The sequence below is a fragment of the Rhinatrema bivittatum genome, chromosome 3 (genome assembly GCF_901001135.1).
Source record: "Rhinatrema bivittatum chromosome 3, aRhiBiv1.1, whole genome shotgun sequence".
Taxonomy (NCBI): domain Eukaryota; kingdom Metazoa; phylum Chordata; class Amphibia; order Gymnophiona; family Rhinatrematidae; genus Rhinatrema; species Rhinatrema bivittatum.
In genome coordinates this window covers 568,626,204-568,698,292 of record NC_042617.1, presented here as the reverse complement: position 1 = coordinate 568,698,292, position 72,089 = coordinate 568,626,204, and positions in this window count along the sequence as shown.

Below are 72,089 nucleotides of genomic sequence, written 5' to 3'. Positions count from 1 at the left end.
TCCCAGAACGAAGCAGAGGATTTTCCAGTTTCTGGAGACAAAATGGACCATAAAGTTTTAATTGGCCTTAAAACAATACAAGAGTAACATCTGCTAGCCTCATGATCAGTGTGTTTGGCAATGGTGAATCAGCCAGGGAGTGAACTTGCAGCGTTATGTCTGTCATTTCAATCAGAAAAGATTTCTCCAACAGATTTTATTACAAACAAAGCAGAGGCAATTCATACATAAAATGAAAATGAACACAGTACTGATGGGATTATGTGATTGGGTAGAGGAGACTCTAGGTATGCAAGAGACAGAAAGGGTACTTTTTCTTTTACATTCATTTTTATTATCATACATATACAATGCATCCATTTCTGAGCATGGTGCTTTGCAGACTCCTGCTTCTTTGCTTTTTCATTAACATGGGCATGGCAGGACTCGGTACATTCTCCCTCCCCTCTTCCCTTCCCAGAAAAAAAACACAACACACATAACTTCTGGATTTACAAAAGGATGCAGTTTATTCAAAGTTACAGGTATAACCTGAACTTGACAAACAAAATACCATCTTCCTCTCCATCCACCCTGCCCCGTATAGCCTGCCATCACAATGCGGCAGATACCTGAAAGCATGAAGACGAGGTTGTCATAAATTCAGGAGTGATCTAAAATTTCCCTTCTTAGACTGGGCCACTTGCTAGCTTGGGTTCCAGCATCTCTTCTCTACTGCTTGTTGGGTTTGGCGGTCCACAGGCTGCTCCTACAAACCGCTGCCCTTACCTTCACAGCTGGGCTGGCCACATTCCCTCCTGGCATGGCAGATCACCACTGACTCTGTCCCCAACAAGACGCCACCAGACGCCATGGGGCAGGATGCCACCAGCCCCTGCTCACAGTGCTTCTTCTTAGGCGCACACATGCCAGACATCGGGTTATTTAAAGAGTCCGCAGCAGGAAAGTCTCCAGCCGCCCCTAGCAGCTCCCCTGATGCACCCTGCCTCAGCAACAGGTCTAGCTGGTCCAGTTTGTCTTTAGTCTTCATTCCAACTTGTTCCATCCTCTGTTTGCCTGTTTGCTCCAGCCCTTGCATGCCTGCTCCAGCTATCCGTCCATCTTCTTCTTCTTTGGACAGATAACTGGTGCTGACCCCTGCCTGCACTTCCAATATGCCTGACCGCTGCCTGCTTCTGACCACTGCCTGGATCTTGGATACACATGACCACTACCTACCTATGACCCTAGCTACTATGGACCTCTTCTGCCATCAACAGAGACCCTACTTGAGTTCTGCTGGCCCTGGCACCCAAAGGCTCAACGCGAGGGGAACGTGGGCTGGTATAGGTGAAGGTCCTGACCAATCTTTGCTTGTCCTGGGTCTGCCTGCTGATGGTGAGAACCTGCAGGGCTCTTCCCTGAAGGTAGAATCAATCTCGCCTCTGCCCAAGGGTCCACAGACACAACATTACTGAATTGCATCTGACTTGATACTTACAGAATAAGTATCTTTGCTTTTATTTGAGTAGGAAAGCTCGTTACATGTATGGTGCATATGAATGGGCAATGAGTGAGAAGCTTACAGAACAGATCGGCAGCTCATCCAGTTAGACAAATTGATAGATTGAGAGAGAGAGAGAGAGAGAGAGAGAAATCAAGATTGGCGCTATTAGGATTTATAATAATGGAACCATTAAGAACTTACTCTTGCTGTCAGGATTATAATTTGTTTTTGTGATGTGCCATTTGACATACTTGAACAACTAAATGTACCTTGAGGCAGATTGATCAAATAGTTGATTCAGTGCAAAAAGTTTCAAGAATTATCAATGAAAATCTTCTGATGATCAAAATGCCAGGAGTAAAAATGGAACAATTTTTTATAACAAAGCAAAACTCTTTTATAAATCTGCTTGTGGGTTGACCGAGCAACCTTCTTAGACTGGAGACACAGACCCTCAAGACCCAGCCTTTCTTCATGCAATTTAAACTTTATTGTTTTTTTCATTCAGTCAGCAAACACAATATTAGACTGCCTGTCCTCTTCTAGCAGAGTATTCATACATTGACATTTAGTAGGTTGCCTACCTTCTTCTAGCAGTGTACTTCACAAACCTTAATGCAGAACTGTATACAGGAGCTCCTCTCCTGGAGATGCTGGGGTTTCCTAAACCTAGCTAGGCTCAGTCTCTTATCTTGCCCTAGCAGGGTCCCACCCACAGAACTCTTTCTCTCTATAGGATTTATTTATGTTTTACATATGCCTCTGAGCTAGTAATGCTCTAATGTTTTTATGACCTGACCTTGTTCATTGTTAATTCCAGTTATAGATTGTTTACCCGTTCAGTTTGATGTATACTATACCGTTATATGTAACAATTTGTTCGATTGTAAACCGGGGTGAAGGCTAACTGCTAAACCTTGGTATAGAAAAACCTCAAAATAAATAAATAAATAAAGATTTAAGGTGGACCAGGCTAGATGCCTGGTCCTGCACAGGTTAAGTAGGGAAAATAGGGCCACTTCATCACATTGCTCCTATGGGATCTAAAAAAACAATGAGCTTTGTTCAATAGCGATTTATTTTTCTTAGGCACAGAAAATGGATACAGGGCCTGGGACTGAAGACTAAGGCTCAGGGCCTAGGAAGAAGACAAGGGCAGTTCAAGACTAGACATGCATGGAACAGGACCAGGCATGAATGAGACAGGACCAGATAAGACAAGAAATGCAGAGGGCCCAAAGCCAAAGCAGAGCAAGGCAGTACAGGAGGCCCGAAGGCCACAGAGCAAGATAAGATAAAGACTGGAAGGCTCAAGAGCCACAAAACAAGGCAAGGAAGAGCTTGAAGGCCCAAAGGCTGCAAGGCAAGGAGGCCTGAAGACTTCAAGTTGTTATGACCAGGAGAGATGTGAACCCTTGGACCGACGGGGAGTTGGTACAACCTGAGGAGATGGCTCCTCGGGTTCCCCTGTCAGGTGATGAGGCGGAATCAAGGTAGGAGCTGGTCGGATCTTCGGCGCTGGAGGCCCGCAGTCCCCCCAGGAGGATCCCATAGGGACCCGGGCCGCTGGGACTTAGGTGGACCTTTGAGAGGTCAAAGAGGCATGGAGTCGGTGCAAGGGCCAGTTGAATCTTCACCACTGGAAGCCCGTGGCCCCCCGGGAGGAGCCTGTAGGGACCCGGGCCGCTGGGACTTAGGTGAGCCCTTGAAGATGGATGGTCCATCGAAGAATTTCGAGGTCGAGTACCAGAGAGTCGCTGCTTGCCAGTCCGAAGTCACATACCGAAGAATCACCACTTTCCAGTCCGAAGTCACACACCAAGGAATTGGTCAGGTAGAAGCAGGAACCAGGAACCAAAGGCACAGGAGAGACTCACTGGAGTGAGCAGACTCGTTGCCAAGTCAAGGAGTGACTGGGGCAGTCTCCTTAAGTAGTATTCTGTGCCTAGCCTATTAGGAGCAGGTGATAGCAATTTAGGGAATGAGGCCCCTTTAAATCTCCCCGGGAGGTGTGGCCTTGCACCTAAGGGGAAAGCAGGCAAGCTGCGCCCAGAAGAGCAGAGTGGCCAGACGCCACGGGAGGAGGCCCGGGGAGTGTTTCCCCCGCCGGAATCCCCGCGAAACCTCGCACCCGGGTTTTAGGAGGAAGGAACACGCCGGAGACCGACCCCGGTTCGTCTCCCGACCGCGGCTGCAGCGGCAGCCCTGACGCCGGGAGGCAAGGTAGGTGTTCCGGTCGCAGCCGCCCGCGACCGGGAACCACAACACAAGTCAAGAAGGCCCAAAGGCCGCATGGCAATGAGGCCTGAAGGCCTCATTGCCATGCGGCCTTTGGGCCACAAGACAAGGAGACCCTAAGGCCACAAATTAAGACAGTGCATGGCTAGAAGACCTGAAGGCCAGGAGTCAAGGACAGAAGGCCAAGGAAGCTCCAGGGCAGGGAAAGAACAGGCAGAGCAGAGCCAAGCAAGGAGCTGAAGAGACTCAATGACAAGGCACTGGGAAAGGAGAGAGGCAGGGCTAAATAGGGCTGGCCATGCTGTGCCGTGGGAGCATCAAAGAAGTGGCTAGGATGGGAGTGAATGTGGCTACATGGGGACCTCTACTGGTGGGGAGACTGCCTAGCAGCTGGGATTGTGAAAGTACCCCTCCTTTAAGAACCCTTCCTCCCTGGTCCCAATAGGCAAAATGATCTTGGACATCAGGGATGTAGCAATGGAGAAATTGGGCACCAAGATACATAGGAAACAAGGTTTTAATGGAAGTCTTGGAACATATTCTAAGAAAAACCAGGACTAGTTTCATTCATTAAGAGTGAAGTTGCAGGGTCAGAGTTCTCCTGGAGCTGAAGTGCTGGACCAGAATTTCTCTGAAATAGTTGGTGGACCAGAGTCCATCTGAAATAGAGTTGGTGGATCATGGTTCTTCGGAAGCTGGGTCGCTGGACTGGGCTCTTCCTGGAGCAGAATTGTGGGACTAGGCTCTTCCTAGAATGGAATTGCAGGATCGGACTCCTGCTGGAGTGGAGTTGCAGGACTGGACTCCTGGAGTAGAGTTGCCGGACCGGGCTCCCTCTGGAGTGGTATGGTTGAACCAGGCTTCTCCAGCGGGTGAGGGGGTTGGCTAGCAGAAGACCAGCACTCATCTAGCCGTGCAGTCCTGTACCGCTCCTGTGGGGGGTGTATCCTGACTCCAGCTTGGCACCACATGACAATTTTCAAATGTGATGCAACAGTAGAGATATGCAAATTAAAATAACAGTAGCAGCTCACCAGCCATAGGCCAAGCCTATTGCTGCAGTATGTTCTTTATTGTGATGGAAAAATGAAACCAAACCAAGTGACTTTAGTATGGCCCCACAAGTCCTTGTTCTACCAAGTTGTTCTCCTCCCTGTTCATTGTAAGACATATCTTATGTCATTGTTTTTTTTGATGTTGGAATGTAAACCGAAGTGATTAGTAACTCTGTTACCTGAACCTCGGTATAAAAAAGTTATAAATAAATAAATAAATAGACAGATAAATAAATAAATAAAATGGTAAGTTCCATTTATACAGAGGTTATGCATATATATTTAATTTAAATTAATATATAAAGCTTTTAGAATGATGGGAATACTTTTTCAAGCTTTTTTCCCCACTTCTGTCTTTGTGGTATAGTGTTATTAATTATGCATATTGAAGCAAGAAGATAGGCTGATCTTCCTGAATTCCACTAACATTCTAAAACTATATACAGATGTGAGACATGTCAGTCTAGTACACCAAAGCTCTAGATCCATCAAACTAATCTACACTCTCAAAGAAACATTAGAGCATACAAACCATATTAGATACCAGAATCATTCATAGATAAAATGATCTTCATAATCATGTAGCCCCCTTTAAGCTGTAGGCTACAGATGATATAAGAGCTTACTCCTGAAAATTCTGGTGTGGATCCTCAGCCAGGGGGAAGGTTAACCTAAGGTGTTTGGCTGGTTATGTACCCAGGTGACACTTGACACAAGGTAGAGATGGCCAAAATAAAAGATCTTTACTAAACAAGTTGTAACAAGTTGTTCAACTGTAAACCGGGGTGAAGGCTAATTGCTAAACACCGGTATATAAAAGCTCTGAAATAAAATAAATAAATAAACAGTTCAAATTAGAAAATTGTAATTTTTACAATAGAAATATAGAAACATAGAAATGATGGCAGAAGAAGACCAAACGGCCCATCCAGTCTGCCCAGCAAGTTTTGCACTTTTTTTTTTCTCATACTTATCTGTTATTCTTGGCTCTTGGTAACCTTTTGATTCTATTTGCCTTCCACCCCCACCATTAATGTAGAGAGCAGTGTTGGAACTGCCTCTAGTCTAAGTGAAATATCTAGCTTAATTAGTTAGGAGTAGTAACCGCCGCAATAAGCAAGCTATACCCATGCATATTTGTTTACCCAGACTAAATAATTCAGACCTTGTTGGTTGTTGTCTGTATATAGATCCACTTTTCTTCATTCCCCCTGCCATTGAAGCAGAGAGTTATGCTGGATATGCATTGAAAGTGAAGTATCTGACTTTCTCCCCTGCCGTTGAAGCAGAGAGTTATGCTGAATATGCATTGAAAGTGAAGTATCTGACTTTCTCCCCTGCCGTTGAAGCAGAGAGTTATGCTGTATATGCATTGAAAGTTAACTATGAGACTTTCTCCCCTGCCGTTGAAGCAGAGAGCTATGCTGGATATGCATTGAAAGTGAAGTACCAGGCTTATTTGGTTTGGGGTAGTAACCGCCGTAACAAGCAAGCTACCCCCCGCTTTTTTTGTGAATGCAAATCTTTTTCCACGTTTCCTCTTGCCGTTGAAGCTTAGAGCAATGTTGGAGTCGCATTAACCGTGTATGTTTATTGAATAAGGGTATTATCTCCAGGCAGTAGCCGTAATTCCCGTGAGCCACCCACTCTTCATTCATGTCCTCTAGACTTTATGGATCCACAGTGTTTATTCCATGCCCCTTTGAAGTCCTTCACAGATCTGGTCTTCACCAGAAAAGAAATCCTCAAATGGGTACTCAGATTTCACAAAGGAGTTAATAATCCTTGCTGATATACCTTCCTGGGTGTTATGACTGTAGGTGGCAGATAGCTACGACCGCGTCTACTCAATCCTGCACTGTCCTGCTTCCTGCTCCAGGTGTGCTCGCGCCGTGGGCTAGTCTCTGCCGCCGCGTTCCCTATGGCTCCTTGTGGCGGTCTAGATGCCACCATCCTCTACGCTGACTCTGGGCCTTACTAGGCACGCGCGCCACCAGAACTTCTTTTAAAGCCCGTTTGGCGGGAATCTCAGTGGCGTCCCGGATAGATGACGTCATTGCATCATTGTACTTAAGCTCCATCTTCTCCCTCAGCTAGCTGACTTGGCAATGAGTTCCACTACTTCTCTACGAGCTCCTGTCTCTGCTGTTCCTGGTGTGACGCTATCGGATCTCTTGATTCTGGATCCTTCCTGGTATCCGCTCTTCAGGAGCCAGTGTGTGCACTCTACAGGGACCTAGTCTCCTGGCTTCCCCCAATCCTCCGACTAGCCCTGCGCCTTCCAGTAAGCCCAATCCTGCTGACTCTCTGCTCCTCAGGGACTGTACCTCTGGGAACACCTTCTCCACTTGGGAATTCTACCTCCGTGTTTCACCGCTCCTTGGGGAAGTGCCTGCATTCTTTCATGTGACTGTCTGTGCTTCCCCGCTCCTCAGGATAGTCCCTACATTTACCCTTGGGACTATCAGTGCTTCCCCGCTCCTCGGAGCAGTACCCTTGACTCTGCTACCGGGCACTACCGGTCCCTTCCGCTCCTCGGGCTGTCCTATGTCATTCGCTAGAGACCTGACTTGGAATTCCCCGTTCTGTGGGTTGGCCTATGTCATCACACCAAGTACCTCATTCACTGTGCAGCTCCGCCCCTCGGGGTTGCCTCTCCGGAATATCTCCTGCATGTCCTGTGTCGCGCTCCCTGCTCAGCTGGCTTGCCTAGCCACGTACTGTGGGAATCCCTTCCTGCTGTGTCTCAGCCCCGCTGCTCGGGACCACTCCACAGCCTCTCCCGAGAATTCTCTGTTGTGCCAGACTTCTCTTTCTGACAGTGTAGACCTGTGGGGCCCCTCCTCACAGGTAGTAACAACGCTTACCTCGAGTCAAGGGCCCACATACCCACAAACCATTACACTGGGATTTGTTCACTCCTTTTCCTGGGATTTAAGACTTCCTTGTATGGATGCTGGTTTCCCTGAATCACAAGGTCTCATTCTGATATCTGATTTTCCAAATGCTTGACTCTTTTTCCTGCACAACTTCCTCCTTCATTTCTCTGAATTCCTTGATCAGAGCACCAGATGGCTATCTTTCCCCTTTTCTCATTCCATACTGTTAGGTACACTCCATGATCCTCCTGAGTAGATCTTTGTTTACACTTGGAACTTAGTTCATGGTCTTGAAAGAAGACCCTACAAAAGACAAACTCAGGGTGAGATGTTTACTTCTTTATAGTACGAATATTCTCCACCCCACTGCTGGATCTCTCAGGAACTTATAGAGGTAGATATTTAAAAGAAAATGTATATGTAAATTAGATGGATAACCACATTTTTGGTACTACTTAGCGAACTTAGCTATAACAGGTTTAACTTATTTGATTAACTTAACAGAATAGTTTGAATATTGGCACTTCTTTGGCTAAGTTAGCTGATAAGTAGTGCCATTCTGATTTTCTCACTACCCACCAACTAGATATTCAGCTAACTACTTATCTGGATAAGTGGCACCTGTTGAATATAGCCAGATATTCAATGACTGCCAATTAGCTGGATAAGTCACTAATTATCTAACTAAGGGGGACATTTACCAAGCGGATTGCTCGCGATAAGGGACGTTTCACATGCAAAAAGTCCCTTATCGCGAGCGATACCAAGATGGGGGCGGAGTCGGGGTGGTGTCAGCCCCAGAAGAGGAGGAGTCAGGGCGGCACCGGGGCTGACGCCATGAAGACTGCGCTGACAGCGAAAGGTAAGCACCTTTATCGCTGTCAGTTTCGCGCCGAATAACTACACCTTTTATGGTGTAGTTATTTGGCATGACGCCGGCAGCGATCGCACCGCAGAGGTGCGATCGCTGCCGGCTATCACAGGACTGCCCCCCATGTTGCTCCCCCGCCTCCCGTTACCACAGGATTCACTATGCCTTGCGGCATTAGTAAATCCAGCCCAAAGTATTACTAAATATCAGCCTCTTGGTGCAGTATCAAATCACCACCAAAGAGACTTTTTCTGTGTGGCCCTCTGCACACTCTAAAGGACTCTGGAGAAAGAATGTTGTGGAAGTGGACCCTTGGGCTAAGGGGATGTTGGCGCAACCCTCAGAGAGGAGCCCTGCAGGTCCCCACCATAGGCAGGCAGACCTATCTGGAGCAGGGGGCCAACTGTAGCTTCATCAATACCAGCCCTCATTCTCCTTAGGTTGAGCCCTTGAGTGCGTGGGCTTGCTGGACTTAGGTGTGGGACTCTGGGCACATGAAGATATGTTGAGACAAGGATTTATTTATTTTATTTATTCATTGGGTTTTTTATACCGATGTTCAAAATTAAGTATCACATCGGTGTACAATTAACTAGTCATGCCCCATTATAGGCATTTAAAATATCCAATTAAAAAAGAATAATATTCAATCATAAATACAATAAGAGCAAATAAAATAGCAATAAAAGACAAAAGATACAACATTTGTTAGAAAAAGAAATATGGTAAAAAACAAATCACATTTCTATAATCTTAAAGGCTAAAAGAAATGTAAAACAGAAGAATTGAGAGCTCAATATCAAGCTATTCTTAAGGGAAGGCCTATCGAAAAAGCCAAGTTTTAATGCCTTTTTTAAATATATATATTTTTTATTTATACTTTATTAATTTTCTTCAATGACAACATCATGTAAAGAATTAAGAAATATGTAAAACAACAATAATCACAATATAAATAATCAATATATCCATAAACAGTCATATTTGTTTACATTTTACATAATTGGGGGAATAAGGCAAATATTATATATAAATACTTATTTTTATATATTGACTAATAATTCCACTACCCTTAAAGAAAATGAAATTCACTAGCCATTCATATAACAGGAGGAAGAAGCTATATACTTTTATTGACCTTCTATCTCAAAATCTAAGTTTGTGATTTGTTCAACAAAAATGTCTCTAAATGGACTGGATCCACAAAACAAAATTTCTTCCCTTGAAACATAGAAACATAGAAACGACGGCAGAAGAAGGTCAAAACGGCCCATCCAGTCTGCCCAGCAAGCCTCACACTCTTTTTTTCATACTCATCTGTTTCTCTTGGCTCTTAGTAACCTTTTGGTTCTATTTCCCTTCCACCCCCACCATCAATGTAGAGAGCAGTGGGCCTCATTTTCCATTATCGCAGTGGTAACGCATTGTTACCGCGTGCGATAAAAATCGGGGGCGTGGCCCATGCAAATAGGTGGTTTTTCGTGGTTCGCGAATGTTTCGCCGCACGCGCTACTAGCGCGTGCGGCGAAGCTGTTTCGCGTGCGGCGAAGCTGTTTCGCGTGCGGCGAAACAAATATCGCAGTACGCGATGAAAAGGTCAAAATAATATCGCGTACCGCGCCGTTGCCGCGGTACGCGATACAAAATGAAACCAAATACCGCGTCACGCGATAATGTGTCTGGTATAAAACCTGACTTCCTGCCCCTCCTCCTTTGAGGGTTTGGAAGGAGTGTTGGATAGTGAAGGTAGGTGTTGGTGGTATAGAGAAGTGGTTTAGAGAATTGAATACTGAGTGCGCTGTCCTGTGTTTCTGTTATAATTTGTTTCCCTTTACCTTGTGTCTTTTGTAATCTGTGTTTGAGTGCAAGTTTGTTAGTCAACTGTTTGTCCATCTGTGTGGAGGAGGGGGAGGAGGAGGAGGAGGAGGAGGAGGAGGAGTGTGTTGGTGGTGGTGGTGGTGGTGGTAGTGGTGAGGAGGAGGAGAGAGAGGAGTGTGTTGGTGGTGGTGGTGGTGAGGAGGAGGAGAGAGAGGAGTGTGTTGGTGGTGGTGGTGGTGGTGAGGAGGAGGAGGAGAGAGAGGAGTGTGTTGGTGGTGGTGGTGGTGGTGAGGAGGAGGAGGAGAGAGAGGAGTGTGTTGGTGGTGGTGGTGGTGGTGAGGAGGAGAGAGGAGGATGGAGCGTGAGAGGAGTGGCAGGAGAGGAGAGAAGAGGGGTGTTGAGAGGAGGGGGAGGGGGAGGGGGAGGGGGAGGGAGGAGGAGGAGGAGGAGGAGGGACGTAGGGGACTGAGGAGTAGGAGCAGGGACCGGGACAGGGGTAGTGGGAGAGATAGGCAGGAGGGAAGAGATAGGAGGGAGGGGGGGGGGATGGGGTGAGGCAGGATAGGATGGCGGGAAGAGGTAGGGCTAGACAGGCAGGGCAGAGGGAAGGGAGTGGGAAGTGCAGGGTCAGGTGGGGGGGGGAGGAAGGGAGTGGGGAACCTGGGGGGGTGGAGAGAGAGGACAGGGAGGAAAACCCTCCGGAAGTGGCACCCCAACCAGGCAGCCAGGCCAGGGTCAGGCAGCGTGCTGTCAGGTTCAGCCAGGAGGACAATGACATGCTCATCCAGGGGGTCCTGTGCCACTATCCGCGGCTGTTTGGCAACCTGTCAGTGAGGACCAGCAAGGCAGCAAAGGCCGAGATCTGGGCCAGCATAGCTGGCCACATACAGCGGGAGAGCGGCATCCCTCGCACCGGGGAGCAGGTGGCCCACCGCTACCGCGACGTTAAGGCCCATCTGAAGACCCGCATCGCTGACAGGAACCAGTACCTGAAGGCCACAGGCGGACGGTCCCCATGCCCCATCCGCTTCACACCCATGGAGCAGCAACTGATGGAGCGTCTGGGACCAGATGTCTTCGAGGGATTGCATCCCCACCTGGATACATCCCACCTCGAAGAGGGTAAGCTGCCCTCTGGGGCCCTTTCCCCCCCCCCCCCCCCCCCCCCCATGTGAACGGTCGTAACACAATGTTTAGGGCAGGTTTCAGTTTCTGTTACCCATGTGCTCTGCAGAACTGTAGTGGCCCCCCCCTCCCCCAGTTAGCAAGGGGCAGGCAGCAGGGTGCAAGACATGCTGGCAACAGGTCACTGTCTCCATGAGGGCTGGGCCTCAAGCCTCAACCTCACCACCCATGCCATGAGGAATGTCTCAAAGGACCCAACTGTACTGTATATGCAGACTGACATGTTGGTTGTACATTAGCTGCCCCTGTGTGACATCACAGTACTATAACAGAACAGCTGTGTTACTGATGCAGTGTATCCTCTTTCTCCCCAATCTTCCTACAGAGCCATCTGGTCCCAGGCAGCAGCCCTCTGATGACAGCTGGGAGGGCCCAGGCACAAGCAGGGATCCACCAGGGCTCAGGCGGCCGCCCATGCTGACGAGGCCATTCTACATGGACGCGGAGACACAGTGGTCAGAGGAGGAGGAGCAGGAGGAGGAGGTGGTGCAGGCTACAGTGCCACCCCCAGGCAGCCCCTATACCCTGACTGAGGCCTTTGAGGAGTTTGAGTGGGGCCACCCCCACACTCCTCCGCGGGCAGGCATCCTGGGGACCTCACTGCCTACCCCGCCCATCCAACCCACACCGCTAATGTCCCCATGCAGCTCTGCAGCGGGAGCTGCGCCACCAATGGCCATGGGACATCCCCTCGGACCGGAGGAACCGCCAGCAGTGCCACCTGTCCAACGGGAACCAGTGGCTGATGGAGGCTTGGAACGCATAGTGCTGGAGATGCGTGCCCTGAGGCGAGCATGGCGGCAGCAGAGGCGAGACAACCAGGTATTGAGTGCAGCAGTCACGAGTGCAGCCAACAACATCGCGAGTGCAGGCAACAGCATCGCAGGAGTGATAGCCACACAGAACAACATCCTGATGCAGATTCTGCAGCGGCTGCCAGATGCGCAGGCCTCGTCCTCGGCAACCTCAACGCCCCAGCCAAGTCCCTCAGTGTCCCAAGGCCGCAGGGGCCGTCCACCGAAGAAAATGCCACCACCCAGCGGACCATCGGGACGTGGCAAGGGGCCCTGAGGGGACCAACATGGCCCATAAACGGGGTATGGGCAGGTACACCCAATCAACACTGTGATGCACACCCCACAGAGGGGCAGTGCCGTCGAGATGGAAGAGGATGTCCCGCTGGCTGCTCCCTACAGAGGGGCAGTGCCGTCGAGATGGAAGAGGATGTCCCGCTGGCTGCTCCCTACAGAGGGGCAGTGCCGTCGAGATGGAAGAGGATGTCCCGCTGGCTGCTCCCTACAGAGGGGCAGTGCCGTCGAGATGGAAGAGGATGTCCCGCTGGCTGCTCCCTACAGAGGGGCAGTGCCGTCGAGATGGAAGAGGATGTCCCGCTGGCTGCTCCCCACAGAGGGGCAGTGCCGTCGAGATGGAAGAGGATGTCCCGCTGGCTGCTCCCTACAGAGGGGCAGTGCCGTCGAGATGGAAGAGGATGTCCTGCTGGCTGCTCCCTACAGAGGGGCAGTGCCGTCGAGATGGAAGAGGATGTCCCGCTGGCTGCTCCCTACAGAGGGGCAGTGCCGTCGAGATGGAAGAGGATGTCCCGCTGGCTGCTCCCCACAGAGGGGCAGTGCCGTCGAGATGGAAGAGGATGTCCCGCTGGCTGCTCCCTACAGAGGGGCAGTGCCGTCGAGATGGAAGAGGATGTCCCGCTGGCTGCTCCCCACAGAGGGGCAGTGCCGTCGAGATGGAAGAGGATGTCCCGCTGGCTGCTCCCCACAGAGGGGCAGTGCCGTCGAGATGGAAGAGGATGTCCCGCTGGCTGCTCCCCACAGAGGGGCAGTGCCGTCGAGATGGAAGAGGATGTCCCGCTGGCTGCTCCCCACAGAGGGGCAGTGCCGTCGAGATGGAAGAGGATGTCCCGCTGGCTGCTCCCTACAGAGGGGCAGTGCCGTCGAGATGGAAGAGGATGTCCCGCTGGCTGCTCCCTACAGAGGGGCAGTGCCGTCGAGATGGAAGAGGATGTCCCGCTGGCTGCTCCCTACAGAGGGGCAGTGCCGTCGAGATGGAAGAGGATGTCCCGCTGGCTGCTCCCCACAGAGGGGCAGTGCCGTCGAGATGGAAGAGGATGTCCCGCTGGCTGCTCCCTACAGAGGGGCAGTGCCGTCGAGATGGAAGAGGATGTCCCGCTGGCTGCTCCCCACAGAGGGGCAGTGCCGTTGAGATGGAGGTGGAGGCACCATGCAATGCCCCCACCCACCTGCTCACCTGGCTCACCGCCATCCGCTGCGCCACTCTGCTGTCTGCCACCTTCTGTTTCAAGGCCTGCACATTCTGGCAGTGTGCTGTAGGATGACCGGTCTGCTGCAAGCCTGTTAATGCTGGTTGTGTGGTGCGATCTGTGCCTCATGTCTCCAAAAGCCATGTGCTGCTGTGACCTCCTGGGCCTCCTGCTGCTCCTGGGCCTCCTGCTGCTGTGTCCTCCTGGGCCTCCTGCTGCTGTGTCCTCCTGGGCCTCCTGCTGCTCCTGGGCCTCCTGCTGCTGTGTCCTCCTGGGCCTCCTGCTGCTGTGTCCTCCTGGGCCTCCTGCTGCTCCTGGGCCTCCTGCTGCTGTGTCCTCCTGGGCCTCCTGCTGCTGTGTCCTCCTGGGCCTCCTGCTGCTCCTGGGCCTCCTGCTGCTCCTGGGCCTCCTGCTGCTGTGACCTCCTGGGCCTCCTGCTGCTGTGTCCTCCTGGGCCTCCTGCTGCTGTGTCCTCCTGGGCCTCCTGCTGCTCCTGGGCCTCCTGCTGCTGTGTCCTCCTGGGCCTCCTGCTGCTGTGTCCTCCTGGGCCTCCTGCTGCTGTCTGGTCCTGACCCTTCACTGCTGTAGCCAGACCCTTCATGTGTTTGCCTGCTGCCTACATGCTGAACCGCTGGGTACCTTGTCTGCTGGCTGGCCTGTCAGGCTGTCCTCTGTCAGTGCACTCTTTCAACTTGGACTGCCTGGGGCCTGGACTTTCACTCTGCTGGCTGGCCTGTCAGGCTGTCCTCTGTCAGTGCACTCTTTCAACTTGGACTGCCTGGGGCCTGGACTTTCACTCTGCTGGCTGGCCTGGCAGGCTGTCCTCTTTCAGTGCACTCTTTCAACTTGGACTGCCTGGGGCCTGGACTTTCACTCTGCTGGCTGGCCTGTCAGGCTGTCCTCTGTCAGTGCACTCTTTCAACTTGGACTGCCTGGGGCCTGGACTTTCACTCTGCTGGCTGGCCTGTCAGGCTGTCCTCTTTCAGTGCACTCTTTCAACTTGGACTGCCTGGGGCCTATGCCTGTCTACTCATTGTATACTGACCAGCGGTAATCAATGTATTACAGTATCCAAGCTATTGGGGTGCCACTTCCTGTTCCTAGGTAATCATGCTTTGCCTGTACTGATAACACCCACTACCTGCATATGTGTAAATACTGCTGATGGTGGAGTGATGTAGTCCGGAATTGGATCACTTTGGATCCATTAGCTATCTAGTACTTGCAGATCATGAATATCTAGGAACATAAATTGTATGCTGTTACTGCTGCCATAATACTTGTCTATACCCTGCTGAATGTTGTCACGAATAAATATCCTATTTAACCTGCCACCTATTGTGTCCGTGCCATGTTCCTAATGTGCTGTTGGTGTACCCCCGCCACACCTTGCATGTTGTATCCCACATTGCACCAATACTGAGTGTTCAAACTGGCCCCTGCCTGACGTTCAGTATTGCTACCTGTGCATCTCTCTGTCACATACCTTACAGAGTTAAACATAGGGCAGTACCAGACATGTCCCTAACCAGTAGTAGACGTATTGTTCCTCAGGTACAGGGAATGCACAGTAATGGAGTGTGCTGATGTATGGCAGCACTCCTGATCTGTGAGGAAAGGGGAAGGGGTGGCCAGCTGTGGATTGCAATAGGACTGCTCATGTCATGCACTGATGTCGGTGAAGAGTCCAGACATGGATATCTGACCAGGGTGCAGTATTGTACCTATCTCGGCATTACACACACCACGTAAGTAAGGTTAACTGATGATAAGGTACTAGCCGACGATGGCTCCTAGGTAGTCTCTCACCTCTGCAGGTAAGTGGGCGATTGCTTTCACCACTGCTGGGTGACTGACTGGGAGGTTGGCATGCACGACATCCATGATAGTGGTAGCGCAGGCACACTTTCCATTTCCAGGCACCATTGGCATACAATACTGTGTAGGCCTTTCCAGCTGTACTCTGTGCAATCCCATACATCGTTGTACATCCCCACCATGGCAGCATGGTTGTGTTCCAGGAACACCATCGTCTAGGCACGCATTTAGCATTAAGGTTGTGGGCCCCTGACAGGTGTGGCAGGGGAAGGGTAATGTTGCTATCTGCATGCTGTGTATGACAGCAGTTGCACAGACTGTCAGCAGCCAGCTAAGTGGGCTGTCAGTTGTACGGAGAGGGGAACAATGTTAATGCACAATCGCCATAGCTGTGTACAGGGTGCAAGCGGTGTAAGGTATGGTTAACAGCCCTTAAGTGTGTTTAGCGGGTGTCCATGTGCACACTGATGTGGTGACTGCTGTTGTGCAGTCACTGTTGCTCACCCATGTAGGATTTTGTGGCTCTGAAAGGTGCAGGTATCGCAACAAGGGGTCCCCATCCATAGTGGCACACATCCCTCTGGTGCCATCTCCTAGCTGTGGGGTGTGCATGGCTCCTCCCTTACCTGTTCCAATGGTGCCCATGGCCCACCATCTGATGGCCCACACTGTGTGGTCCAGAGTCCTACTGTGTCCTCACATATGTTAGGTCACTACACACACATATGCCAGCCACTCACCAAGGTGGACTGTCCTTGGTGATAGGGCATGTTGATTGGCTAACCAGTACAGGGCAGTCACAGGTATCGGTCAGTTGTGACAGATATTTGTTAGACATAACTGTCCCTCAAAGGTGCAACAATCATTCACATGCTGCAGAACCCCAGTGGACTTTCCTTCCTACAGGTGTGCAGTTGCGACAGTTACAGGTAAACAATGTTGCTCACACATCATTTTCAGCAGACATTTTACACAGACTGTGTGACCTGTGTCACCATCATGTTATGTAGGCACCTCACACCCATTGTGCCACAAACCCTGTCGTGTAGCTCCTGTACCTGCAAGCCTTTTTTGAGGGACATCATGTGGATGGGACGCCTACCCTCCCAACGTACCAATATGGGTGCAGCTATGTCACGCGGAGGGACATGTAGGTCCATGTGTGGCCCTTATTCCCTATATGCCTGCACACAGCGCAGTTAGCAGTACTGGTACCACCACTGTGCACCAGCTCCTGTGCACCACATACTTGGGAAGCAAGGTAAAGGGGGTCTCCTACACATATGGCCTGTCAGGCAGTGCCACAGGTCATTCAGCATGTGGAAACAGTAATGTTCTACTGATGATGATGTGTGTGCCACATTGGTTAGCTGTCACCGTCTGCCTGACCAGCACACCTGTAGGGAGGGAGGTACACTGGGGTTCTGCAGCATGTGAATGATTGTTGTCCTGTTCTAATTCAGTAGATTATACTGAAGATCTGTATCACTGGGTCTCACACAGTTCTGTATTCATGGCATTACTAAGGACCCTGTTGGTGCACCCATGGAGGACACAATCCATGAATGATGGTTTTCCACTGTACGTGGACATCAGGAAGCTGTCACCTGTCGAACGCTTGCCATACATGGTGTACGGTGTTGCCTCCATGTCCATGGCACTGTGTGGCCCGTGTATGCACTGAGGCAGAGGCCAAGTGCAACACTGAACACTGTGATGGTATTTTTCAACACCCTTAGGCACATCTTGTGTCACTGACACATTCCACCTCATTAACAACAGGTAGCCATGTCAGAACATACAGCATGTACCGTGCAGCCTGTGTAACGTCTGCATACCCAGCTAGTGGAAACCAGGACCATACAACTGTGGTGCAGCAGGTAGCACAATTGTTACGGATGCACATTTGCTTGGCCAAGTGTGCGGTATATGAACACTGTGACCAGCCATGGCAGGGGCTGATGGCACCATTGGCCCTCCTTATATCCCCTTGTGGAAGACATCGCTGGGTGCAGCCAGCTCACGTGCTGCCAGACGGGTGCACCCTCATAAGGTACAGTACCTGTAGGCTCCAGGTGTACATCTGCATGGGCTCATGCTTGAGGGCCAAAGCAAGAGTGGATGGTGGTGAGGGGGGTGTGTGTGTGTAATGCAGAGCCGAGGTACCACCTGTACCCCGAGATGCCATCCTGGTATGGGGTGCTGCAGTGGGCAGCACCATCATTGTCAGATAGTGGCAACACAGCAACCTGTCCCAGTCACACAAGCTGGGGGGATGGGTTGGCATATCTTGTGGCCAGACTGGGGGGGGAGGCATGGTTATGGTCAGAGCGCAGACCAATCCTCAGCCCAATCGGTCACCTTCCTGCCCTGTGTACCATTATACCGTACAGTATGAGGGCGACAGGCCACTGTACCCTACATACTTTATGAGCCACACATGCTTCCAGTATGAGGAATCCTTTATTTATTGTGATTATTTATTTCAGTTTGTTAGATCCCAACATTCCTGACAATAGTCCCATCATGCTGGTTCACATGACACAGGAGTGCAAAATAAGCTTACACCTGAACAATAGTGCAGAAAAAGCTGTTACATGTAACAGCAGAATATGGAATTTGGAGTAAGAAGGCAACATATGAAAAGGAAAACACGATAAGTATATATAATCACATTGTAAGAGGTAGCTAATAGTCATATTTATGGTGAGGTGTGTTGACTGTTAGGTGTTAAATAATAGTGGAGTTCTGGCCAAGCCTGCATGAACAGCCATGTCTGGGGTCCCCATAGATGATAGGGTCAGCCATTAGTTTCTCACCCTGCCTGACATGCTGTCCTTCCCATCACATGCCAACAGTCAGGCCAGCACCTTTGTAGGCAAGAATGCGTAAGGTGGCTGGGTAGCCCCAGTCCACAGCTCCGTGCAGCCAGCACTGCTGACACTTTCTTCAGGTGAGATGTCATGACGGGAGTATGTCCGGCCTGCATTAAATGGTGGCTGTGTGTCCCAACAGGGGCCATCTATATCATGAGGGGGTCTGACAGCATGTGTGTGTGTGCTGCTTCCAGGAGCATGCATGGCCAGGTAGCTCTTCCTTGCTGCTGAGGTGCACTGTGTTGCTGAGTAACCCCATCAGATAATGTGTGCCATATCTGGAATGACACAGGTGTGTGGTACACCTTGGATGGCAGAGGTGCACTGCACAGCAACCCAGAGTATGTAGCAAGTGCTCAGCCCAATGGCACAGAATAGGTATCACACATACAGCACCTCAGCAGCGGCTTGAGGCAGCGCTTCCCCACCCTATTAAGGCCTACATCCTCTGTGGCAGGCCAGCACCCCACACAGTTGTTGGGTGGACACACATAGCAGGTGAAGCACGTAGCAGACTGAAAGGAGCTCTGCACACTAACCTATTTCCTAACCCATCGGTGGGCAAACAGGCCGTCTGGGGCAGGGGTCTGCCCCATGCCACCCTTAAAAGTGTGTCTGTATAAGGTGTTGCCGAACCTGGCTGCCCCTGAGTGTGTTGTCATGCCGTCGTGCACGCGCACATGGGGGATCAGGTCTGAGGTCTGGAGCTATAGCCACAGGTATTCCATGGCGAAGAGCCACATTATGGAACACACAGCAAAGCAGGGTTATTTGAGCAACCTTGTGGGGGGCATACAGTAGCGCTCCACCACTCTTGTCCAAACATCGGAAGCGGCTCTTCAAAAGGCCGATGGTACGTTCGATGACCATGCGGGTAGCAGTTCATGACCGATTATAGGCCAGCTGTTGTTCTGTGGCAGGCTGGGGGATCGGGGTCATCAGCCAGGGCCTGCATCCATAGGCTGCGTCTCCTGTAGCAATGACATAGGGAACAGATTACACATACTTATGTTTCTGTCCCATGGATGTATGTGCTCAATACATGCAGTTGAACCGGATGGCACGAGGCAGCCCATTCCTGTTTCCCTACACCTTATGTGTGTGGTGTCAGGATTGCTTTGGCACACAGCTGGTGTGTGTGGCTATTAGGCGTTATAGCACGTGAAGGGCCCCTAAACAGTGAGATGTATGTCAGCTCTGTGTATGCGGTTGGTGCATTACACCACTGTCCTGACGTCCCTGTGTTGAAATCATATGCAGTATGCACTCCAGTCATTGTGTACTGACATATGTGCTCAGGTACACCTTCTCTGTCGGTATGCCTACCCAACAACATACATGGTGTCAACTGGCTGCCCCTCAATGTGCACAACTGAGTAGAGATGTTCATGCAAGGTCTCAGGAACGTCAGGGGCACACTAACACCTGTGGATGTGAGCTGCTCTCACATGACAGGTCTCAATTCATCTTGCACACTGCCAGTAGCCATGGCTCCACCCAATATGTGTCGGCTGTCCACCTGTGCGGTGAGGTGAGCAAGCCATGCCACATACAGGGCGTACTGCATAGTTTGTGCTTGGCAGCCAATGGTACATAGTTGGGTGCCTGAGCCATTACGCCACTTTCAGTAACACAATATCCCACTCAGGTCTGTTGTGATGGGGACCTGTGACTCCATCACAACAGGCGTCTACATCACCTTTGTGTGCCATTACAGAGATGACCCTTGCAAAAATGTTATATGTATGTTAACGTGGATCTTACCTACAAGCCAACCATCGCCATACAGGCCATCTTCGAATTTGCGATACAGAGCTGATTGCCTGAGTACGAAGGCATCGTGCGCTGACCCCGGGAATCTGGACATCACCGAGAGGATCCGCATTCCAGCATCACACACCACTTGCACGTTGAGGGAGTGGAACTGCTTCCTGTTGCGGTAGGCTGCCTCCGTCTCACGGGGTGGAACGATGGCCACATGGGTGCAGTCAATAGCTCCAATGACATTCGGAAAGTGGGCAACGGCATAGAAACCACGCTTGAGGTCCATCAGGTCCTGTCTGTTGCGTGGGAATGCTATGTAGCGAGGCATGCGGTCCATAACAGCTGCAATGACCTGGTGCAGACACCGGGAAAAGGTGCTCTGTGACATGCCACCCACAACAGCTACCGTGGATTGGAAGGAGCCACTTGCTGTGAAATGCAGGGCGGCCAAGAGTTTGGTCAGGCCGGGGATGGCACGGCTCCTTCGGGTTCGGGCCTCAAGGGCACCTCGTATGTCTCCATATAGTTCCATGATGGCACGAGTGCTGAGGCGATATCTGCTGATGACTACATCCTCTGGCGTTCCCAGCAATGTGGTTCGTGGCAGATGGATCCTATGCCTGTAACGATGGCGACGTCGACCAACATCCTGGCGTCTGCGTCTGCGTTGGGCCTGGTCAGCCATGGCGTGCACCTGCCCCATACACTGTGGATGTGTGGAGCAGATTCACCTACTAAGAACAGGCCTTTTTATTGGCCAGCTCTACATTTGTAGGTCTATGGGGATTGGTTTGGCAAATTTTCGTTCAACGCGCTAGTAGCGCGCTGCGCGCTGTGCGCCGCGATAGACTGTATCGCATTTGAAAGGGTTGTAGTTATTGGCCGCGTTAGGAGCCGCGCTAACACCGCCGCGGGTTTCGCGCCACGCGGTACCTCCTGCCTACTTTACATTTGCCCCGCCCCAACTCCGCCCCCTGAATACATTATTCCATATTTGCATTCGCGAACCGCGATATATGCTTGTTATCGCGGTTCGCGAATTTAGCGCAGGCGGTACAGCCGTATCGCGCGCGATAACTCTTTGGAAAATGAGGCCCTTAATTAGTTAGGGGCAGCAACCGCCGCAACAAGCAAGCCACACCCATGCCCGTCTACCCCGACTATGTAATTCTATGTTATATTACACACACAAGGGAATTTAAGAAAAAATGTCGCACCTATTCCCATTACTCGATTTTTTAATGAAAGAAAATACTTTCTCCTTGCCTGCGTGGTCTGGGCGACGTCAGGAAAAATTTGGATCTTATGTCCACAGAATAATACATCTTTCTTTCTAAAGAAATTCCTGAATATATTGTCTTTATCTTGTTCAGCAAGAAATGAAACAAAAAGAGTTGCTCTATTATCGATTATATCTATAGATTCCTCCAAGAAAGTTGTTATACCTGGACTTGGAGGGGCCTCCGCCACTATATTTTGCTCTTCCAGATTTCTCCTAGGTTTTGTAGAGAAATAATAAATCTTAGATACTTTTGGAAATTCCTCCTCTTTATAAAGCAATATTTCTCTCATAAATTTTTTGAACATCTCAAGTGGGGATAACAAACGTGTCTGTGGAAAATTTGCTATTCTCAAATTTTTTGAGCGCAGCAAATTCTCCATCCGTTCAATTTCTTTTTGCAAGATTATACTATCTTGCATGAATACGTTCTCAGAATTTTGTACCAATTGTACCTTAGAATTTAGAGCAATTATTTCTTTTTCACAACTAGCAATTTTTGTTTCATGTTCAACAATTGAGTTAGTATTTACTTTGATCATAGCAGATAAAGAATTATTCATTAAAGAAATATTATTATCTAATTTTGATATCATTTGCCATAAATCAACTAAGGTTACATTATCCGGGGGTACCGGATTAATGCTTTTACCCAAATTTACTGGTGAGATATCTAACACATTTTTCACTAGGAAAACATCTTTAGACCCTGTGGTTTCTGCTTGCTTATACAAGTTTACTTCCAAAGGGACTGTTCCTACCAGATCCTGTGCCAGTTCAGTCGATGGAATCCTGTATGGCTGAGGTGGAGATAAAGGTCCTTCGCCAGGACTAAGGGAGGCCAGAGATACTCCTCCCGCCACGTCCTCTTTTGGCGATGTTGTATGTCGAACAACATGCTGGTCCATTGGGCCTGTACGCTGTTGCTGCACTGGGGATGATGTTACAATCTTTGCTTTTCTTTTCTTCCCCATCCAAGAAAAAACCAAGGAAAGAATTCCACCCAGACGCCCAGACTTCCCCGGACTAAGCCGGACCAAGCTGTTTGCCCCTTCGACGTGAGCGGCTTAGACGTCGCGCCGGCGGCGACGGTGCACCGCGCTACAGCTGGTGTTATAGTCTGTAGCCACGCCCCTCTGATGCCGCCGAATGTGACGCAGCTGTTCTCTCCGGCTGGCTGATTCACAGGGGTTCCTGTAGCACGGTAAGCCTTGGGAAGGGGCTGGCAGCCCTCGCCTTCCTTCTTTCTTGCTCCCCAATAGCAGGCTTCACTACAGCAATGTTAAAGTCTGTAGCCACGCCCCTCTGATGTCGCCGAACACGACACAGCTGTTCTCTCCGGCTGGCTGATTCACAGGGGTTCCTGTAGCACGGTAAGCCTCGGGAAGGAGCTGGCAGCCCTCTCCTTCCTCCTTTCTTGCTCCCCGATAGCGGGCCTCGCTACAGTGATGTTAAAGTCTGTAGCCACACCCCTCTGACGTCGCTAAAAATGACGCAGCTGTTCTCTCCGGCTGGCTGATTCACAGGGGTTTCTGTAGCACGGTAAGCCTCGGGAAGGGGCTGGCAGCCCTCTCCTTCCTCCTTTCTTGCTCCCCCCTTTTTAAAATATTTGCATGTTTGGGTCAAGTTGTAGCGCTTGTGGAAGAGAATTCTACAACAGTGGGCCAGCAAAGGAAAGTGCTCACTCACGCACTGAATTTAAGTATGCCAATTTGACCGGTAAGAAGCCATTATTGGCAGATCTGGTGGTTCTTTGTGGAAAGTAGAAATGTAAAGATGCGGTGAGCCATTCCATTTTCTTATTATAGGGTGTTTTGTGAATCATGGATAAATCTTTATATTATATGCAGTGATTAATGGGTAGCCAATGAAGTTCTTTAAGTATCGGTTTAATATGCTCTATTCTCTTGATGTTGATTAGGACCTGGTATTGGTTAGGACCTGTGAGGGAGTCAGTTGGACCATTAGATGACCGAGGGGTTAAACGGGCTCTTAGGGAAGATAAGGCCGATGCAGAAAGACTAAATTAATTCTTTGCTTCTGTGTTTACTAATGAGGATTTTGGGGAGATACCAGTTCCGGAGATGGTTTTCATGGGTGATGAGTCTGATGAACTGAACGAAATCACTGTGAACCTGGAAGATGTAGTAGGCCAGATTAACAAACTAAAGAGTAGCAAATCACTTGGACCGGATGGTATGCATCCTAGGGTACTGAAGGAACTCAAAAATGAAATTTCTGATCTATTAGTTAAATTTGTAACCTATCATTAAAATCATCCATTGTACCTGAAGACTGGAGGGTGGCCAATGTAACCCCAATATTTAAAAAAGGCTCCAGGGGTGATCTGGGTAACTATAGACCAGTGAGCCTGACTTCAGTGCCGGGAAAAATAGTGGAAACTATTCTCAAGATCAAAATCGTAGAGCATATAGAAAGACATGGTTTAATGGAACACAGTCAACATGGATTTACCCAAGGGAAGTCTTGCCTAACAAATCTGCTTCAGTTTTTTTGGTTAATAAATATGTGGATAAAGGTGAACCAGTAGATGTAGTGTATTTGGATTTTCAGAAGGCGTTTGACAAAGTCCCTCATGAGAGGCTTCTAAGAAAACTAAAAAGTCATAGGATAGGAGGCGATGTCCTTTCGTGGATTACAAACTGGTTAAAAGACAAGAAACAGAGAGTAGGATTAAATGGTCAATTTTCTCAGGGGAAAAGGGTAAACAGTTGAGTTCCTCAGGGATCTGTACTTGGATGGGCGCTTTTCAATATATATATATATATATATATATATATATATATATATATATAAATGATCTGGAAAGGAATATGATGAGTGAGGTTATCAAATTTGCAGATGATACAAAATTATTCAGAGTAGTTAAATCACAAGCGGATTGTGATACATCACAGGAGGACCTTGCAAGACTAGAAGATTGTGCATCCAAATGGCAGATGAAATTTAATGTGGATAAGTGCAAGGTGTTGCATATAGGGAAAAATAACTCTTGCTGTAGTTACACAATATTAGGTTCCATATTAGGAGCTACCACCCAGGAAAAAGATCTAGGCATCATAGTGGATAATACTTTAAAATTGTCGGCTCAGTGTGCTGCAGCAGTCAAAAAAGCAAACAGGAATTATTAGGAAGGGAATGGTTAATAAAACGGAAAATGTCATAATGCCTCTATATCGCTCCATGGTGAGACCGCACCTTGAATAATGTGTACAATTCTGGTCGCTGCATCTAAAAAAAGATATAGTTGCGATGGAGAAGGTACAGAGAAGGGCAACCAAAATGATAAAGGGGATGGAACAGCTTCCCTATGAGGAAAGGCTGACAAGGTTAGGGCTGTTCAGCCTGGAGAAGAGACAGCTGAGGGGGGGATATGATAGAGGTCTTTAAGATCATGAGATGTCTTGAACGAGTAGATGTGAATCGGTTATTTATTTACACTTTTGAATAATAGAAGGACTAGTGGGCATTCCATGAAGTTAGCAAGTAGCACATTTAAGACTAATCAGAGAAAATTCTTTTTCACTCAATGCTCAATAAAGCTCTGGAATTTGTTGCCAGAGGATGTGGTTAGTGCAGTTAGTGTAGCTGGGTTCAAAAAAGGTTCAGATAAGTTCTTGGAGAAGTCCATTAACGACTATTAATCAATTTTACTTAGGGAATATTCACTGCTATTAATTGCATCAGTAGCATGGGATCTTCTAAGTGTTTGGGTAATTGGCAGGTTCTTGTGGCCTGGTTTGGTCTCTGTTGGTAACAGGATGCTGGGCTTGATGGACCCTCGGTCTGACCCAGCATGGCAATTTCTTATGTTCTTATGTTCCTATGTTCCTGGCTGTTGTATTTTGAAGGTTGAAGTGATCTTATTGTGGAAGCAGGTAATTCCAATAGTAGAATGTTACAATAGTTCATCTAAATAAATAAATAAATATAAATAAGCCTATTGCTGAGGCAGGTAACTGTAACTGAAGTGGCTTGTTATAGGCCCCAGTGTGTGACATCATCTTCAGGTGCTTCCACGGTTTCCTGCCACAGTCCTTTTAAGAAGGATGCTGTCAGTGCGCGTACATCCCTAGGAGGGGCATGAGGCAGGAGCAACGTTGGACGTAGGTGAGGTGCAGTGGCCTGCTGCATATGCAGACAGAGACCCGGCCTGGTGTCAGAGGGAGCCAGAAAGAAGGCCAACTGAATGCGGTGGTCTGCCGCACAGGCACGGGGTGTGCCTGCTTGTTGTGGGAGGGCACCCTAGTCCTCGGGCTGGAGGTGAAGATGGCACCCCCGTCACAGCCAGTGCTAGGTGCCAGAAGATGGCCGCCATCGCGAAGGATGTGGCGCAATCCCCTGGCTCTGGGCCGGAGGTAAGAGTGGTGGTCTGTGGAGTTAGCCTGCGGATCACTGATCGTAACAATACCCCTCTTCTTAAGCCCCCCTCCAGAGGCCTCGAATTTGCACCAGTATAGGCCATGAAGAGTCCTTCAGAACCCTAGGGGTCTCTTGGTTTGGGAGTTAGGTTCTGCAACCAAACGAATGGTTTCGTCTCCTAGTTCATGCAATTCCAGGTACTGAACCTGAGCCACCGGTGAAGGGATGGTCAACTCTGGGTTACTTTGACAAATAACAAGTGCTATTATTGAGGTGTAGATTACTTTTTCCTTTTCGGAATCCAGACAAGTAGGATCAAATTGAAATGAAGCTTTCTTTTCCCTCTCTTGTTGCAGAAGGGCGTACACAGTTCATATTTCTTCATCTTTCTCAGAGACTAGTGATGTAACTCTTTTCTTAGCCCGGTTGTGTTCCTTTTGCAGGTTTTCGTGTTTCAATCTCTCGTGAGCCAACTGCTCTTTCAATTGGGTGAAAACTACCTTAAGATATTCTCTCTGAGGCACTGTGGGGCAGTTTGAGTCTGCAAGATTCCCTGCCGGGGGCAAGAAGGTTCAAAAGGATAGCAACCACAATCAGCGAGCTAGAGAGGTCCTCAGACCTCAAACAAGATCCAATGCACCTTTGTCCTCAATGGGTGAGTTCCATCATGGACCAGTCAAATCTGGTTGGTGTCTCTGCAGCCATGGCAGGCCCAGGATGACTGGACCCACAGCTTTTGGAAGAACATGGAAGGTGGTGAGTTCCATCTGTGTGGGTCCTACTATTTGTATGAGCAGTACCATGGTATGAGTCACCAATCCAGGAAGGGGATCCCCGTGGATGGAGGAAAGTGCCAAATGCGGTGGTAAGAAAATCATTGGGATTTGGTACCGGTTGATAAGCTACTGTTGCACAAAATTCCCTCTAGCACCGGAATACACCAGGGCCTGGACAGTGGAGCACATGGGGGGAGGGGGGTCATTCCAGGGAGACAGGCAACAGAAACTGAGAAGATGAAGTAGCCAGACCGAGGGTCATTTGCTCTGGTGCCCTGGGGCATCGGATGGTTCCCCTTCTCTCTCGGCACTGAGCCAACAGGTGACCAGAAATTGCACAATAAAGGCAGAGGCCAAGATGATGGCATTGAGTCCTCTGTTTGTGAGATGGGAATGACCCAGTTGCGTGATCTCCTCAGGTAATCCCCCTGATGGTGTGATGGGATCAAGTGTGGAAGGAAGCTATGTCCTGGAGGGACTCTTTTCAGCTGAATGTATCTCTTGAGCCTGCTTCTGGACCCATCTGTCAATCTTCTCCATGAAATCGATAAGGCCCTTGAGAGAGGTGGGAAGTTCCCATGCTGCAAGTTCATCTTTAATTTTGGGAGCTAGACCTTCCAAAGATTTTGCATGTAAACTGCTCCCTGCCAGTTTAGTTTTGTGGTCAGGGTTTAGAACTCGAGGGTGTAATCCATTAAAGATCAATTTCATTGATGCAGGTGCAGGAGGTCCGAATCCAGTGTGGACAGCCGGACAGATTCATCAAAGACCTACTTGAAGGCCGAGACGAATTGAAGGAGGTTCATAAGAAGGGGATCAGAGTGCTCCCATAGGGAGGAAGCCCAAGCTAGAGCCTTATCATCGAGGAGGGAGAGAATGAATGTCATCTTAATAGAGACACCGAAAAGAGTGCCGCATGAAGGGAAAAATACATATGGTATTGATTAAGAAATCCCTGGCATTGCTTCAGGTCTCCTGACTAATGGGGCAGAGCAGGTAGTGGAATTGTTGATTGACAGATCTCTGGAACCAGAGTTGGAACTGTAGCGCGTGGCAGTGAGGCAGAAGGTAGGGTCACGGAGTACAGGCACACAGAAGTTTCAGAGCTGTCTGGAAGGTCTGCAATTTCTAGGCTAGGCCGGAAATGGCCTTCAAGGTGGCTAGATCTGCCAGGTCCATGGTCTCAGTAATCTGTTGCGGGAGTGGACCCTTGGGCTGAGGGGCACAACCGGCAGGGAGACTCCCTGCAAGTCTCCACCATCGGCAGGAACAGCTAACTGGAGCAGAGGCCCAACTGGAGCTTCACCAATACCAGCCCTCATTCCCCTTAGGTTGAGCCCTCACGTGCCTTGGCCGGCTGGACTTAGGCACGGGCCTCTGGGCAGGTGAAGAGCTATAGGGATGAGAATGCAATGGGCCAGCACTGTAAGAGCAAATGGAGTCAGGTTTGGGCTGAAGTCTAGGCGGGCAGCATTCAAACAATGTTGTGGTTCAGGCAGTGGACTGGGCAGGCGGAGTCCAGTCAGGAGCGAGACCAGGCTATGGTCATGGGCAGGCAGAGGTCAAGCAGCATCAAGGTCCAAGCTGAGGTCAAAGTCAGAAGGTAAATCCAAGATGAAGCCAGAAGCCGGTCTGCGTCAAAAGCCAGTAGTCCAATCTAAGAGATGAGGAACGAAGAAGGGCAGAGAAGACGAGGGACCACAGGAGCAAGACAGACGCTGAAGACAGATAAAGGAAGAACTGATCACAAAGACAGAAAACAAACCAGAATTATAAGGAACCAGAAACCAGACACGGGGACTCAGGAACACTCTCAGCATGGTCAGGAACCAGGAACAGAAAAGCAGAGGCAATGCACTTCTCAAGATGAGATGACCTATTGCCAAGGCAGGGAACTGTGCTGAAGTGGCCTCTTACAGGCCCCAGTGGGTATCATGTTCAGGCACCTCCGGGGTTTCCCGCCGCGGTTCCTTTAATAGGGACACCTAAGAGGGATCTGAGGCAGAAGCAGCATTGGACGCAGAAGGCCTGTCGCATCCCCAAACAGGGACCTGGCCAGGCGTCGCAGGGAGCCGGCAAGAAGACCAACTGAACACGGCAGTTTGCTGCATAAACATGGGAAGGGCCTGCCCGACATGGGAGGGCACCCCAGGCTCGGGACCAGAGGTGAAGACGGCGCCCCTGTCACGGCTGGCGCCAGAGGATGGCCCCCATCTCGCCGAGATGTGGCATAGTCACCTGGCTCCGGACCGGAGGTAAGAGCGGTGGTCTGCAGTTTTAGCCCGCGGACCACTGATTGTAACACAGAAGACAGGTTTTGAGTCCAAACTCCTGTAGAGAGACAAAAGGCTGGATCTCCTTTCTCTCTCTCCTCTCTCTCTACTCCAAACCCTCTGACCAACACCCTAGACTGCACCATTGTGGCCTCTCTCAGTGCCATACATAGGTTCACTCCACTCACTACTCTAACAATCGCAATATGTCCTCTGCGGGAGGAACACAGTCCTTAATGAAGGAACCATAGGCCCCTTTACAATTCTTTGCACCCTTATGTTTACCCTTTAAGCTCATCAAGCTACATTTAGGGGATATTAAGGCTTTGTGCAGGAGTTAAAGCCTGAAACCCAGAGAGATGCTGGGCTAAGAGATTGGCATAGACTGCTGCTTTACAATCATTTTGTTTCCCTGAATTTCAGTTAAGTTATGCAGATTGGGACTTCTGCAAGATGCTTTGCCATAGTGCATTTTAGTAGGCAAAGAAGGTCGGGGGAAAAAGAGACAGGGGAGGGGGAGGTAAAGAAATTAGAGATGTGAATCGTGTCCTCGATCGTCTTAACGATCGATTTCGGCTGGGAGAGGGAGGGAATCGTATTGTTGCCGTTTGTGTGTGTAAAGTATCGTCATAATCGTTAAAATCGTGAGCCGGCACACTAAAACCCCCTAAAACCCACCCCCGACCCTTTAAATTAAATCCCCCCCCCCCCAAATGCCTTAAATTACCTGGTGGTCCAGCGGCACACTAAAACCCCCTAAAACCCACCCCCGACCCTTTAAATTAAATCCCCCACCCTCCCGAACCCCCCCCCCCCCAAATGCATTAAATTACCTGGGAGTCCTCCGTAGCGGCGGTCCGTGGCTAAATCGGGGGAAGGGGGAGAGCACGAAAACCGGCACACTAGATCGTGAGGTCTTCAGCCGGCGCCATTTTTCAAAATGGCCGCCGCAAAATGGCGGCGGCCATAGACGAAAACGATTCGACGCAAGAGGTCGTTCCGGACCCCCGCTGGACTTTTGGCAAGTCTTGTGGGGGTCAGGAGGCCCCCCCCAAGCTGGCCAAAAGTTCCTGGGGGTCCAGCGGGGGTCAAGGAGCGATTTCCTGCCGCGAATCGTTTTCCGTACGGAAAATGGCGCCGGCCATACGCGTATGGCCGGCGCCATTGTCCGTACGGAAAATGGCGCCGGCAGGAGATCGACTGCAGGAGGTCGTTCAGCGAGGTCCGGAAATCTCGCGAGGGTTCCGGACCTCGCTGAACGACCTCCTGCAGTCGATCTCCTGCCGGCGCCATTTTCCGTACGGAAAACGATTCGCGGCAGGAAATCGCTCCTTGACCCCCGCTGGATCCCCGTACGGAAAATGGCGCCGGCAGGAGATCGACTGCAGGAGGTCGTTCAGCGAGGTCCGGAAATCTCGCGAGGGTTCCGGACCTCGCTGAACGACCTCCTGCAGTCGATCTCCTGCCGGCGCCATTTTCCGTACGGAAAACGATTCGCGGCAGGAAATCGCTCCTTGACCCCCGCTGGATCCCCAGGAACTTTTGGCCAGCTTGGGGGGGCCTCCTGACCCCCACAAGACTTGCCAAAAGTCCAGCGGGGATCCGGAACGACCTCTTGCGTCGAATCGTTTTCGTCTATGGCCGCCGCCATTTTGCGGCGGCCATTTTGAAAAATGGCGCCGGCTGAAGACCTCACGATCTAGTGTGCCGGTTTTCGTGCTCTCCCCCTTCCCCCGATTTAGCCACGGACCACCGCTACGGAGGACTCCCAGGTAATTTAATGCATTTGGGGGGGGTTCGGGAGGGTGGGGGATTTAATTTAAAGGGTCGGGGGTGGGTTTTAGGGGGTTTTAGTGTGCCGGTTTTCCTGCCCTCCCCCTTCCCCCGATTTACGATTTTTGACGATAAATCGGGGGAATTGGTATTGTATCGTGGCCCTAACGATTTTTTGACGATTTAAAATATATCGGACGATATTTTAAATTGTCAAAAAATGATTCACATCCCTAAAAGAAATGGTCATAATTCTGAAAGGCAGCCGATTCAGAGTTTAACAGGGATTCTTATTAAAGTTTCAGGTCTAAATGTAAACCATTACCAAAGGTAATAAAAATAAAATTTATAATAAAGCAGATACAGAAGCCAGAAAGTTGACATATCCACACTTTCATCTCTGAAAAGCCTTGTTTTTGTAGCTGCATATCTCTTGCCTGACAAAAATCTGCATTAAAATATAGGAGACAAAAAAATCTGGCAGCTGCCAGTACTGTAATTCCTCTGAACATTGTCTACTGTTCTAAACAAAATTCTAGGATCAAATGCCACATGTCTGAGCTAAGCTTCCTGCTAGGAAGACAGCCTTATACAGGCTAAATTTGGAAACTTTTAAACCGGACTTGTTCATGCAGGGTGACCTTCCTCTGGCTGAAAAAAATCTTGATTTGAAAATGCAGTAACAGTACAGTACAACATGATGGGCTCTTTCTGCCCGTGAGGTGATAGCTTGCAAGGCTGGCTGCAAAATTATCAAACGCTGAATGTGGCTCAGTGTGTGCTCAGTACAAATAATAACCCCAAAATAGTATCTTAAAATTATACTTTACTTTTTTAAATGTGCGGCAGTTGTGTTTGAACTAGGGCTGTGCAGGAGAAAAATATTGTTTTGCTTCAAAATTTTTTTGTGGCAACCCCAACTCATTTCTTTAGTTTTAAATTTAAAAAAAAAAGTTTTTTCATTTGATTTGTTTTTCGTTTGCTATTAAAGTCAATGGGGGAAGGATTACAGCCTATACTGAGCTCCAGAATTGGGGTTTTCTAATCAAGTGACTTAGAACTTGTAGAAACAGGTCTGGCGTGATCAGGTGTGCAAACCGTGCAATTGCATGGAGCGGCACACTCAGGGAGGCGGCAGGCCAGCCGGTTGGCGAGTCGGCGGCACTCTCTCCTTCTTTGGCCCCTGGAAGAGGATATGAGCTCATATCCTTTTCTGGCAGGTGAAGAAACAGAGGGCTGCCTGCGTCACTGCAGGGGGGGGGTGCAGCGGGGTGGCATGGAGGGGGCAGCACGGGGGGTGTGGGGGCGTGGTGGTGTGGGGGTGGCAGCGGGGACTCTAGGCACAGGGCGGTTCAGAAGCTAGTGCCGGCCCTGTGTAGAAAGAAATGATCAGAAGGAGGAATAACCTCCAAAGTACCTGGAATGACTGTGGAAAGTAGCAACAAAAGTGACAGGAATAGCTTATGGCTCCGTAAAAGGGTACCAGCATTGGCAGAAGTTCTCCAAATCACTGAGGGAGGAGAAAAAAAGCAACAGAAATAGGAAGAACACCCCAAGACTCCAAAATAGGGCACCAGGAACAATGACATGAACCCTTGATGGCATCTCAAGTGTCAACCTGGCTTCAAAAGTGGTATCAACATCCTAAGGCAACATGAAGGGAGAATAAAGCAGAAAACCCTAATGCAGGCACTGATAAAGAGGCCAAACAGCACAAAGAGTGGCTTCAAGACTCTAAAGCAACATGAGAGGTGCAAAGTAGTCTCTCAGAATGGCAAGAACAACTCAAGTCTGGGTTACGACAGCAAGGCACAGTGGCAAAGAGAACTCCAAGCTATAAGGTCTGAGAATGGAAGCAAAGCTGTGTGGCAGAAAAAACCCCCAAGCTGCTGGGTGGAATTTAGATTTTCTTAGAAATGAGCTTTCTGAAGGAGACGGTTATCATATGTGGACATCTAAATAATTTCTCTACTGAGTATAACAGGGCTTCCCAACCCTGTCCTAGGGACTCCCCCAGCCAGTCGGGTTTTCAGGATATCCACAATGAATATGCATGAGAGAAAATTTGCATGTTATGGAGGCAGTCAAAAAAGCAAACAGAATGTTGGGAATTATTAGAAAAGGAATGGTGAATAAAAAGGAAAATGTCATAATTCCTCTGTATCACTCCATGGTGAGACCGCACCTTGAATACTGTGTACAATTCTGGTCGCCGCATCTCAAAAAAGATATAATTGCGATGGAGAAGATACAGAGAAGGACAACCAAAATGATAAAGGGGATGGAACAGCTCCCCTATGAGGAAAGGCTGAAAAGGTTAGGGCTGTTCAGCTTGGAGAAGAGACGACTGAGGGGGGATATGATAGAGGTCTTTAAGATCATGAGAGGTCTTGTAGATGTGACTCGGTTATTTACACTTTCGAATAATAGAAGGACTAGGGGGCATTCCATGAAGTTAGCATGGGGCACATTTAAAACTAATCAGAGAAAGTTATTTTTTACTCAAAGCACAATTAAACTCTGGAATTTGTTGCCAGAGGATGTGGTTAGTGCAGTTAGTATAGCTGTGTTTAAAAAAGGATTGGATAAGTTCTTGGAGGAGAAGTCCATTACCTGTTATTAATCAAGTTGACTTAGAAAATAGCCACTGCTATTACTAGCAATGGTTACATGGAATAGACTTAGTTTTTGGGTACTTGCCAGGTTTTTATGGCCTGGATTGGCCACTGTTGGAAACAGGATGCTGGGCTTGATGGACCCTTGGTCTGACCCAGTATGGCATGTTCTTATGTTCATTAAACAGGGTGGGAGAACAAGGCTGAGATTGTGTAAGGGCTGGAAAGAAGGAAGAACTACAGAGCATACTGCATGCCATCATAGTGAAATGTGTCTTTTTTTTTTTATCCTTTTTCAAATTTTTGATCTGGGCACAAAACTCCCCAGTATAAGAAACCAAGAAGAAAGCAAGTGTTGGAAGAACAACCCAAGGTTCCAAAAGAGGGCACTAGCAACATTATGGCAGCTGGGCAGATAGGTATGAGACAGCAAGTCCACGATAAGAGAAACTTGTTTCTTTTGCTTTTTCACATTTTGTTCTATGGACAAAACTCCCTAGTGGAACCAACAAACAGAGTGGGAGAGCCAGGCTGGGATCATTGTAGACAATTACTAGCAACGGTAACATGGAATAGACTTAGTTTTTGGGTACTTGCCAGGTTCTTATGGCCTGGATTGGCCACTGTTGGAAACAGGATGCTGGGCTTGATGGACCCTTGGTCTGACCCAGTATGGCATGTTCTTATGTTCTTATGAGTTAAAACAAAACATGAACCACAAATTAGGTAGAGGGGGAAGAAAATTTTCTTTTTTTTATCTTTTACTTTTTTTATGGGGAAAACCAAACAGCCCAAGTGAAACCAAGAAACAAACAGCAAACACAGAAGCATCAAAACTCCCATGCACATAATTAGACAATGGCATAGCAGGTAGGTAGAACAGGAGCAATGGTGGTATTGGTGGGATGGCAGGTAGGCCTCCATGGTTGTATTATGGGAATGGCAGTACCAGCAAGTCCCTCATGATGATTTTAGGGGCATGGCAGGTAGGTAGTGCCAGCTAGTCCCCCATGGGGCATGACAGCTAGAAATGAAGCAGCAAGTCCGGTATGGTGGTATTAGGGGTATAGCTGCTGGGCATCAAGCAGCAGATAGACATGACAATGACTACAGAAGGAATGCACAGCACTTCTCGGACATGCTCAGTCTTCAAGATCCGCATTCCTGGATCTGCAGAGCAGCGATAGGTTGGTTTATAAAAATGCTTCATTGCAATATGCTGTCTCCTTGACAAAATGTACTGCTAAGGTCTGCCAAGGCATACATTTATTTATTTAAAAGATTTCTTACCCGCCCTTCCATAATTCAGGGTGGGATACAATAAAGCAGCATTCAAACAGCAGACTGATACAAATCTCAGCAGGCTGCAAGAGGTGTCCTAAAAGAAATCAGTCAGCTGGATAACATGGCTCACACTGACTGGGTTTTGAACACATTTTATTATTTAGAATAAAACGTTGAATAATTTGATGGCCGGATGATGTGGTTTCAGTATTAGAACACAGGAGATGAAAGATAATTCAGAGGTGCAGATTCTAGACTTCAGGAAAACTAACTTTTTTAAAATACAGAAATACCTCAAGGAGTTGTTTGCTGGATGGGAAAATCTAGGGAACGTAGAAGGAGCAGTGGGCGAAACTAAAAGGAGATATTATACTGGCCACTAATCTTTTTCAGGCCGATACAGTAAAGTCCGCGGGAGAGCGGGTGAATGCCTGCTCTCCCGACGCGCGCACCGGCCACTCGCTGGTGCGCGCGATGCAGTATTTAAATGAGGCCTGGCAGTAGATCCGGGCAAAAGGAGGCGCTAGGGACACTAGCGCGTCCCTAGCGCCTCCGTTTTGACAGGAGCGGCAGCTGTCAGCGGGTTTGACAGCCGACGCTCAATTTTGCCGGCGTCGGTTCTCGAGCCTGTTGACAGCCACGGGCTCGGAAACCGGACGCCGGCAAAATTGAGCGTCCGGTTTTCGGCCCGACAGCTGCGGGCTGAATTCAACATTTTTTTTTTTTTTAACCTTTTTTTACTCTTTGGGACCTCCGATTTAATATCGCCATGATATTAAGTCGGAGGGTGCACAGAAAAGCAGTTTTTACTGCTTTTCTGTGCACTTTCCTGGTGCCGGAAGAAATTAGCGCCGACCCAAAGGTCGGCGCTAATTTCCGAAAGTAAAATGTGCGGCTTGGCTGTACATTTTACTTTCTGTATCCCGCGCGCATACCTAATAGGCAGTTGCAATGCCGGCGTGCGCACAAGTTATCTTGCGTGGCCGGTAGTTCGCGTATGTATACTTGCGTGCGCAAACATGTGCGCATCAAAACAGGGGCGTGCTGGGGGCGTGTCGGGGTAGACACCAGACACACTCCCAGCTGCACTTTTTTTTTTGTAAATAAATGCCCTATCACCTTCTGAAATGTTGAGCGTGCTCCTTTGTTGAAGAGCCTGCCTTTGACTCAAGCAATGTATCACCTGCAGGTGAGAAGAGATGAGAGAGAAAAGGCATGCTGGGCACTGAGGACAGGGGAAAGGGAGGGGGGATGCAGGACTTGGCAGAGGGTGAGAGGAGAGTGAGAAATGGATGCTGACAGAAGTAAGAGAAGGGGGATGCAGTTCCAGAGCTGCCACCAATAGGCAGGTGTGCACGGAGGAGGGTGTCAGATTGAAGGGTCCATGGGAATCCTGATACCCTTGTGGTGGCCCTGCACTAACTTTCATTAGGGCTTTAATCAAAGGCTTTTACTGCAAATCCATAAAGATCTGCCAGGGAGACGTGGATTTCTCCGTGGATCATCATCAAGTCATATCCATTTGCAAGGAATGTACTAACTAGCTGAGGAAGCTCAGAGTTAGTGAAGAGAGATTTGGGTTTGACTCCCCCATGTGGGAGCTGCAAATGGTGTGCTCTAGCAGCATATAAACCCCTGCCACCATCTTAGGGTGTGAATTTCTGTTGTGGATTTTATTTAACGTTTCAGAGTGCAGGAGGTTCCTGCACTCTGTTATTTGGCCTGTTATTTGGCCTGTTATTTGGCCAGTCTTATGGGACTCCTGAGTTAACCTTGGGATCAGTCTTTGGTCTAATCTAGTTTTGGCTTGCTTACCCTTTTCTGTCCATTTTTGGATGCCTTTCCTGTGAGAGGTCTTGTATCCCTTCACAGAGGACTTGAGAAGTCCCTGTATAAGGTTAGATCAAGGGGTAGGGAAGATTCTGCTTCTCTCTAGCTCACCTCCAGTGGATAGATCAGTCAGTGACCTGATGCGGAAGAGTTCCACATATGAGTGGTTTTCCTTCAATAACTATCCTCTCACTTTGGGAGACGCGGCGATTTTTCCTGTCTCTTGTTTATTTTTTTCTCCTTTTGGGGTTAAAGGCTACTTTTGTTCCTTATGGAACTGAGTGCCCTTGGTACCAGGGACCCGACTTCCAACCCATTGGATGGAAGGAGGTGTCTTTCACCTAGGAAGAGTCATCTGAGAGGAATAGATCCCCGTCCATTACCAGAGGGAAGGACGTGAAGGTATTGTGCAAGGGTTATTTTTTTCTATTCATTCAAGTGTGGTGCCCTCGAGAGGGGAATGCCCACCGGTGCTTTCAGAAGGAGATCTAAGATACTGACGTAGACTACAGGAGAGCCATGAGAGTTGGGACTCGCTGTGTTCTGGTAAGTAATTGGGACTCAATTCTAACCATTCTACAGGGGGGAGAAGATTGATATAAATATGGGTGTTGGAAGAAAGATTATGGTTTTTTTCAGTCTGAGTAATTGGAAGGAGAAGGAGATCAATTGTTAAGTAATTGGCTTCAAAGGCTGAGGTCTCAACTTCATTAAGCTTTCTTCTGCATTATTGTTCATCAGCTCTGTTTTAACATCTAAGTGTTGCAAAGAATCTTCATTCTATTTAATTAGCTATCAGTAAAGAAGATGGAAATCACATTGCTTCTCAGTGTGATTTTTTTTTTTACTGCTACAGACTGTGGAGATTATCAGCGCTATGTAGAGTTACTGGGAAAAGGGCTTTCTACTTGAATAAATGCAAAAGGGCCTTGAAGCTATGTTTCTCCCTACAATGAGCCCTGGACCTCAGAAATAAAAGCTATCCATGGAGAACTGGCTGTAGCTAGGGTCCCATTTTTTTCCTAATGCCTTTGGAGACAGCATCAGGGACCTATCCCACCCAGGGGTTACATCTTTATAGGACTTTCTCTTTTCTTTAATTAGGGTAAATGAGCAACTTTTTATGTATTTCGGGAGCATTGAGACTCACATTTTCTCTGATTTTTGTCTTCTGTAAATATGCAGAAGGCTGAATATATTTGTCATGATGATCGGAGTAAAGAGATCAAACAGAAGTCAGCAGTGGGGCAGGGAGGCAGCCTGGCGCTAGGGAAGTCTCTATTCAGCTGACAGCAACCGTACAGGAACGGGAGACGAGACACAGGTACGTGCAACGGAGCACAACAGCAATTGCGAGGCATAAACACAGGAAAATGGGGACTGCACCAGACTGGTGCCTTTTATTTATTGACATGGTATTTCCTTAGTCCAGTGTGCAATGTGGAGAACTGCGTCGTGTCTCTTAGTATTTGTCATGCAGAGTATGTGAGACCCTCACCGTGTAGGGAGAAGGTCTAAAAACAGTGAATTTATTGAAGAAACTGAAATCTGGCATTGTATGTTGGCCAATGCTTGCTCTGTGGCAACTACAAAACTGGGGGCTGCTGTGCGCTGTTGGTTAATTCAGTACTGGGGGGACTGCTGTGCGCTGTTGGTTAATTCAGTACTGGGGGGGCTGCTGTGTGCTGTTGGTTAATTCAGTACTGGGGGGGCTGCTGTGTGCTGTTGGTTATATCAGTACTGGGGGGCTGCTGTGTGCTGTTGGTTAATTCAGTACTCCATTTCTTGTGAAATAACATTTCTAGTTTTTCCTATGTTAAGGGTTTTGTCGTGCAGCAACATAGCTAACTCAAAATAATTGTTCCTCTCCATGCTGCAGGGCTTTCTGGAAGGAGCAGGAGAGGCAAGCGACTGTGCGGGCCATGCCAGTATGCCTCAGCAGTGGATGGGGTGCCAGCGCTCCAAGCTGCTGCCGCCACTGCAACAGAAGACCCGTCTTAAGATCTCCTGCAGCCCCTAGAATGAGGCTACATCACCAGAGGAGTATCCTGGGCAGCTTTGCCATTGGCGGGTCTCCTCCCGCCAATGAAGTTGGAGCTGGCCTGAAGTTTGGAGGGGGAGCTCTCTGCACCCGCCCAGGGACAGACAGACAGCTCCTTCTCTGTGGTGGTCTCGGCCAGGGTTGGTCAAGTCCAGTCCTCGAGAGCCACAAACAGGCCAGGTTTTCAAGACACCCACGATGAATATGCATGAGATAGATTTGCATACAATGGAAGAAATACATGCAAATCTATCCCATGCATATTCATTGTGGATATCCTGAAAACCTGGCCTGTTTGTGGCTCTTGATGATCAGAATTAGCCACCCCTGATCTAGGCCAATATTGTTCCCCACTCTCTCAATATTGTTCCCACAACGCTCTCAAAGCTGCTTCCTGAGACTTAGACCCAGGGCGGCAACTTTTAAACAGCCGTGCGGGCATTTATGAATGCACATATAGTGGCTCGCACGAATGGACACAGCCATTTAATAACATGCGCGCATATATGAATGTTTGATGTAAAATCGGCTGTACGTGCGTCCATGTGTATAATTTTGTATGGACACATGCTTGTGCGCGCAAATGCCGGCTCTACCAGTTAAGTGGGGGAGATTTTATTAAATACATGCGCGGAGGCAAGTACCAATTTCCCCAGTCTGTTCCCAGTTCGCACAGGTAAAGGCTCCCAGCTTCCTTACCCCCCTAGCTATATAGCTAACACTTCAAACCCACTATCTAGCCCTGACTCTTCAAACCCTGCTGACAAGCCCTGATTTTTTTTTTGTTTTAAAACTTACACGCTATCCATAGCAGAAGGAAAGTTAAGTGATAGGGTTTCCACGGCGCAGGCTTGTGCGCGTAAATACTTACACGCATATTCCGGGTTACAGGCTCCTCCCACGCTCTGCCCCTATGTGCGCATGCCGGGAGATCCGTGCATACTTGTGTGCCTTTTAAAGTCCGCGTGGAGCATACAGGCACAACTTCTGTGCGTCTCTCCTGGCTTTGGCACATGTAGGGCTTTTAAAATCCACCTGTATGTGTGCAAACGGATCTTGTGCATATTCCTTGTGGATGTGCTTAAAGTCAGCCTGATTGGAGGAAGAGTGGCAGGTAGAGCTGGGCTGAGAATCCCTGCCCTACCTGCACTAATGTTATGCAAGTGTGTGTGCCTGGAAGCAAAGGAGGGCGTTAAATAGAAAGATATTTTCCTTTTAACAATTGTAAGACAGCTACACTAACAATTATTAGACTTGGGAAATGCCACAGCAGAGAATGGACCTCCCCCGTTAAGATCTTGCAAGTGTCCCAAACTGGCCACTGCTAGAGACAGGAAACTGGGCTCGATAAACCTTTTGTCTGACCCAGCATGGCGCTGCTTACGTTCTTAGGATATTTCAGTCATTTAGACAGCATCTTACACTGCTTTGAAATGGCTCAACTTCATGTAAAGCTGTCTTGGTCAGCAAATAGATAAGCATTTCCCCCAATAACATGATAAGCACAGGCAGCTGCAGAAGAAAACTAGAGCTGACTTACTATAGTATTTTGAATCAGGAGGGTTTTTTTGTGTTCATTGTTTTCTGTCTCTGTTTTCTAAGAGCCTGTTTGCTCACTTTGGAAGCACTTTCTTATGTTGTTTATTTCACATCATTTCGACAAGGAAGGTAAGGGAAGAGTGATCAACATAAAATTATGCCCATCTCTGCTGTAAATAGCATTCTACCTGATTTTCATGCATTCTGAGCAATCGTCAAAATGCTTAGGAAACTGAGAATGAATACTGTCTTTAGTGGGTAAGTTTGGTTATTCCATAAGAAAATAAAATCTTACATTTTGCTACGAAAAAAATGTAAAAAATATTATAGTCATAATTTAGGAAATCAACTATGTGTTGTCCCATATATCTAGTCAGACACAAAGCGATAGGTAAGAAAAACTGACGATAAATCTTATTATGTGCAGAGCTGTACTCTTCTATTTTCACAAGTTATATACTTCAGTGAAGAGCAAAAGTATACAAAATGGTGCTAAACAATGCAAATTAAAAAATATGCAATTGAGTCTGAGAATTCATGCGGCCTGTAATCCCCCATTTAGTAGAGAACTAAAGAACATAAGTAGAGGTTCATATGGTTAAGTAGAAAAAGCTGGAAAACAGAGAAAAGAAGCTGACTGTTTATATGCTCTCCTAAAACTGAAAAATTTGCCTTAATTCCTTAAACAATACAAAGCTATTTTATTCTGAGGAGCTGATGTAAATCAGTGCAATGACATAAAGTTATCCTAAAAGGCAGAGCTGTCCTCAGTCTCTGCTCCAATAGCCTTGTAGAAAAATACAGAGAAACTGAAATGCTTAAGTGACAAGTAAAAGACTGTGAACTCTGAGCAAATAAAGTCCTTTAGAGAATTCATCCTTAAGAAATTAAATAATGTTCTCACATATTTCTAAATAGAATTGTGACTTACACTGGCTGAAAAACCTTTTGAGCTATTAGAAGTTCTACCAGAAGAATATGCCCATTTCATTTTCCAAAATGTATTGAGAAATTCTTGTCACCTCTGACCTCAAGATTGCAGTAGAGGAATAGTTCCTGAATAAGGTTGGCACAACCTCCTACTAAGCTCAAGAAACACCTTGATAAAATAGTTTTTACTCTTTTGGCTGTCAAGTGGATACATTAATATTTAAAGCAGAGTAGAGATAGTCAAGATTATCAGGTTACCATTAAACATGCTAATCATTAACCTCTACCGACCCTCCATGTTACCTTACAGTCAATAGAGTCCAAAACTGATTTTTTGTTATTTTGTTTATATTTTTCAATGCACATAAAATTGTTTTCCACCCCAAACTATTTGCTTTAATAAAATGTATAAAACGTATAAACTATGTTGAATGCACACACCGATGCTCCGTGAATGAATACTTTGCAGAAGAACAAAAATTATTGACTTTTAATTTCTCTATTTTGAGTACATTTAATACTCAGAATCTAATATCTATTGCTGCAATAATGCAAAAGAATGTAGCTTTATGATTCCATCCCAGCTTTATAAGGCCATCCCAACATGGCTGCGTTTCGAAGAATAATCCTTCATCAGGGGATATCACAGCACTCTTAATAATCAAACGAAGTTCATGTTCCTCAGTCAATGGACAGTCATTCAGTGAACTGATTCCAAATATCTTCTGGAACAATAAAGATCCCATGTGACCTGGAAATAACCAATCCTGAAACTGGAAGACAAAACGCCACATTTTATAGCTGTTTAACTAAAGAAAACCAATCAAGGTCCTCTTTCATTCCCAGTGGTTCTAATGATTTTAACGTAAAAATCCAAAATTGTTTGCGATAATTTAAACAAACTGAAAGATCGCTCCCTTGAACTGTATTTTGTACTTGCTCTATAACAGTCCATCGCGGTTGTTCAAAGGTATGTTGTGCTTCAAGATAATCGAACAGAAAAATTGGGGAATAACTAGTATACAATCACATATGAAAAATAACTAGCTATATGTTTGCTGCTGAAAACCAACTTGAATCTCCAATATAATTTATCACTATCTAAATGATTAAACTTTATTTCTCTCAATATAACTCAACTATTTTTATTTCAGAGAAAAGACCTCAATATTGGCAAGAGATCTGAAAATTCATAAACTACTTTAAAGCCAATTGTTTCAATCACCGGTCTTATATTCTCTTATTTTTTATTTTAATAAAATTGCTTGAAAAGACTATTTTGTATTTATTTTTTTATAGTTATATTCCTATAATGATGTCACTGTAATTTAATATTGCCCAATTATTTGATGAATTTTTATTCACAATATTTATGTTAATTGAAAAAATTACAATCCTTATAGCTTAATTGTTATTTACTGCTTTATCCACAGTTACGACTTAGATGCCAATATTTCTGCTTTTTGTGATCCTTATGATATTATCATTTTTCTCCAACAGTCATAGCTGTCTCATTATATCTCTGACTTGGATGATGATGTTTTTACTTTTTTTTGTCCTTATAACATTGGCACTTATCTTCAGCTTTTATATTTGTAATTTGATCATTATTCTTCAGCTGTGTTTTGAATGCTGAAGTATTATAATTTATATACTATTGCTCATCACTGGCCGGTGAATCAAATGACACCATTTAATGCTTTTCTCTGCAGCAGTGATTAAAATTATTTCTTGTCAGCCCTTCTTTCAAATTTCCTTTTTATTTCAAACTTCCAACAAATGACAATTCCATTTTGTAGAGCACATATTTGTGCTTCTTGTATCAAATACTCCTTGAAAATCCCGACAACTTTTTTAGTTTTATAGCAGAGCACTTATCTGGCGCTTGCAGTATGGAACTTCTCTTTTGCCGTGCTGCCGTGCCTCCAACTCAAAAGGTCTGTTTGACCACCGCCAACGTGGCCAACGTTTCGCTCTGAAAATGCTGCTTCAGGGCGGACTCTGAAATTTTTAAAACATAGTTTGATATATTTATTTACTCATAACAACTTTAATCGGGGTTTTATCCGGAATACTCACAGTTTGAAAAAATGATCCTCCTTCTTTAAATGTCGGGCTCAAACTGAAACTGTGTTTGACATAGCTGCGCTTACTTTAAACCACTGATTGGCTTAAAAATGCACCAATCGTAGTGTCTGAATTGAATATGTGCTGATGTCATATTTAAAGGTCTGTGCATCCTCTACTTCCCTAATGCTAGTTCAGCGTGATGACGTCTGATTTAAAGATCTTTAATAATGCACTGCCATACATGCTCTTTAATCGCTAATTCTTAGTTTTAGCCAATTTAAACTTGCCGATTTAATTATATCTTGATGATATTATCTTCAATAAATCCAATGTATCCTCTTTTTGCTATTTCTTCTGATATCTAGAACTATATCAGATTGTGTCTGACCAAAATGTTTTTCACAATAATACCAACTTTCTGTTCAATGTCTTATGTTCTCCTGTTCTCAATTTATTAAACTATTCCATTCTATCTTTGAATTAAGACCGTTGGGTTCTTCTGACTGTAACTTGAAAATCCACTCTTGTTCTCTCCTGTACAGACATCTTTCCCGATTGCCTCCTCTCAGATCTTGCTTGATGTGATCTAACACAAACCACCTTAAGTCCTTAATACTATGATTCTCCTGAATGCAGTGTGTCAGGATAGGAGCAGCTGTCTTCCTGTTCTTTAAACAACTCTTGTGCTCTCCTAGTCTCAATTTGAAAGATCAAGATAATGCCATACCCTCAGGGCATTTATAGACTGAGTGTGGAGCCTAGAACTATGTTCAATTAGCCACAACTTTACTGGATGACTTGTGTGTCCAATATACAATTTAGGACATGGACAATTGAATATATATATATCATTAGCTGATCCACAATCTGTGATTGATTTTCTCTTAACATGATAACTTGTCACTGGGTCTTTCCAGTCTGTCCCTTCTATAGTATAATCACACATGCTTTATTTATTGCATCTCTGATGAGAGTCTTCAACAAGGTCCTCAGGTCTATCAAAAAAAGAATAAACTACGTGATCTCTTATATTAAGGCTATGAGAGAGGGTTATAAGAGGCATCTCTCAGAAGATTTCATGAAAAGATAAGACCTGCCAATGTCTTCTAATTAACACTGCTACTAATGATGTAGCAGTGGTTTGCTGCAAAACATAAACTATACAATCACTTTCTTTCCTTGGTTTGCACTGCAATAAAACATCTCTATCCTTGTATTTAGCTCATTTATAAGCCCGTCTGATTGTTCAGTATGGATATCCGCTTGCTCTAAACCTGTAAGTTAAAATGGCAGCTTGTACCCCATATTCAGCCAAATTTAAACAAATACACAAAGTCAAAAAAATTGGGACACCGGTAAACCCAATTTAAAAGATGTAGCATGAGGACTATGATAATGCAAAAGATTATTGTTCTCAGTGGATTTGCGGTATAGTAAAGAATTGATCATCTTGTATTCGAATCAACACATCCAAATAAGAAATAACTTGTTTGTCCCATTGGAATGTAAATTGAAGATATCTATCCAATGTGTTGGAATGTAAATTGAAGATATCTATCCAATGTGTTGAATTCTATTAATTCAATTTCTGTTACCGCTCAAACCATCAGAATATCATCTATAAAGCGATGCCATCTGATGAAGTTCTGCCACCATTTTGAGCTGTAAATCCATTGTTCTTCAAATGCAGCTACATATAAATTAGCCACTGATGGTGCGAGAGAAGATCCCATAGGGATCCCATGAACTTGATGGTGAAACTTGGTATCAACAATGGGTTATTAAACAAAACAATCTGTGATAGATCAACCAAAAAAGCTTGTAGAAATACAATGGTCATCTCTCCGATGCACCAACGCTTCCTCAACCACTTGTAATCCTGCCTGTTATGGGATCTGTGTATACAGAGATTGTATGTCCATTGTTACCAATATCAATGACTGTCCTACCTTTAACATTTGTAAATTATTCAATAAATGTACCGTGCCCTTAATATAAGAAGGTTGTAAAAATGAGTCTATACAAAAATATTTGTCAATACAATGCCACTAAGCAGCACAAGTTTCTGCCTAGGGTGGCATGACTGAAAATGCTGACCTTGCTCCTAGTTCTTTGTGCCTTTCCTCATGCCCCTCAGCAACTCTATAATGGAATTTCTTCTGACTACTTTGGCTTAGGATGTATTTAGAGGTTAGCTGTAATGGATTCTGAATTCTCACCCAGACACAGGCTAGTTTGAAGGCCACAGGCCAAACCCTAAGGGGTACATTTTCAAAAACAGCGCACGCGCGTACTTTTGTTTGCGCACCACGAATGAACAAAAGTACGCTGGATTTTATAAGATACGCGCTTAGCCAAGCGTATCATAAAATCCGGGGTCGGTGCGCGCAAGGGCGCTGCCTGTTCCCTCCGAGGCCGCTCCGAAATAGGAGCGGCCTCGGAGGGAACTTTCCTTTGCCTCCCTTCCCCTTCCCCTTCCCCTCCCTTCCCCTACCTAACCCCCCCCCCCCCCCCGGCCCTGTCTAACCCCCCCCTTACCATTGTTGGCAGATTTACGCCTGCCAGAGGCAGGCGTTAATCTGCGCGCATCAGCGGGTTGCTGGTGCGCCATCACCCGACCCGGGGGCTGGTCCGGAGGCCTCGACCACGCCCCCGGGCCTGCACCCCGCCCTGAAATTCGCGCCACCCACCCGACACGCCCCCTTTGCAAAGCCCCGGGACTTAGCGCGTCTCGGGGCTTGCGCGCACCGCCGAGCCTATGCAAAATAGGCTCAGCGCGCGCAGGGGCCTTTTAAGAGGGTTACGCACAGAACTTATGCGCGTAACCCTTTTAAAATCCAGCCCTAAGTGAACTGTTTTTACTGTTTGCTCTATGAAATGCTTATGAACAGGCAATAATCAGAAAACTGTAGAGCCAGTAGTTCCAGGATGGTAAAGTAAGTAATTAATTGTTACTAAAGACTGATAGGCCGATGTAATAAGACGCATGCTGAAAACGGGTGCTCGTATTGAGCGCCAGTTTTCCTAATGTGCTTGCATGCATGCAGGCACATCCCTGTGCACCCTGATGCAATATTTAAATATTAAAAAGGGTACACTATGGGAGAATGTGCATCTCTGGCACTCAAAAGAGATTATTGCATGAAGCATTCACAATTATAATGCCCAAAATGTGCGCCCAACTGCATGTAAACCCGTGAGCTAGGTTGGGTACACTTTATTGCATTGGCCTGTGAGAGAATGAAGGCCACACAACTGTTCTTGGAAGTAATAAAAGTACGCAGTGAAGGAGGAGACATTGTTAGTGTTTAGAGTATAAGAAGATGTAACAGCTAGAGACAGAGGGAGAGAGTGCTTCCTGGACATGACAGCACAGACTGCTCCCTTGTAAAATGTAAGCTTTATCTATCTATCAAAAGTATAATAACTGGCGTATATATATATGGAATTAATACACAAAATAAATATACCCTACCGTTTCTTCAGTACAAAAATTTCCAATTACTGGTACTTTATTCATTCATTTAATAAAAATCTTTACTCTTAAACCACATAGCAATACCCTCCCTCCATATTGATGAATAGTAAAGCACTCATACATACACCTCATCCACACCAATCATACTTCAAACTATATAATTTTTGTTAAGGATTTCTGCAGAACACCAAATACAGCACAACTTAGTCGGCTAAGCATTGTTTTGAATATCAGGCTCCTGGGAACTGTGTAGTCCCTTGGATTTAGCACACCAGCAATCTGGTAAATAAATATGAGGCCACATCAAATTTTTGAAAGTAACCTCCCTTGTTCATTACAAATAAATCAATCCTACATTAGCTTTTAAAAGGTTATATACGTGAAAAACAAAGTGTGTGTGTGATTTTTATTTTAAACCAAAAAGTTGATGGCCCTGCTTACTGTATTAGCTCATAAATCTAGTTGATTTTCACTTAGTCATTTTTACAAAATGTTTTAATTCAACATGCTCTACTGCTCTAAAAAATATCTGAATTCTGACATTACTTTTCAGATCCACATACCCTTGGGAAATCAAATAAGTTTTAAAAGCTATATATTTACTTCTGTGTCCGAGAGAGGTTTATTTTCCGCATCGCATTATCTGTTGTGTTCTTATCAGCCTATCAGAGAGCGGTTTTGGTAGCCCAAGGTCTTCTGACTGGGTCCAGCAGGGAGAGGAACTGACAGCTGCCCACACAAGCTGCAGCCAGCATACGAAGGCGACTTTAAAAAGGCTACAGGCGGCAGACATGGTAAACAGATGCCATCCATTGCTAACCGAAGGGACTTCTGAAGACAAGAACAGAACTGTAAAACATTTGATGTGACGTCTGGCTGACTGTTGTGTGTGTGACTGAAGAAAGACAAATGGATCCAGCCGTTCCATCTCTGAACTTCTTCTCAACAAATGAAAAACCACTTACTTTGACTAGAGTCCGTAATTTATGTTAAGTCGCCTACTGAGAAAACGTTTTTTTCCTAAGGGGTTTCTGCAGCAATTTGGTGAGGCAGGCCTGTGAAAACAGGTCACAGATCAATGAACTTTTTTTTTTTTTTTTAAACGGAGCACTCCAAGTGAAAACAGTTTGGGCGCATGACTTCATATATTTGATATTGTTCAGTTAGTCAATCATTCTAACATATGACCGATGCTCTTCTCCCAGACATGGCAGACGTTCTTATCCTAGGGGGAGAAGCCTAAAGGGGCTTGGTCTCGGGTACCTGAATGTAACTCACCTTGAGCTACCAATGAAAAGGAGTGAGCATAATAATCATTATAAAAATGTTTTCAGTAGCCTTCTTCTGCTGGCCAAAAGACTAACTGCAACTAGATGGGAAGAAAACACCTTCCTGGAGCAACATGGAAATGGAGAAATTTACAGCTTCAGTAATGGATAAAGACAACAAATAACAAAATGGTGGATGCCACAAGAGAGTCTTTTTCAATCTTTAAAAGATTGAAAAAGACTCTCTTGTGGCATCCACCATTTTGTCATTTCCTTACGGCTTCACTGGATCGCCTACCCTGCTGTTTAAAGACAACAAATGCCTGAATGAATGGACACCTTTTGTTTCACATTTTACAGTAGTAGACAGATGGACAGACCAGTTATTCTATGCCCGAAAGAGATAGCTCTGTAAACAGCAGCCGCCGTTCCTGGAACCACGGGTACTGCTCAGTAAAGGTTGTTGTTATTGTTCTTGATTCCTGTGGCAGAAGAGGGAGCGATGGAGGTAGCGCTCTCAGATTTTGTTATAGGCATGCCCTTTTCCTCCTGTGGATGTAAATGTTCTCCGGGCTTTGACATTGTACCCGGAACTTCAGATAAATAACACTGAAGTGAAAAAAAACCCTAAAAACAAAAATTGAATTCAGGAAGGCAAGCTGCCTAGATTCCACGTTTACATCTTTTTTCTGTGCCTCCCAGGTGAGCCTCTCCGTGGTGGGAGAGAGGGAAGGAAAAACCGTGCCCTGGCAGAAAACGTACATCCCCGACCCCAGGTTTTCTTTTGGAAAAGATAGAAATAATATTTCCCAGAATAAGTAAACATAGGGGCTGATTTTAAAAGCCATCCGCATGTAAATCGCCTTACGGGCGCCGGGCCTATTTTATAAAGGCCCGGCGACGCACGTAAAGCCCCGGGATGCGTCTAAGTCCCAGGGCTTTACTAAAGGGGTGGTCTGGGGGTGGGGCAGACCGGGGGCGGGGCAGGGCGGGGGCGGGGCCAGAGGCCTCTGACACAGTGCCCATTTACCGCTGTGCTGGGGATCGCGTGCCGGCACTTATTTGTTGAGAAGAAGTTCAGACCACATAGGCTCGGCGCGCGCAGGGCGTGGAAGGGGCAGCTTTTCGGGGGTTACGCGCGTATCTTATCTCCTTTGAAAATCTGCCCCTTTCTGTTTACAAACTTAGGCATGTCTGGAGATCCCCTCCCTAAAAACAAATAGCCTCACCAGTACCAGGAAGAAAACCTTTGCTGGATCAGTCCGGACCCTATGGATCTCCTTGTCAGCTCTAAAATCCTGGCTCTTTGAAGCAACGTTTGGTCCCGCCCAATAATACAAACTCTACGTAAACTCTCTATATAACCCATTGGATAGTGTTACTGCACTACCTTTTCTCAGATTGCAAGAAACTATTTATACTTAAGTAACGTGTTTTGTACTACCTACACTTGGAATGAATACAATACATTACTTTTGGCGTTAACCTTTCTATGTTACTTAACTATGGCTTGGATTTATCAAAATGCACTAAATATTGTAGCGATAGGAAAAGGGTGATGTATTTTATGGTAATAGGCTGTTTAGTGCAAAGTGAGCTAACTTAGCACAGGTATTAGCACAAACTGTGATATCATTCTTTGCACTTTGTGATAAGTGCCAGAATTGGTTTGCATTTCCTACCTACAACCATGGGGGGGGAGAGAGAGAGGAGATGAGAGAGAGTAGAGGAGAGAGAGACGAGAGAGAGAGACGAGAGGAGGAGATGAGAGAGAGAAGCACCTAACTATAAAGCCTGCATAGTAGGTAGGTATTTATATCTCTATAGGAGGCCCACCTAGTAACTCGAGGTGAGGTTTAGGTAGTAGTGTAGGGGTTAGGGGCCACTTTGACATTCAGAGTGCAACTTATGAACAGAACAGTGCACTCTTGTGAAGATTTGATGACCTTCGGAGTGAGGAAAGTCACCCAAAGATGAGATTTGTGCAATGTTCTCTGAACCTAGCTTGATGTTACCCAGGTAGAGAGTTGACCCTACCACTGGTCTATGATGGTTGACCTTGTCCACCTAGTTGCTGGACACGGGTCAGCTTTTTGTGACCCCCTTTTGACCCTTTACTATTCCTGGTAGATGGGTACTTGTGTTTCCATGACTAAACCAAGATTCAGGATAAGCTTCTCCGTTTCTTTGCTCTACTTCTCTCCTCAGGGCTAGTCCTCTTTCCCCTCCCCCCCCCCCCACCCCCTCTCCATCTCCACACTTATCGCCATGTTTTGTATCAGTTCCAGATCTGTATGTAGCCTTGATCTGTACGAGAAGGGGTAATGCAATCAAATTATAAATATGAAAAAAAAAATGTTATATGAGAAGATGTAAGTCCCTGCCTTCCCTTTCCTCAATTTTCATGTGCATATCTATCTGAAGGGCAGGGGTTCCCTATCAGATGCTTCTGTGGATAAGAACGGAAACAGCACCATCATTTACTATATACAAGTGATGGACTTGCATCCTTTATTCCCATTACTCTTCAGTCTGAATATGCTGTTAACACAATTTATTAGCTTTAGCTTCTAATAATTTTAGGATGCCTATTGCCTTTCTGACCCTTGGCAGACTCTGAATGGGTCACTGAATGTGTTAAGCCATAGTACCTCTTACAGATTTTTCAGTTTCGGGATGTTCTTCCTTCTTTGCTCTGCTTTATTTTTCACCACCCAAAGAATGTTTCTTTTAATGGGGGTGCTGGAAGGGGCAGGCTAGCTGCATTGCATCAACGCTTAAAAGCTGTAAACAAAATATCATCTTTTAAACAACGTCACTAGTTTAACGTGCAAAAAGTGCTATTTTTAACTCCAATTTCTGCAGCTCACGGGATGAACATATTGAAGGTCGACTTCAGATTCTGAAATAAAAACATATTATGCCAGTAGGGACGGTAACTTTCAAACAGGCGCAGGCTCACATTTGCGCGTCAGGGATGTGAATCGTTTTAGGACGATTAAAATTATCGTCCGATAATTTTAATATCGTCTTAAACCGTTATGGAACACAATACAATACAGATTCTAACGATTTATCGTTATAAATCGTTAGAATCGTGAGCCGGCACACTAAAACCCCCTAAAACCCACCCCCGACCCTTTAAATTAAATCCCCACCCTCCCGAACCCCCCCCAAATAACTTAAATAACCTGCGGGTCCAGCGGCGGTCCGGAACGGCAGCTGTCCGGAACGGGCTCCTGCTCCTGCATCTTGTCGTCTTCGGCCGGCGCCATTTTCCAAAATGGCGCCGAAAAATGGCGGCGGCCATAGACGAAAAAGATTGGACGGCAGGAGGTCCTTCCGGACCCCCGCTGGACTTTTGGCAAGTCTCGTGGGGGTCAGGAGGCCCCCCACAAGCTGCCAAAAGTTCCTGGAGGTCCAGCGGGGGTCAGGGAGCGATTTCCCGCCGCGAATCGTTTTCGTACGGAAAATGGCGCCGGCAGGAGATCGACTGCAGGAGGTCGTTCAGCGAGGGTTCCGGCGCCTCGCTGAACGACCCTCCTGCAGTCGATCTCCTGCCGGCGCCATTTTCCGTACGAAAACGATTCGCGGCGGGAAATCGCTCCCTGACCCCCGCTGGACCTCCAGGAACTTTGGCCAGCTTGTGGGGGGCCTCCTGACCCCCACGAGACTTGCCAAAAGTCCAGCGGGGGTCCGGAAGGACCTCCTGCCGTCCAATCTTTTTCGTCTATGGCCGCCGCCATTTTTCGGCGCCCTTTTGGAAAATGGCGCCGGCCGAAGACGACAAGATGCAGGAGCAGGAGCCCGTTCCGGACCGCTGCCGTTCCGGACCGCCGCTGGACCCGCAGGTATTTAAGTTATTTGGGGGTGGGGATTTAATTTAAAGGGTCGGGGGTGGGTTTTAGGGGGTTTAATGTGCCGGTTTTTTCGATTTTTTCGATTTTTTAACGATTTTTCACGATTTTTCACGATATTTTACCCCCCCCCAAACGGCAACAATACGATTCCCTCCCCCTCCCAGCCGAAATCGATCGTTAAGACGATCGAGGACACGATTCACATCCCTATTGCGCGTGTGCGTTGGCCTGCGCCCGGGGAAGTGGCAATAACATGTGCACGTCTATGCACGCATGCTATAAAACAACCTAGCCATGTGTACACTTATGGTAATTATTAAGTGGACATGCTGCATGGGCGCACGAATCTCACTTTTACTGTGTAAGTTTGGTGGATTTTAAAAAGGGTGTATGCCATTACCAGTTTATTTATTTATTTATTTAAGAGGGTTTTTTTATACCGAGGTATAGCTAGAGCCTTCACTCCAGTTTACAAGTACAACAACCTATTACATTTAACAGTAAACTGAGAAACTGAGAAAACAAAGAACTTCAAACTAACTTAATACACGTAAAATCAAACGTTTAAATAGGGAGTGTCAGCGATTAAACCATGTCTTTTCGAACTTAATACGTTCAGTGTCAAAGTCTTAATAGTGTCTTTGCATATCCGATAGAGGGTTATGCATGGGGATAATTTGTGTAATCTTAGCCAATACCATCTTGAAAGTTTGACTGAACATCCAGGTTTTAAGCTCTTTTTTAAATGATTTAATGTTGCTTTGTGAGCTCAGGTGTTCTGGTAGTGAGTTCCATAACTTCGGACCAGCGATGGATATGGCTCTGTTCCTTGTTGTGGACAGCTTGGCTAATGGGAGTGCTGGTATTTCCAACTGTACTTTACTTGCTGTTCTGGTCATACGTTGCGATCTGTGTATGTGTAAGACATTGTCAAAAGCCGTGTTATCTGTTTTGTAGATTGCGTTGTGTAGTATTGTTAGTAATTTGAACTCAATTCTTTTTTCTACTGGAAGCCAGTGTAGACTTTTGAGCACGGGTGTGACGTGTTCTGATTTCTTTTTGCCAGCTAGGACTCTGGCTGCGGCATTCTGTAGTAATTGAAGTGGCTTTAAGGTCACTTTAGGAAGGCCTATCAGGAGTGAATTGCAGTAGTCAAGCCTGGTGAAGATGAGAGATTGTAAGACGGTTCTGAAATCTTGGTGGTGAAGCATCGGCTTTAGATGTTTAAGTATTTGGAGCTTATGGAAGCCTTCTTTAGTTTTTGTAGTGATGTGCTTTTTGAATGTTAGTTCGCTGTCAATCCAGATACCAAGGTCTTTTACATTATCTTTAAGTTGTATGTGGATGTTGTTAACCAGTTTGTCCACCGGTTCGCCCATTTAAGAGCTAGGTCCTCTAGATCCCCCTGGTTTAATAGCTTTTACTCCCCCAAGTTACCCCAAACTCTTTAAACCCTCTAAAATGGCTCCATTTTTTTTTAATAACCTATACGCCATCCATAGCAGAAGTAAAGTTATGTGGCAGAGGACCTTGGCGTGTGCCAGGGCACGTACTTACATGCGCATCTCTTGGCCGAGCCCCAGCACGCCCATGCCTCACCCAGACTATGCCCTTGCCTCGCCCTTTTTGAAAGGTTGTGGGATGTGCGTGCCGTGGCATTTACACATGTATCTGGGTGCTTTTTCAAATATGGTCGGTGCGTGCAAGCCTTACTTATTTGCGCATCCACTACTTAATGCGCACGGCGGGCTTTTAAAATTCACCTAAAGGTGTCCTGCATTTGAATGAGTTAAATTCAGGGAGGGCTAGCTGAGAGGTAAATACTTTGTGTCATGGCTCTGCTTCCATTGCGAGAAAAAAAAATGCAAAACTTAGCAGAATCAAAAGGCTTCATTTTTATTCATTGACTTAAGAAAAAGATTATGTCATTCCACCCCTTTTCCTCTCCAAGTGGATGTTCAAGGATATTCTCACAAAATGAAGCACAGAAGAATGGAGAAAGGAAGATGCTGTCATTGCCGTTGGGGCCAGCAGAACAGGACAGGAAAAACGTGTCACCTAAAGGCATGTTCCAGCAGAACTGCAGGAATGACAAGATATGCTTGAAATGAATGGTTATGTCATCAGTAACAATAGGAAAGAGATCCGTGTCCCACGTGTGAAAGAACATGCTCTGGTTCTGTGTTTATTGTCATGGTTTTCTGTGCTTCTGTTATCTGTTTTTAACTTGTACATCGCTTTGGTTGACCCTTTACTGAGTTTTAAATAAATAAATATTTGCTTCCAGTTGTTAGAGTCTGTTTTTACCTTTTAATCGATTTAACTTCAGCGCACTGGTGCATAAATTATTAGGACCTTCATAAAAGAAATGCTGTTACAAGCAAACAGAAAATTACTGTTTATTATTCAGCCATCTACTTTGTATCTTGAATCTCTGTCCCCATCTTTTTTCATTTCATCTCATTTATTAAAACTTAAACATCCCACTTGATAAAACGTGTTACCCAAGCGGCAATACAATAAAAGACAATCATAATTCTCCAATAAATATAAATGCAACATAAAAACAGCAAACCAAACAATACAAAACTTGTCATAACTTAAAACAATGTAAAAAACTCAAATTAAAAACACAAACCAAGAAATACAATCATCAAATCAGGATCCTTATTACATGGCCATTCGGACTAACAAAAGTCAATACATCAAAGTAGATTAGGAAAAATCAGACAACAAATTAAATGTTATCAAATGCCTTATTGAAGAACCAGGACTTCGCAGCTTTTCTAAACTTTAAATAATCAGATATAAAGCAAATATCAAGTTAGAACTTTCCAAAGTGAAAGAGCTTGAAAATTAAGATTCTCTGGTGGATTCCAACTGGATAACATCATCTACATAAAATGAAGGATGAAAGCCCATATCCTAGATCATAGTAGCCAAAGGAGAGACAAAAATATTGAATAATAATGGGGACAATATGGAGCCCTGTGGGACACCAAAAGGAAGTTTAATTACCTTGGATATTCTGTCATCCCACTCGACTTGAAAAGAACGCTCAGAAAGAAAAGAAGAAAACCAAGTTAAGGTTTGTCTGCAAGACCAATTTCTGCATAATCTATGTTTACGTTTTCTTGGCATATTTTCCTGGAGACGATGTTTATTACACCAGAGAGATGATCATTAGGATTGATAGGATATCCAATCTCTTCCAAATTATTTTCCTGTTGATCAAATCAGATTGAATTTAAGCAGGTAGTTTCACTATATGGTGCAAAATTCCTGGTCCTACTTGCATTTTCATCTAACATCAACTACATCTATGATGAGTTCACAATTGATTGCATGAGTGGTGTTTTGCATGTATCATCTTTTTAGGGCAGATTGATCATTAGACTGTGTAAGGAAGCCACCAGAGGTGGCAGTAATGAGCAGCCGGAGTAGCCCAGCAGGGCTAGTATCCTTCAGGCACTGGAACGACGACTCCTCCGGTAGCAGTGCTATAGTGGAAAGAATTGAGAGAATGAGTACAGTGGAGAATATACAAGACCCCAGTATGGAGATCCCCAGGGTAGGGAGAGCAGACCCTCGAGGAGCGAGTATCTGAACTCTGAGAGCTGGGAGGCTTGCAGATGATGTACTCACGCAGCGGTTCCACGGAGATGGCACTGGGACTGGAACGGAGGCGAGTGCCTGGTTCCAGGGAACAGCTCTGAGGTGAAGATGGTAGTACTCACTGATGTTGAAGATTAGCGAATCCTTCCAGGCAGAAGAGAAAGTAGGAGTAGGCAGCAAGTCAGGGAACATGGGCCCTCGAGGAGCGAGTACTGGTTTCCTGATAGCGACCTGGAAAGCAAGTGAGGTCCCCGAGAAGCGGGTACCCTGTTAGCGTTAGAGAGTCCAATAGAGACAGAGCAGCTGGGTACGGAGAGTGAATCCCATCCGTAGGATTACCCCCTTGCTAACTCAAAGGCTAACAAACATTGTAGACTTTAAATATCCGGGCATCATGACCCGGAGGTTCACACCAAGTAGGAAATAAGAAGAAGGGCTGCGCGGCGCGCACGCCCTATGGTACAAGCGGAGCACGGCGGGAGGCAGTGCCCATGCCAACATTGAAACTTCATTGACACCCCTTGTCCACAAGAATAAGCATTTTGCATGTCAATCAGACTCCTGAAGAAGCAACTATCAGGTTGCGAAACACTGGCCACTTTCGTGTCGGGTCTATTTAATTACTATATGTGACGGGCACAGACGGACTTACAGTGTTTAAAATTATTCCAAATCTATTTCTATCATGTTTCTAAGCATCCATTTTTCTATTTGAAAAAACACTGCATATGAGGATCAGTCCGGACGGCTCTGCTGTATGCACAGCTGTTGTCAGGCTTGCTGACGTGGTTTCCAGTCCTAAAAATTGCATTTCTAAAATTGGCTTTATGACGGCGTCAACCATTTAATATACAAGGCTATTGAGCGGTGTCCATTTGTTGTTTCTGGGCAATAGTGCACCATATCTGTCCCTTAGCTGCCCTGGATGTCTTTGCGGCATAGATCTCAAAGAGCTTATGTTCTGAAGAAAGAAAATCAAGTTTGCAAAAAAATAAAGTGAGATTGAATTTTGCACCTCAGTTTGAAATGGTGATTTGTGTGTTGTACACAGAAAGAGAAAGGAAGATGATGGTGGGATATCCTTCCTGGAGAGCTGATACTCATCACGTTGCTATCTCTTTTATTGCTGTCTCTTTTATTTCTAATGCCATTTCAGAAAGTTATCACCTCTGGAGAGGGCAGATAATGAGAGCTCCAAACTCACAAGGTTAAATATAAAAGATAGATACTGAGCATTATTATTGTTAGATTACTCAGGGTCTTTGCACAAGAATGACTGTATGTGAGGGAGGTGCATAGGATGTTGGAAGAGGTTTGTGAAATAATTTGTTGACCCTGTGGAAATCCTACAGGTATGTGGAAGTGGTTTGTAAATGTTTTTGAAAAAATAGGGCATTTATCAACAAGATCTTTGAAAATGTATGAACACATCCACCAAAATTCACCATGGATTGGTGTGTGTGTGTGTGTGTGTGTGTGTGTGTGTGTGTGTGTGTGTTGGGGGGGGGGGGGGCTTTGTGAATCTCAGTGAACATTTCCTGAGATCCAAGGCAAAAAACAAACAAACAAACAAACAAAAACTAAGGAAGCCGATTTTTCCCGCAGATCTGGGGGGTAGGGGAGGGAAATAACCCAGATATGTTTTCAAATATGAATTAGGCAGAAATCTGCCTGGCCCGTGTTCAAAGCACACCCCCTTCATTATAGTATTTACCATGCTGCAGTGTAAACGTACATCCCCTGGTTTAAGAGGGCTCCAGTGCCTGCTGCAGTGCAGGTCTGATTTTGCAGTGACTGCCTCACCTGTAATGCAAAGTTCTGAAGAAGGCACGGTTATTCTGTCAGTGCAAAGTCGGAACGAGCAGCGAGATGTGGCACAACATTTTATCTGCTAAGACAGGAAGCAGGCAGATCTGCCTTCTGATGCAGACCTGCCAGGGCTTCCTGAGCTGTGCATTCTTTACTATGGACGAGTCCTGCCAGCTTCCTAGCTCAGCTAATAACATCCCGTAATTGCTACATGTATGACCATTCGTCAGCGACAATCTCTTTCTGTAAAGAAGCTGTACATGGGGAGGGCAATTTACGCAGGTAAACAAGTGTTTACTCATGTAAAATCCTTGTCTGAAAACATCTGTCCCTCACCCCATCCCTCACCATTGTCGATAAAAGCTTGCACCAGTGAACAATGGGTATAATTTAACCTAGAGAAAAAAGGGATGGGGGGAAGTTGGGTGACGGATTTCATTTTTAAACCCTTGTGCTTACTTTCAGTTAGGTGCAAAGTACACGAGTACAAATATACCACCATTTCCCCGCTGGCTTGAATCTTTTAAGGAAAATGCTGCGGATTAACTCCTGCAAACGCTGCTGATAATTTAAAATTTGTCCCCATAACACTTTGATGTTGACCATTCTGATGTAGACTAAATAGCGATACATTTTCTAAAACCATTGCTTCATATACTTATCCAGCTAAGGCCTGGATTTTCATATGGCGCACCTCTTCTTGAAATCCATGGTAATGGGGGGCGGGGAGCAGTGGGGGGCGGGCCTGCGAAAGCCGGCAGCGATCGCACCACCGCGATGTTATCGCTGCCGGCTTTCGTACCCAATAGCGCCACCGTGAAAGGTGGCGCTATTGGGCGCGCTACTGGCAGCGATAATGGTTCTTACCTTATCGCCGCCAGCGAAGTTTCCACAGCGTCCGCCCCGACTCCTCCTCTTCTGGTCCTGACGCCGCCCCAACTCCTCCCCTATCTAGCTATTGCACGCGATAGGGATAGAAAATGACCCCCTAAGTTAGGAGAAGAGTCGACTGAGGGAAGGATATGATAGAGGTCTACAAAATCATGAAAGGACGAACAAGTTCATGTAAATTGGTTATTTACTCTCTCAGATAATAGAAGGACCAGGAGGTACTCCATGAAGTTAGCAAGTAGCTCATTTAAAACAAATCAAAAAAAATTATTTTTAACTCAGCGCATAGTTAAGCTCTGGAATTCATTGCCAGAGGATGTGATTATTGCAGTTAGTGTAACTGGACTTAAAAAAAGTTTGGATAAGTTCCTAGAGGAAAAATACATAAACTGCTATTTCGGTAATCAATAGTAGCTTGTGATTTACCTAATGTTTAGGTACTTGCCAGGTGCTTGTGACTTGGATTGACCTCTGTTGGAAACAGGATACTGAGCTTGAAGGACCCTTGGTCTGACCCAGTATGGCATATCTTATGTACTTATCAATGTTCTTATGGGATCTGTTTACTGTTTGTGATCTTGCCAAGTACTTGTGACCTGGATTAGCCACTGTTGGAAATAGGACACTGGGTTTGATGGACCCTCGGTCTTAACCAGTATGGAAAATTCTTGTTTCTTAAAATACTTCAGTGAATATGTGAGCCTTCAACTTTTTTCTAAATTTCATTAGTATCTACTTCTTGTCTGAGAGTAAGGAGTAAATTATTCCATAGCACTTCTCTGTATAGATGTTCGAATCAAATCTAGTTTCAGAGAGAATTCATATTAGAATCAAATTGTGGCTCTTATGATGATAAGAACTTCTCAGCATCTTTTGAACCTTCGACCATATACCGGTAAGCCCTTTGTTATTTTTTCGTTTCTGACATGGGCTGTTTTGGCACCTGCATATGCCTGCTTCAGGGGTTGTTAACAATTCATATAATGTCCAACGAATAATTCTTAGGTATTATTGTTTCAAATCAGCAACTCTTAGACATCTAAGGAGAAACAGTTTTAAATAAACATTGGATTATATCACATGACCTATCTGATCCAACTAACATACGTCATCTATCAAGTCACCATGAGGAAAGGCATTGACAAAACTGAAACTATTGTAGTATAATGCCCCAAACCAAATTATTACAATTCAACAATGTTTTATGATATAATATCTCAATCAAATTCAGTATTAAGTATTTGTAAAATAAAAATACAGCATTGTTCACGTAATCATGCCAGGGGACAGTAACTTTTAAACAATCGTGCAGGTGTACATGTACGCGCGTATGCTGGTTCGCATGAATGAACATGGACAAAGCAGACTGGAAGACGATCTGTTGAAACCAGAAGGCAAAACAGAAGCAAGACAGATCAGTTGCCTTAGATTGGAGATATTTATTCGCACATATAAACTGATAAAAAGAGCCCAACTCTGGCCAAGTTTCGCACAATGGCTGCGTCAGAGGCTTATCCAAACGTTTTTATATAATTCAATTTTGCTAGATGTGAATTCTGGTCAATTGAAGGAAAAACTAAATAAAGTTCTGGCAAAGTCAACCAACGATGGTGCTCTGTGTGCAGCGATTATTATGCGTGGCAACTAATATCTCCACAATAGTTTGAGAACAAGCTGGGAACTGGAAGTTATTTAAGTATTACCGTATCAGGATTTGTGATTGACAGCTAAGGATTGACTGTGGTGCAGCTCACATGTAAATCAGGCCCTGTAGGTCCAACAAGAGATGGCACAGTGGCAAGAAGCAGGAAGGGCACAGTAGACAAGAAGAGTAGAAAGTCCCAGTAGGGCTGCTGCTGGCTGAAGAATAGAGGGGAGAGGACCCACGTGAGTGAGTGTGTGTTGTGTGAGTGGGGGCATGATTGAGAGTATATGTGAGTGGGAGCATGACTGAGAGAGATTGTCTATGTGTAAGAGAAGTAGTGTGTGAGCATGTGTGTGCAAGTGAGAGAAAGAGAATGTGTATGTGAGAGTATTTGCATATGAGAGAGAGAAGAAAGTTTCTGCATCCCCCCAATCCACAACAATCTCAGGGTGACTGGAAATGAAAGGTACCCAGGAATGGCTAGTGGGGGGTATTTTTTAATCCTTGTTTTAATTATTCAGTGTTATTTGATTTGCCTTCTGTTTTGAGATATTTTATTGGTGTTTGGGAAATATTTGAACATTTTTACATGCTTTTTAATTATTGAATGCTCTGTTCATTAGCTGTTTTGAAATATCTATTCCTTTTATTAGTATGGTTTAAATTTTATGACTAATGCTTTTTATTTTTTGATTTTTTTCTTCTGTTTTTCCAGTGCTGCACTACATTTAGGGCCGGATTTTATAAATTAGCGCGATCGTGTACTTTTGTTCGCGCACCAGGCGCGAACAAGAGTACGCAGGATTTTAATAGATACGTGCGTAGCCGCGCATATCCATTAAAATCCGGGGTCGGCACGCGCAAGGCTGCCCAAAATCGGCAGCCTGCGTGTGCCGAGCCACGCAGCCTGCCTCCGTTCCCTCCGAGGCCGCTCCGAAATCGGAGCGGCCTCGGAGGGAACTTTCCTTCCACCCCCCCCCCGCACCTTCCCTTCCCTTCCCCTACCTAACCCACTCCCCCAGCCCTATCTAACCCTCCCCCCTACCTTTGTCGGCAAAGTTACGCCTGCTGGAAGCAGGCGTAACTTTGCGTGCGCCGGCCGGCTGCCCCGCCCCCTAAACGCCGCGTCACTCGTGGCACGCCCCCACGACACGCCCCTCCATGCAAGCCCTGGGACTTACGCGCGTCCCGGGGCTTGCACGCGCCGCTGAGCCTATGCAAAATAGGCTCGGTGCGTGCGGGGGGGGTTTGGGGTAGGTTTTCAGGGGGTACGCGCGTATCGTACGCGCGTACCCCTTTGAAAATCTACCCGTTAAAGTCTAACTTGTTGCTGTTTCCAGTTCAGTTTTTGAACTGCATGTTTCTGCTTCTACTTTATGGTCCGTTTATTCTGTGTTTGAGGGTCTGACTGTGTTCTGCATGTGGGAGCAAGGTGAGGTACTCTGCTAGCATGTACTTTCTGTGTAGTAATCTATAGCAGTCTGGCTTGTTCTGTTTCCTAATAGGTGTATTAGTGTTTTAGGGCCTGGTGTGATATTTCCAATGATGCCTTTTCATAGGTAGGATTGGTTCTGTTTCAGTGCAGGCAGTTAGTGCTGTTTGGTATGGGAGAGTTACTGTATTGTAATTGTAATTTAGTTTACCCATGGCTTTCTGAGAGCCAACCCTGTACCCAACAATCATTACAATAGGCCTAATATCATATGGGTTCCAAGTGTCTTTTTTGCAGGTTTTTCCGGTTGGCTCCACATATATAATATACATGTTTTAAGTGATATTTTTACAGGGGGAGACTGTACTTTGCTCTTTTTCGCGATACTACTAGGAAAGGGCCTAGGATGGAGCTGGGGGGGTTGGAAGAGGGCAGGGAAGGACTGAGGATGGAGTTGAGGAGGAGGGGAAGGGGGAAAAGGGGTGGGATGGAGCTTGAGGGGAAGGGGAGGACCTAGGATGGCGTTGGGGAGAGCGGAGGCTAAGATTTTTCATGAGAAATTAAAGAATTAAAATTTCAATGAAACCCAAGAAAGCTAAATATTTTCTGATGCTTCTGTCATTTGCATACAATATCAAGCCTTCCAGATTTTAATAAGAAACACCACCACTGATGACCTGCCACTCCTTCCCCCCCCCTCCCCCCCTACACACACACTTCTTAAGGTAGGGTTACCTACTTTATGGAGAGTGCTTTCGTGGAGTGAGTAAGAGTACTAACCATCCTGTTTCCAACGAAACTGGAACTTAATTGAGCTGTGTTAGTACTCAGCCCCTCAGCATGTGTCGCCCTCAGCCCGCCCCTGCTCAGTAAGAACATGGCAGGAGGGCTACAAACATTACAGAAATCTTGAGAAAAGGACAGAATGTTAATAGATGTATGTATGCATTTATTTATTTATTTTGAGTTTTTCTATACCGGCATTCGCGATGGGAATTGCATCATGCCGGTTTACAATTTAACAAGGTGTGACAAAGGGAAATATAATAATAACATAAACAGGTGCTGAACGAAAAAGTAGCAGTTACAATAAAACAGGGAAATAACACAACTTGGAGTAGTGGAAAGGCGATAGTAATTTAACAAAGAGAACAAACTTGCCAATTAAGTGGTGATTGCAAAGTTATGGAACTGGCAAAGTTGTTGATTACCATGTTAAGAAAATAAGAGTCGTTTAAGGTGAATTACGGTTCAGTTGTAGTCTGGAAAGGCTTTCATAAATAACCACGTTTTGAGTCTTTTCCTAAATGTTGGAAGGCAGGGTTCCTGTCTCAGATCTGGAGGGATGGAGTTCCATAGAGTAGGTCCAGCAGTGGAGAAAGCCCTGTCTCTGAAGGTTATGTGCTGAGAAGTTTTGGAGTGTGGTACCTGTAGAGATTCTCTGAGGGACTCTCTGATGGGTCTGGTGGAGGTGTGTTTTTTGAATGGGATTTGTAGGTTGAGCGGAGAGAATTGATGGATAGCTTTGTAGATAGCGGGAATGGACTTATATAAGATTCTAAAGTGAACTGGCAAAATTCTGGCCGTTTGTCTAGTTTTTTGTTTTTCTAGTTTGTTTTTCTAGTGTTTGTCAAAATGTAGTGTGTCTGCTCTCAAGGCCCACTGCTTATTTCTCAAATGATGGAAAATAATGACTTTACAATATAGTAGCCTGACCCAAGTGATATTTTGTAAAAGCAGAGGCTTTCAGATGCTTTCCCTGCAGAGTTCTACAATGCAGTTCCAGACCATTATTTTTACTCAAGAGGCATCATGGGTAACCAGACTTTGCAAGGCAAGAGCCCGCATCTAAGGATCTCTTCGTTAGTGTTCGTTTTAAAAGAAAAAGAAAAAAAATGTGACTAAAGGTCTTACAATGAATTCAGCCACAATTCCTTACAGTGAAAAACGGAAGATGGGCCCCCCAACAACCGGCAGTGATTCACGGCTCACCTATAACGAGCTTAGGACCCGCCCAACAGTCTTTGAAAAATAATGCAGCCTGGCAAATGTTAGACTTCTTTAGAAACTACACTAAATGAGAACTTTAGAGCTGGGTGGCCATTTTATTTTACCTTATGGATCTTTCTTTTACCATCGATCACCATTCGGCTGAGCCACTGTTACTCAGAAGTGACGTAGTTCTGTCCCAGTTAGGGTTGCAATTCACCCCCATATCAACCAAACAGGCAGATCCTGTCCTGATTTTGCCCTGTTGAATGCTATGCAACTGTAGTTCTGATTTTCCCATTTACTTCCCTATGAAAATCAGAACAGTTTGACCAGGGGCGAAGTGGAAACCATGGCTCAGGGGGATTATGAGTACTGGGAGGGAAACATTTCACTTACATCTGAAATTCTTATTTGGTGCACTTTCAAAAAAAGAGAGAGTGGATCACAGACTTCAGCAGAGTTGTCTGTGCCCTCTTTATTTCTGCTATGAAAATAGTACGAGGAAAACATCTTGGCAGCAAGCCACATTTCTAAAGGAAGATGAAACCATGGTTTCATGGAAGGGTGACACGATTATTTTCTGTAATTCTCCCTGACCTGACTGACACATTCTTGCTGAAATGTACTATAGTGCTTCATATTTCTTATGTTCAAAGATATTTCATCTGTTTCTGAAATCCACATGTCGTGTGGTTTCCGAAATATAAATTGCATTGTTCAAAGAGTGAATTTGGAGAGATTACTCATCGGATAAAATACAAAATCTTAACTACCATTCACAATCTGCTTTACAACCCCAACTCCGTATGGATCTGCTCTATGTTGCACATATACAAACCAACAAGACAACTTCGATCAACAGACAAATGCCTACTAGAAATACCGTCAGTTAGATCTACCAGCCTAGCACTAACAAGAAAAAGAGCCTTCTCAGTTTTTGGCCCATCCTTGTGGAACTCCATACCAGACCGTATCCGAATGACACCCAATCGAAATGACTTCAAAAAGATGATTAAAACCTTCTTATTTAACGAGGCATACAATTACAGTACCCGCACCTAAATCAACCCCTTAAAACTCTCTCACATCCCGGTTTCCGCTATTATTATGTATTACTCTGCTCTATCATGTATGTAAATTTTTAGTATATCAAGTATGTAAACCTTGTTTTACTGTGTATGTAAATTTGTAAACCGCTTAGACGGACATGTAAGTGATCCCATGTGCGGTATATAAAAAACTTTTAAATAAATAAAGAAAAATAAATATGGCTACTAGACAGTGTCATGGCTTTCTGCAACTCGTTACCTATTGAAAAAAAAAAAAAGCATCTAAACAATAAGGCAAAAGCACTAGCAAGTTGCATTTCCCAAAAATCCACAAAATAAAGGTTTCAGATATAGTTGACCATTCTTCATCTTATCAAATGTTTGTTGTTTTTTTTTTTAACTATAATCTCTATGAATTTGCATTTCTTTCAGTAAGAATTGCCACAGTTCTATACACAGGGTGGGGAAAGTAGTGCCAAATGTCAGCCAGTAGTAGCGATGGGGCAGGAGAGAGTCATACGCTCTCCTGCATTACTCTACTTTAGCACCTCTTCCAGTGGGGTAGGCAGGGGTGGGACTTGCCAGAGGGAGGAAGGGGGAGCTAGTGGCGAGGATAGTTGGTGGTGGAGGGGTGTGTGTGAACGTGGCCTCCCCAGTATCTGTGTGACGGTGAGGGTGGGAATCAGGGCACGCATCTTCTATTGTATCTGTGCAGAGGGTGGGAAGTGCATCAGGGCATTTTCTCCTTGATCATAGAGGTATGGGGTCGGGGAGGGATGAGCTCTGTTGAGGAACCATAATCTCTTCATTCTATATTCAGGGAGGGTGGGTAGGATAACATTCACCCCTGCTAACTGGCCTAAGGTGAAATAATTTGGTTACCATGGGGGTTTGAACATGGAGCTAGTATAGATGGTACAACTTTTTGGGTACTATCATGGTCAGGCTAGTGCAGCAAAACTTTAACTTGCATATGGTAAATCTTTTAACATTGGTTGTTAAGTTCAGTTTTACCATGAACCTAACATTTCTATTAACAGATATGCTAAACTTTTTTTAGCAGAAGTTTTATTGCATAGGATCCTAGTAAATATAATGTTATATATTAGAGTCATTGGTTGATGAGAAAAGAATAATGTTGAAAGCAAAGTTTTAGCAAACCAATGACCGAGGGGGGATATGATAGAGGTCTTTAAAATCATTAGAGGTCTTGAACGAGTAGATGTGAATCGGTTATTTACACTTTCGGATAATAGAAGGACTAGGGGGCATTCCATGAAGTTAGCAAGTAGCACATTTAAGACTAATCGCAGAAAATTCTTTTTCACTCAATGCTCAATTAAGCTCTGGAATTTGTTGCCAGAGGATGTGGTTAGTGCAGTTAGTGTAGCTGGGTTTAAAAAAGGTTTGGATAAGTTCTTGGAGGAGAAGTCCATTACCTGCTATTAATCAAGTTGACTGAGGGGTAGATTTTACAAATTTGCACACATGCGTACTTTTGTTCACGCACAAGGCGCAAACAAGAGTAAGCGGGATTTTAATAGATACGCACGTAGCCGCGCGTATCTGTTAAAATCTGGATCGGCGCGCGCAAGGCTGTGCAAAATCAGCAGCCTGTGCGCGCCGAGCCACGCAGCCTGCTTCCATTCCCTACACCCCCCCACACCTTCCCTTTCCTTCCCCTACCTAACCCCCCCCCCCCAACCCTACCTAAACCCTCCCACCTTCGGGCAGGCGTAACTTGCGCGCATCGCCTAGCCTACTCGACATAGGCTCGGCAGGTTTTTGGGGGGTATACACATATCTTACACCCCTAAAATGCCCCCGGGCTGGAACCACGCCCGTGGCCTCCGCCCCCAAATGACGTGCCACCGTGCCACGCCCCCGACCCCCCCCCCAGGAAAGCCCTGGGACTTATGCGCATCCCGGGGCTTGCGCGCGCTGCCAAGCCTACTCGACATAGGCTCGGCAGGCTCGGCAGGTTTTTGGAGGGTACGCACGTATCTTACGCGCGTACCCTTTGAAAATCTGGCCCTTAGAGCATGGATACTGCTATTAATTACATCAGTAGCATGAGATCTTCTTAGTGTTTGGGTAATTGCCAGGTTCTTGTAGCCTGTTTGCCCTCTGTTGGAAACAGGATGCTGGGCTTGATGGACTCTTGGTCTAACCCAGCATGGCAATTTCTTTTGTTCTTATGTTCTTATTTTGGCCCTGATTTACTAATGATTTTCTCCCATTCTTTGTCTATGCAAATAAAGCTTAGTTAATCAAAATATTTACATTGCAAATTTGCAAGGGTGATCACAAATATCTCAGTAAGTGGACAGTTTAATCATGTGCTGAAATTTTGTGGGCTCCGGAATCATATATTCAATTAAAAGTGCAGGCCCTACTATCAAAACCTGTCCTTTTCTTCCTGCTTCCTCATCATGCTTTTCACTTTCATAGTCACAATTAAGTTTTGCCATATTGCTTATCCTAACAATGTTCTTTTTTCCCCTGACGACTGCCTTATTTAAAGGTTTCTGGCTATAGCTACTTAGATCAGCTTGATGGGGGATGGGTTTTTTTTTTGGTTTAACACATTTACTTCACACACACATTTAGTTCACATTCACACACATTTATTTTTAAGTTAGTCTTTTTGCTTTTGTAGACTAGCAAATGTTTGTGTTTTCCTTTTTAAACTTTTGGGGACTGTCATGAAAACGAATGTCTTTAATAAAGACCAAAACGTCCCATTGTTAATCCAAGAAATTCCCTCGCAGGAGGTCATTTTTCCAAACCACCTCTAACATCCCTCTCCCCCCCCCCATAATGGTTCCCTATTCTTATCTAAACTCAAGCTTGACTTGTTTTGCTGAATTAAGCACAGATTGGATGCACCAGATGCTTTCACTCGCTGATTTATGTCACGCTGGATGCCTGCAAGGCAGAGAACAAAACTGGCGAGGAGTGCATTTCTTCCTCTTTCACAGCCATTATGCTGTTCTGGGGCAAAACAATGACCAGGGGGCACACAAACGGAGGAGGAGAAAGACGCAGGGTGTGCAATCGATCATGGTGAGTGGCTGAGTCACCATTAGCAAAGTATAGGAGGAGACCAGAACCCGCCAGCCAGGACTGCCAAGACCTAATAGAAGCCGAAAAAGAAGAATTCAAACTGGTTGGTGTCCTTTCTGTACAAACACATCTTGCCAACCCTTTCCCTTGCATTAAAAATAACAATCAGCCCAGCCCTCCTCCCTCAGCCACCCACTCCCAGCTGCTTCCTTTTCCTTAACATATGTTGAACCAAGTAAAATGTTTACTGGTTTCCCTCCAGCTTCTTTTGTGAAAGGAAAACTCTTTAAGTGGGCAGCCCCCGGGGGAGCGGCAAAAGAACGAAAGAGAAGAATGGCCGAGGGCAAGATAAACTAGCAAGCGCCTAACAACTTGCAATCTGCCGCAGGAGGACATGAAAAGGGGCTCAAGGAAGGATTCGGTTTAGTCACGTGATCCTGTCGTAGCTTTTCCACGCAGATTAAAGTCTGCACAGATTAAAGTGAAATTGCAAGTATGCTGCTTGATCTGCACTATGCAAAAAAATTAATCAGATCCACAACATCCCAGGGTAAATCTGGTTCAAATTACAAATGAGCATGGAGGAATATTGAAACATGGCTTCGGCACAGAAAACACATGCAAAGCTGTTTGGCTCTGCTATGAAAACACTGCCTAAACTAAACCTCAGGGTTTCACTGTGAGCGCTACACTGAAATATTAATGCCTGTATTGCAGCCCCTTAGTGATAAAAAAAAGTAACTGCATGAGAAGGCAGAGCTCAGAGCCATTTCTTCTGGAGCTGACATCAGCAGATAAAGAGTGTAAGGCCCCTTTGCCTTACTAAATACAAAGCCATCCTCTTAGGGAATTGTGCATCCCAGGAACAATTTGGGATGCTTCACAAGGGTCTGATTCAAGTTGTTGGTACCCACTGGAAATCCACCTATATGCTCTGCAGAGGTTAGTGGAGCAGCAGACATCCCTTCATGATCTGGCTCTGGAAACAGGGATGCCCCTGGGTCATCGTCATTGGGTAATGATGAGGGAGCTGGTACAAATCCTGAAACCCTTCCAAGGTGCCATGGAGAACCTGACTTCCTGCACACTACCCAGGGCTTCCATGAGCAAGAGGGAATGGAAGCAGAGGGGTTGCAGTTTCTGGACTTCTTGCACCAGCAGGTTTCAAGAGAGACTGAGACTTCTCACAGAAAGTGATACACTTTGTGATCCATGGGTAAAAGGGAGTCACGACCTTCAGTCCCAGCATTTCACATTTATGAAGGAGATGCTGGTAGGTAGAGTGTGTTAAGAGGAGTGCCAGAGGCAGAGGAACAATGGAGATGTAGCAAGGAAACAGTGGCCACATCAGAGAGGGGTGCAAGCAGAAGCAGCACCCTGTCAGCACCCTGTCAACTAGCACTTTCTCCCCCACTTCAATATGCCAGAGTCTCCTAGCACAGGTTATAGCTAAAGCAACTGGCAAGAAAAACCCCACCAAAACTTTCTGTGATATGTTATCTTGCAGAGCCCATTGAGGACATGGACTAAGATGCGCTGGCATATTGGGCATACAAGTTAGACCTAGCCAACATGGCTCAGCAATATCTTTATTGCCTACCAACCAGCGTGCCCAGTGACTCAATGGCAGGGATATCGTGCCCCCTCATTACTCAAGGCTAGTGCCAGAGTAGATGGAAAAGCTGGTATTTTTGAATATCTATCTGCCTTTGCTTGTGTTTCCATAATTTCCATGAGTGGCAAAATGACTGAAAGTGCCTTGAAGGCCTTGCTGCTGCTCTGCCTACCTGCCCTTTCTAGATATACCACCTTAGGGGTCGTGCTGCCACATGCCTGCCTGCAGTGCCCCAGATATACCATCTTAGTGGTCTGACTGCTACCTCTCTGCCTAACTGCTATGCTTCAGATGTACCACATTACGGATCTTGCTGCTACTGCTCTGCTTACCTTCCATGCTCTTGATACCCCCTTACGAGTCTTGCTGCCACATGCCTACCTGCCATGGTATGGTTCAGCATCAGAGCACAGGAGATGATGATTCATTCAAAGGTAAGGGTCCCAGACTTCAGAAAAACTAACTTTATTAAAATCGGGGTGGGAAAATCTAGGGGAAGCAGAAGAGTAGTGGGCAAAACTAAAAGGAGATATTATAAGGACAACTAAACTTTTTGTTAGGAGAGTAAACAAAGAAAAGAGGAAAATGAGATTGCTATGGTTTTCTAAGGAAGTAACTGAAAGTAGCCATATAGCGAAGACAAAATTGGAAGTGAAGTAAACCTCAATCGATTTTCAGAACAGTGTGTTTGTGAGGAGTTAACTAAACTTAAAGTAGACAAGGTGATAGGGCCAGATGGAAGACGTCTGATGGTTCTAAGGGTACTTAGAAAAGTCCTGGCAGCTCCACTGGCTAACCATTTCAATGCTTCTTTAGTGTCGGGATTAGATCCGGAGGACGAGATGGAAGGATGTGGTTCCTATTCATAGAAGTGGAAGTAAGGAGGAGGCTGCGAATTACAGGCCAGTTAGTCTGACCTCTGTGGTGACCACTTTAATGGAATTGCATAGAAGATTGTCCAGTATTTGGAATCCAATAGATTGCAAGATTGGAGGCAGCATGATTTTAACAGAGGTCAATCTTGTCCTGATCAATTTCTTTGATTGGGTAACCAAAGAGTTGGATGAAGGGAGAGCATTAGATGTAGTGTACTTGGATTTCAGTAAGCCCTTAGACACGGCTCCGCATGGGCAATTTGTAAATCAAATGAGCGCCCTTGGTATCAGACCTAGAATGACTGACTAGTTGGATGGGATATGACAAAGGGTAGAGATAAATGGAGTTTACTCTGAGGATGGGGTCATTACTAGTGGTGTGCCTCAGAGATCTGTCCTTGGATTGGTTCTTTTCAACATTTTCGAAAGTGACATACTGTAATAATTGGCGGGAAAGGTTTGTCTTTTCTATATGATACCAAAATCTACAACAGGGCAGACAGCCAAGATGATGTGGAAATCATGAGGAAGAATCTAGCAAAACTCAAGGAATGGTCTAGGATCTGGTAGCTAAGATTTAATGCTAAAAAATACAAAGTAATGCATTTAGGTTGCAAGAAACCAAAGGAGAGGTACAATATCGGGAATGAAATTCTTCTTTGCATGAAAGAAGAGCGGGATCCAGGGGTCATCGTATGTGATGATCTTAAGGTGGCCAAATAAATGGATAGAGCAATGGTCAAAGCCAGAAATATGCTTGGCTGCATAGGGAGAGGAATGGTCAGAAGAAAAGGGAAATTAATATTGCCCCTGTATAGGTCCCTGGTGAGACTTCATTTGGAATACTGTGTACAATTTTGGAGACTGCACTTTCTAAAGGAAATGAGCTGGAGTCTCAAGAAATAAATTGGAGAATATGCACACCATAGGGCAGCTACTAAAATTGTTAGTAGTCTTTGTTCTAAAGTATATCAGGATATATTCAAAGATTTAAACATGTATACCCTAAAGGAAAAGTGAGAAAGGGAAGATATGATAGAGACATTTAAATATCTCAAAGGTTCCATGCACAGGAGGTGAGCCTTTTCCAATGGAAAGGAGGCTCTGTTGCGCGTCCCGGCTGCGTCTGCTCCGCAGCCGGCCCTGCTCACCTTGCTCTCCCGTCCATAAGCTCCGGGCTCTCCTCCTTCGCAGCCACAGCCAGTTCGCGGCATCCCCGGCTCCCCCGCTCTCAGCCTCCCGTACAGGCCTCACAGCGGAGCTCCCGTCAGGGCTCCACGTCCTTGACATCCTCGGACCCGTCCCTAGGCGCGCGTGTGGCCAACCTGCAGCCCTTTAAAGGGCCAAGCGCGGGAAAACCCCAGGAGACGCACGTTGATGACATCACAGAACCACCATATATAAGGCAGGGCTCAGACCCATGATCCCTGCCTTGGCAATCCAGTCGTTCACTCCGGTGTTGTCTAGTTTGTCTGTTCCAGTGTCTCCTGTTCCAGCGTCTCCTGCTCCTTCGTCTCTCCATTCCTGGTAGTACCCTTCGACTGATCTCATGGTACTGACCTTTGCTTGCTCCTGACCTCGTCTGACTGCTGCCCGGATCTTGACCTCTGCCTGTTCACTGAACACGTCTGATCGTTGCTGGAACTTGACCTCTGCCTGACCTGACTACTCCCGGATTGACTAAAGGTATTGACCCCTGCTTCGGCTGACCATTCTGGACTGATACTCTCGCCTTGATCCTCGCTATCCACTCTATTTTGGCCTCCTGTGACCTCTGAACATTCTCGCCTGGACATCGACCGCACACCCTTGTTCATGGGGCGCATGCCCCTGTGCTTCCTCTCTAGGAGACCCTGCGAGGCCTACTAAGACCAGGCGGCCCGGGTACCCAAGGGCTCAACCTGCGGAAACCCCCTGGTGCATGCACACCACACAGAGGAGACACATTCGGGGATATATGCTGGAAAAAATCTGAATCAGGGCCTATTGTGTTTGCTCGATCTGTCCAAACTATCAGAAAGGGATGGATTTAACAAAGAATACGCACACCATATTTCAGTGGCTACAGAAAAGCCTTTCTTTAGAAGATACTTGAATTGTATCTACTATTTCTCTATGTAGAACATTAGGGAATATCTTAATCATAGTGAAATATTTTACTATACCATAAGTAGCTCTGATGAAGTGTCTTATGAGAAGTTCGGTTGCATATATCTTACCATAATGATTCACCATAACCAGTTCAGATTACATGTTATTTGATTTAAAAAAAGATCATCTACACAGATATATGGCTATGGAGAACCACTAGCTGTATCATTTATTCTGAAATGAAACCTCAAGGAGAAATAATACTATTGCTTTTATTAAAAAAAAAAAAAAAAAATGTTAATTCATTAAGAGGTAGATTTTAAAACATGCGCGCACCGATTT